At 45.7% G+C, this 72,089-nt stretch overlaps 1 protein-coding gene and 1 long non-coding RNA gene across 3 annotated transcripts; one reads left to right on the forward strand and one right to left on the reverse strand.

The window, feature by feature from the left end:
• Positions 1–22,136: 22,136 nt before the first annotated feature.
• Positions 22,137–24,831, reverse strand: LOC136472909 (bidirectional sugar transporter SWEET11-like). The gene is made up of 4 exons (XM_066470609.1): positions 24,578–24,831; positions 23,589–23,625; positions 22,973–23,465; positions 22,137–22,862 (listed from the first exon to the last, which is right to left on the reverse strand). The coding sequence occupies exons 1-4, from the start codon at positions 24,633–24,635 to the stop codon at positions 22,512–22,514; spliced, it is 939 nt and encodes a 312-aa protein (XP_066326706.1). The 5' UTR covers positions 24,636–24,831; the 3' UTR covers positions 22,137–22,511.
• Positions 24,832–32,908: 8,077 nt separating this feature from the next.
• Positions 32,909–35,407, forward strand: LOC136472910 (uncharacterized). Of its 2 annotated transcripts, XR_010762450.1 has the most exons (4): positions 32,909–33,190; positions 33,280–33,374; positions 33,962–34,026; positions 35,240–35,407. It is a non-coding gene; the product is annotated as an uncharacterized lncRNA (long non-coding RNA). The 2 variants fall into 2 exon arrangements; XR_010762449.1 differs by having other exon boundaries at positions 33,962–35,407.
• The last annotated feature ends 36,682 nt before the right edge of the window (positions 35,408–72,089 follow it).

The raw sequence follows: 72,089 nt of genomic DNA on the forward strand, positions 1-72,089 counted from the left end.
TATACCGTCAATCTGTCTGTCGCTAAAGAAAATGGGCCCCACGCTGAGGTCACGTGCCCCACCTCTATCCAGCTCGCTCGTAAAATTTTGTTTGGCCCAGCAGTGAACCCCAGACTCTCCTCTCCCCAAAATCACAAATTTAGCTTTTTTAAATCATGAACAAACCACTAAGCTACGAATTTGTAGTTGAATGTACTTGGATTCAATTTTTTTAGTATCTATTTGTTGAATATATCTATCTGTGAACATGTAGTCCTACTTTCTTAAAAATGTTTGAAATATTTATGAAATGATGATGGACCAAAATTTAATATAAGCACGCAGAAATTTGAAACACGTATTTTTATTTGAACTTAATATAGACACGCATAAATTTATTTAAACTATAGAAAACAGTAAATGATTTTCAAAATTTTGTGTACTTTTACGCAACAACATATATATATATATATATGGAGTCTATTTCATGTAAAAATATTTTAGTTACAAGTACTATTTTGATTAGAATATTCACTAATGTGTCTTAATTAGTTAAAATAAAAAATAATTAATAAAGATGAACCTTTCACGTGTGGCCTCCAAGTCCACAGTCGGCCCACCTATCTCTCCTACCTAGGCAACCCTAGGTCACAACACACACGGACAATCTATCGAGCCGCCGCTCCCTCCACACCCCTCTTCTGTTCGCTCTCTCCTGCTCCCTCTTCGCAGCTCTCCCACCCAATGGGCGGTGCTCTCTTCCTCATGGAGGAGCTCGATTCTGCAAGGAAGAGCTCGATCCAGTGAGGAGGGTCCCGGATCTAGTGCGGGCCCAAGAGGCGGCCATGGGCGGGCTTGGGATGCTGAGGCATGGGGTCGAGATGCGTCAATGGCGCGGGTCTGAGATGCGGCAGCAACGCGGATCCAAGCAGCGGCAGCCGAGTTTGGTCCGGGATGCGGCGGCTGCAGTTTCCACGAGGGCCAAGGAGGTAGCAGCGGCTTGGCTTGGGAGGCACGTAGCCATGTGATGTGACAACGGTGCCGGTCCAGGATCTAGCAGCTGCGCCGGTTCGAGATGCGTCAGTGGCGCGGGATGTGGCAGCGCAGGCCCAACAGGAGGCGCTCAGGAAGGAGCTGGTGGTTCGAGCTCTGAGGAGGACGAGGCCACGACGGCGGCGGCCACCACTACCCACGATGACACATGCTCCCGACGTCACTACAATGTGAGAAAGCCCTCCATCTCCCCTTGTGTAATTTATTTGCTTGTGTAGATGCAATTATGGTTTGATCTCGTCATCTCTCGTGTGTGTTTATGGCTGGCTGCTAAGTCTGGACTCGATATCGATAAATGTTTAGTGAACTGCTAGATAAATTAATCTTTGATTTGTAAGTGTACTACTGCTACCTATTTTTTGATCATCGATTTTGAACTAAATGCAGGTCAAAAAATACTTGTCTCAGATATGAATTAGTTTTCTCGGTATACATCATCGAAGAGAGCACTAGTTTACTGACAAAAATAATTTTGCCATTAAGAACTAGTTAGTTGCTTGTCAGGCACCTTATGTAGTAATTCTTATTGTTTTTTCCTCCAATCTAAGATTTCTGAATTGGTCTCTCTTGTTTCCTGAATTGATTACAATATTAAGTAGAACAGAAAGTTTTGTGAACAGTAGTCATATCCGTAAGATGACGATTTTACAGACAGATATGCAGTATTCCATGAAACGAGTAGACTTGCATCTATTTTTTCTGAAAGGGCCTCTCATGATATATTTGTACCATTTAATTGTTTGAGCATTAATGAAGTGTAACTGTTTTGAGTCATTCTTTTCAGAAGGTTGTACTTCATTAGTCAAACTTTGATTTTTAAATGAGCAATACATTATAGTCAGTAGTCACTGCATTTGCATAATTCAATTGTAGTTCCCACCACCATATGGCGCCCAGCCTCATGTATAATAGTCAACCTAGAGCATCAGCACAGGGTTACATGCATCTTGTTAATAGTATATTTTATGCTTCTCTAAATTATTCTCTATTATGAAGCTAAAAAATTTGTGTCCGATAACTTATCTTTTCAGTTCCTGCTGGTAACCCGATGGTTTTTGAAATAAAACCAGCGCATAAAACTTGACTGAACATGTGTATCAAGTGTTGGTAATTGGTTTACTTGATAGTTTTGTATTGTTGTCACTATGTGTGTTGATTGAAGTTCAAGTTGAGTTCTCATTTCTGCTGCAGGAGCTGAGCCAGATGAAGGATGAGGCCACCATTGATCTTCTGCAAGCCGGAGCTCGTTAGACAAGGATCTTATTTCTTCGTCTTCTCTGCAAGCCCGAGCTTGTAAGTGAAAGCTCTAGTTTGGTTTTGATAAATTGATGAAACCCTAAGTGCTAACCTAGTTTATCAAGTGTTCATGAGATAAGTAGCACATTCTAAGTTGTGAAGCAAATGAAGATTATGACATGATGATGGTAATGCCATGGTGATGATCAAGTGCTTAGACTTGAAAAGAAGAAAGAGAAAGACAAAAGGCTCAAGGCAAATGTATAAATGGTAGGAGCCATTTTGTTTTGGTGATCTAGACACTTAGCGAGTGTGATCACATTTAGGTTCGATAGCCGTACTATTAAGAGGGGTGAAACTCGTATCGAAATGCGGTTATTAAAGTGCCACTAGATGCTCTAACTCATTACATATGCATTTAGGATCTAGTAGAGTGCTAACACCGTTGAAAAATGTTTATGAAAATATGCTAACACATGTGCACAAGGTGATACACTTGGTGGTTGGCACATTTGAGCAAGGGTTAGGAACTTCACCGGCGGAGTGTCCGCTAGTAGAGTATGAACAGTCCGATGGTGCCACTGGCGCCCTAGATAGAAAAGATGGAGGTCACTGTAAGTGATCGGACGCTGGTCTCTGAAGGACCAGCACGTCCGGTCAGTAGCAGCAGAAAAAGCACAGTGTCGATCATCGACCAGACACTGGCGCTGAAACAACCGGACGCTGGCTGGTTGCGTCCGGTCACACTGACATGGTCACGCATAGAGGAGTCACCGAGTGACCAGACGCTGGGTGAGTCTGGTCGAGCATGACCGGACACGTTCGGTCGTGAAAAGTCATCTCTGGATGCTTACTAGAAACGATCGGACGCTGGGGTTCAGCGTCCGGTCACTTTGAACTGTTGCGTCTGGTCGTCACTTGACCGTTGAGATTGGGCGATCAATATTTGAAGAGAGGGACACATGGCACGCATCGCGTGACCGGACGCTGAGGTCCAGCGTCCGGTCGATATGACCAGAGTGTCCGGTCACCCCATGTTGTGCCTAATGAAGGGGTACAACGGCTCTATTTCGTGGGGGCTTCTATTTAAGCCCCATGGCCGGCTCAAGTTTGCTCTCTTGGACATTTTACATTGACATAACAACCTTATGAGCTTAGCCAAAGCCCTCCCACTCATATCCATCATTGACTCATCATCTTTGTGAGATTGGGAGAGAATCCAAGTGCATTGCTTGAGTGTTTGCATCTAGAGGCACTTGGTGTTCGTGTTTCGCTGCAGGATTCGCTTGTTACTCTTGGTGGTTGCCACCACCTAGATGGCTTGGAGCAGCGAGGATCGTCGAGCGGAGGGTGGTGATTGTCTCTGGCTCCGATCGTGGTGATTGTAAGGGGTTCTTGACCTTTCTCCGGTGGAGAGCCAAAAGGTACTCTAGTGGATTGCTCATGGCTTGTGTGATCCTCATCTTATGTTGGTTGTGCGGCACCCTATTGAGGGTTTGGCGTGTGATGCCAATTAGCTCGTGAACCTCCAAGTGAGTGAATCGCCACAACGAGGAGGAGCTTGCCGGCAAGCAAGTGAACCTCGGTAAAAAATCATTGTGTTCATCATTTGATTCCAAGGTGATTGGTCTTCGTTGGTATTTATTCTTGTGATTGATTGGCTCCTTCTTCGACACGACGGTATAAACAAATTGCTCACTCTCATTACATTACCACAAACTAGTTGTCAAGCTCTTTAGTGTATCTAGTAGTAAGAGCTTGCTAGTTTGGTTAGTGTGACTCTTTAGTTAGCTTTTGAGAGCACACTAACTTAGTGTAGTGTCATAGCTATTGTGTGGATAGAAACTATATAAACTAGAATTGTTGTAGGTGGCTTGCATTTTTAGTAGGCTAGCGCAACACTTGCTTCACCTCATAATTATCTAACCGGTTTGTTAAGTGTTGTTGTAGAAATTTTTAATAGGCTATTCACCCCCTCTAGCCATTAGGACCTTTCAGTAAGCTCGAGCTCTACAGTATGGCCTGTTGTTCCAATGCTGGATGCCTCTCTCTTTTGCTAGTTAAAAAATTAAGCTTGTTTTTTCATGAGATAGTCTGGAGAAAAATTTAAGCTTTTATCATAACAGCTCAAGGTTGTTAACTTATGACAGCCCCTGACTTTTATTTTAGAGCATATATGAAGCTTCACTATGAAATATTAGTGGCTCTGTGAAAAAGTCTCCTGCTGGTTGTGGATCTACATCTCAAATTTTATATTTGCTCTAGAGTCTCATATGAAGTGATAGTTGGTGTTGTTATCTTTAATAAATGGACTGCATCACTGTGTACATGGTAGCTTTGTTTCTTTAAAATTTTAGCAAGAACAAGATTACAGATGCATGCAAATATCTATGGCAACGGAAAGAGGCATCAACCACTAATAAGATCATTAAAATTTTGGAAACTTGAATAAGATCATTAGAATTTGACAATGTTCGACTAACTGCGGTTGTGCTTGTAAAACATGCCATTTTGTTTCAAAGTCATTATCAACTTTTCACTATTTTTTTTGAAAACTTTTCACTATGGAATACCCTTATATTCAGATACCTAAATTTCTTTTGACTTTGTACCTTGGCATGACAAATTCTAGTGTACTAGGATTTTGGAAGAACCAATATACCAGTTCGATAAGTATAGTTTTAAGTCTTGGAAGAAACATGATTGATAGAGGTCCAAAACATGATTAATAAGTGTAATTGTTTTGCTAGTTGACACTGCTTGTTCTGCTAGTCAACAATTTGATGTTGTCTCTATGATTTTCTATTTTATGCTAAATTAACAGCAAGTACTTTCTTATTGTTTTAGTTGCAGTCTGAATTTTCAGCTTGTTTGGATCTGACTTATAAATACTATCTCATATATTAGGCTGCAATCTAAATTTTTAGCAAGTCTTGATCTGAATTATATTAATCTGTATATTTAGCAAGCCATGATCTAAATAATAATATCTCTTATAACATTCATTACCTTCTGTTCTAAGATTTTCTTACAATATTTTATTTAGATGACAAGCTCTTAACACTGATGAGGGACATCAATACATCATAAGGCCCCAGGGGATGCTCCAAACTTCTAGTGAACCACTATCTTTAGGAGTTAAGACCATGTTTGAATAGGAAGTAGTAAGCCAATAACAGTGAAGGTAAGCTCAATTGACTTCTTAGATGTCTCAAATTTCTGATGCTCAACTACTATCTCTAGTGTTGGGCCTTTGTCGGTGCGGGACCCACGAGATTCCCCGCAAGGAAGAGAGAAGAACTAGTCTAACTAGGATTCTTTCCCTATAATCTTAGCAGTAGTATTATTCTGTAATCCTACTAGGAACTCTCATTGTAAACCAACTAGGACTCTGGCCTCCTGATTATATAAAGGAGTGCAGGGCTCCTTGGATAGGGAGTTGAGAGAATAATTGTACAACACAACACTTTACAATCAATCCAACGCAAAGGCAAAACACCGAACTGGACGTAGGGCTATTACTAGATCAACGATCGAGGGCCCGAACCAGGATAAATCGACTGTCTCTTGCATTAACCGTTGAGTTCCGCATACGCTGAAGCCCGAACAATACTGCCCTAGGGACCCCCGTGGTAGGCTATCGGTGGTCAAACATCGACAGCTGGCGTGCCAGGTAGGGGCGTGCAGTGACTTTGCATCCGAGAGCTCGATGGACCTCAACATGATCTTCTCAAAGGGATCAACCTTCATCTTCGGTTCATGGATCTACGAGGCAGACGACGATGGCAAGCTCCAAAACCATCTCCTCAAAGATTTAGATCATCGTCAAGACTTTTTCATTTCGGTGACAACGATAGATCAGCTTGCCGGAAGATTCGCGCAGCTCGTGATGTTCAATCCGACTCAGATTTTGTGACTTCACACATCCGTTTCAAACTCAGGTTCCGCTTCTGAGATGGAGTCTTATCCGAGTTCTCTCGGAAAACCAAGTTCTTTTCTAACAAAGCTCCAGAACACGACATCAACCTATCAAGAATACTACTCGGAGTACACTCAGAGTACCTTAAAGAAGTCAGGTCCTCTTTTGTTCGGACTACACAACATGGCAACGTCTTATCAGACACGGCCCGAAGGATCCACTAATCCGATGCTTAGAATGCCACTGAAAGGAGCCCAGGAAGGTCTCGTCTTAACTATAACTTCTTAAGACTGCATCGTCCATTGGCCAGGATCCGTTCCTAAGGATAGCAGCACTCAACTAGTCGACAACGCGACAACAACAGCTCTACCCTACCAAGAAGGAGACTCGATCTGTGACCTTGAAGCCTCTACTGAAGTTATCAACAACTCTGGCAGTACGGAAACCATAGACGATGACAGAACAACTCACGCTAGAGAAGTATTCATGATTCGCCGTCCTCGATCACCATTGGTCCCCCCAGAAGCACCCGACGTCAGGTCTTTAGATGAATCTGAATCCAACATATCACCATTTATCTAGGGGCACGATGGTGAGACTGAGAGTTAGAAGCAAGACAGAGAGAGAAAGAACAAATTGAAACAAGGACGTCAACGCCATGCTAAGCAGCGAAAGGACACTTGGATCATATATGAGTCAGACCTAGCCGAGTACAATAGAAGAAAATCAGAGCGAGGGGTCGAAGAAGGACGAGCAGTGAATACACCCTATGATAAGATCCAAGAAGCACTAGAAGAACTCAGGGCGACTTCATATCCCAATGAAAAACAAGAACAGCTCCAAGACTTCCTCCGATCAACAGTCCTTAGGACGCACGACGGAAGGGCAACATCTCATGAACAAGAAGATCAAAATCAAAGGAAGTCCGCCTTCGAGAGACTTGGACCAAGTGGAAGTCACAACAGAGAAAGTAGAAGAAATCATAGTCAAAACGACCGAGTCGAACAACCAAAAAAGGCCAGAAGCAAAGAACCTACTTAGGCTACCATGCAAAACTACTCTCACCAAGACAACAGTTGGCAAGAAGGGGGCACTGAATCAGAATACACAGAAGCCAGAACGCATTATAGATTCCCCTATTTTACAAACAGACTTGCCTCAATACGACTACCTCACAAGTTCAAGCCGTCCAACCACTCCAAGTATGATGGCAAGACCAAACCAAAGCAATGGCTCAGGATTTACTCGCAATCGATTGAATTAGCCGGAGGAGACGGTGACATCAAGACCTTGTTCTTTCCCATGGCCTTAAAAACCATGCCACTGCAATGGTTTGACAAATTGAATCCAGGATCAATCAGAAATTGGGAGGATTTGCAAAGAGCTTTCTGTGAAAATTTTGTGGGTATTATTACACACCCAATCACCCACACAGAGTTAAAAGGACTGAAGCAGAAAGGAGATGAAAGTCTTAGAAATTACTATCGACGATTTGGGGAACTACGAGCTCAAGTACATGACATCACACAACGAGAAGTAATCGAAGCTTTCTCTCACGGGATCATGGCTAGGTGGCAATTTTAAGACTTCTACAAAGAAAATCTAAGAAACAATGAAGAATTTAGATGAACAGTGGAAAAGATGATTACCGTAGAGGAAAAGACATGAGAAAGATTCCCAGATAGAAATAACAGAGACAACCCAGATAAGCAAAATCCTTGAAACAACAGACATCAGGAAAGAAAACGTAGACCAAACAACACAGTAGCAATGGCTGACAAATCAAAGAAGTTTTCAAAACCTAGAAGGTATTACAACATTAAAAACATGAGTTGCATCTTGCACCCCCAATGGAAAGCACACCATTGGAAATTACTACACCTTCAACGAAAGATACACAAGGAAAGATAGTAAAGGAAATAATAAAGAAGACAATCAGAAAAAAGAAGGAGACAACCATGAAGACAAGGGATTCCAAAAATTCAGAGGGACAGTGGCAGTAATCTTCGTCGGGGTTCCAGATTCCAGAAGCAAACATCAAGAAAAGCTAGCGTTACGAACCATCATGGCAGCAGAACCTGCTACACCAAGATATCTCAATTGGTCAGAGTATCCAATCCAATTCTCAAGAGAAGACCAATGGACGAGCGTAGGAAACACATGCCATTACCCACTGGTTCTAGATCCAACCATTGCCGGTATGACTATTACGAAAATACTAATCGATGGAGGAGTCGGACTCAACATCATTTTTTCAGAAACACTAAGGAAGATGGGACTACAACTCGCCAGGATGATTACACCAACAAGTACACCTTTTTATGGCATAGTTCCCGGCAAGGCAGCCATGCCACTTGGGCAAATCACTCTACCAGTTACTTTTGGGACTCCCTTGAACTACCGTACAGAGTTCATCAAGTGTGAAGTTGTAGACTTTGATTCATCATACCACGCAATCCTTGGGTGCCCAGCACTAGCAAAATTCATGGCAATACCGTATTATCCGTACCTATTGCTTAAGATGCCAGGACCTAATGGTGTCCTTTCTCTTCGAAGTGATTTGAAGCATGCCTTCGACTACGACGTTCAGGCAATCCAAATTGTAGCCAAAGCACAAGCCAACAATGGTACAAAAGAAATAGCCACTATTACTGCAGAAATAAGCCAAGAAGAATTAGAGATATCGGCTAAAAAGCCCAGCATCCTCGCACCACCAAAAGAAGCCGACGTCAAGCAAATCGACCTGGGCACTGGCGATCCCTCCAAAACAGCAACCATCAGCGCCCACCTCTCGGCAAAATAGGAACTCATGCTCACCAACTTTCTTTGGGATAACAAAGATATCTTCGCTTGGAAGCCAGCTGACATGCCAGGTGTCCCAAGAGAGTTGGCTGAGCATAGAATTGATATCAATGAAGGCTCCAAGCCCATAAAGCAACGGCTATGACAATTCTCACCCGACAAGAAGGCAGCAATTAAAAAGGAAATTACAAAACTAATGGTAGCTGGATTCATCAGAGAAATCCTCCATCTAGATTGGCTAGCAAACCTAGTTCTGGTATAGAAAAAGAATACGGACGAGTGGCACATGTGTGTCGACTACATAAATCTCAACAAACACTGCCCGAAAGATCCGTTCGGACTACCACGCATTGATCAGATAGTTGATTCAACAGCAGGATCTGCCCTATTATCCTTCCTTGATTGCTATTCAGGATATCACTAGATTGCATTAAAGGAAAGAGACCAGAGCAAGACATCTTTCATCACTCCATTCGGTGCCTACTGATACAAAACCATGTCATTTGGACTCAAAAATGCTGGTGCGACTTACCAAAGAGCTATCCAAACATGCCTAGGTGATCAGATCGGCGAAAATGTAGAAGCATACGTAGATGACATAGTGGTAAAGACAAAGAACCTGGATACACTAATTGAAGACCTAAAGCAAACATTCAAAAACCTAAAAAGATGGAGGTGGAAATTGAATCCAAACAAATGTGTATTCGGAGTTCCTTTAGGACAACTACTCGGATTCCTGGTCAGTCATCGTAGAATCGAAGCTAGCGCCAAGCAAATTTGAGCCATAATAGAGATGGGCCCTCCTCGAAGTGTCAAAGATGTGCAGAAGCTAACAGGCTGCATGGCGACACTAAATCGTTTCATATCAAGACTGGGCGAAAAAGGGTTACCTTTCTTTAAATTGCTAAAGAAGACAGACAGGTTCGAGTGGACTGAAGAAGCCAATAAAGCTTTCAAGAAACTCAAGGAATATCTCACATCCTCACCCGTTCTCACACCTCCAAAGAAATACGAAGACATGATGCTGTACATTGCGGCAACTTCTACTGTGATCAGCACAGCGATTGTCGTGAAAAGAGAAGAAGAAGGGCGTATATATAAAGTACAATGCCCTGTATATTACATCAGTGAAGTACTATCAGAATAAAAAAACCAGCACCCGCATGTGCAAAAACTACTCTACGCCCTCCTGATCACTTCACGCAAGCTTCGCCACTATTTTGAAAGGCACAAGATTACCGTGGTGACAGATTTCCCACTCGGAGATATCTTACACAACAGAGATGCAACAGGGCACATATCTAAGTGGGCAGTTGAACTTGGCACTCTCAATATCGATTTCACCCCACGAAAGGCAATTAAATCTCAAGCCCTGGCTGATTTTGTTGCCGAATGGACAGAAATTCAACAACCTATATCAAGTACCATCCTTGATCATTGGAAGATGTACTTTGATGGATCACTCAAGCTAGGCGGAGCTAGTGTAGGTGTCCTCTTAATTTCTCCAGACAGAAAGCAACTCAAGTATGTCTTTCAGATATTATGGCAAGCTACAAACAATGAGGCAGAATACGAAGCCCTCATCCACGGGCTACGAGTGGCAATTATCCTCGTAATCAAGCGTTTACTCGTTTGCGGAGATTCAGCAGTAGTAATCAATCAAGTCAACAAAGATTAGGACTGCACCAAAGAAAACATGGGCGCTTACTGTGCTGAAATACGAAAGCTTGAAAAACATTTTCCAGGATTAGAAATTCTACACGTTCTGCGCGATTCTAATATTGCGGCAGACATCCTCGCCAAGCTTGGATCAGACACGGTGAAGGTCCCACTCGGTGTATTCATAGAGGAGTTATCAGCTCACTCTATCAAACAACCCGATGAGATAACCCCTAAAATCTCAGCCAAAGACATCCAGATCTTGGTAATCACCACTTCATGGACCTAGGTTTTTATTGATTACATCAAAGAAAATAAGTTGCTAGCGGAAAAAGAAGAAGCTACCCGAGTTGTTCGCAGAAGCAAGAACTACGTTCTAATAGGAGACAAGCTCTACAGAAGAGCCGCATCATCAGGAGTACTCCTAAAATGCGTCTCATTTGAAAAGGGCAAAGAAATCCTAGACGAAATACACTCAGGTTGCTGTGGAAATCACGCCGCTTCAAGAACACTAGTCGACAAAGCATTCTGCACCGGTTTCTACTGGCCAACCACTTTGAAAGACGTAGAAGAACTCATTAGAAGATGCAAAAGTTGTCAAATGTTCGCAAGACAAGCTCATGTGCTAGCTCACAATCTCATCTACATACCACCTGCTTCGCCTTTCTCCTGCTAGGGGCTGGATCAAGTAGGACCTCTCAAGAAAGCAAAAGGCGGCTTCAAGTACATCTTCGTGGCAATTGACAAGTTCACCAAATGGATTGAATTCAAACCACTCGCAAAATACAGCGCAGCCAAAGCAGTCGAGTTCATCCAAGACATTATGCACCGCTTCGGCATGCCCAATCGAATCATCACGGATTTGGGTTCTCCCTTCATGGCCACAGAATTCCAAAGTTGGGCACAAGACTGCGGCTTCAGAATAGATTACGCATCAGTCGCACATCTAGAGGCCAACGAACAGGTTGAAAGGGCAAACAGACTCATACTAGTTGGATTTAAAACCAAGATTGTATGAAGAACTAATTGACTATGGATCAAAATGGATTGAAGAATTACCCAAGGTTGTATTGGGGCTACAGACTCAAATAAGCAGAGCCACCGGATACTCACCTTTCTTCCTGGTGTATGGATCAGAAGCTGTACTACCCGCAGACTTGATCTGGATGTCACCAAGGATAGAACAATATGACGAAGAAGAAGCAGAATACACCCAAAGATTAGAACTTGACAGTATAGAAGAAGTCAGAGTAAATGCTACCCTTCAATCAGCAAGATACCTCCAAGGACTAAGATGCCACTACAACAAGAGTACCCAGCCTTGATCACTCCAAATCGGAGATCTGGTACTAAGAAGAATACAAAAAACCAACGGACGCCATAAACTACTCAGTCCATGGGAAGGTCCTTTTATCGTCACAAAAGTCACCGAACCAGGCACATACAAGTTGATAACTGAAGACGGAAAAGAAGTCAACAATGCATGGCACATCAGTCAGCTACGAAGATTCTACGCATGAAAACAACTCAAGGGAAAATATGTATACAAGACACAAGAGATCAACGATCATGATCAACAAAGGTAGCGCTCATCGACAACATATATACTATCATGACCTATCAATATTCATGATCAATAAAGATGGTTCTTTCTCGACAAACATATGTCTCATTATGGCCTTCCCCGAGTTGTTTCCGATGAAAACAAAAAAAGCAAAATGGCTGAAAAGATGCCTGAGCATACTGGCCGAGAGCAAAAGAGCTAAAAACATGCTTGAGCCCGCCGATGAGGGTAGTTAATAAGCTAACACCCGAACTAAAAAGCAAAATGGCTGAAAAGACACCTGAGCATACCGGCCGAGAGCAAAACAGCTGAAAACATGCTTGAGCCCGCCGATAAGGGTAGCTAATAAGCTAACACCCGAACTAAAAAAGCAAAATGGCTAAAAACACGCCTGAGCATACCGGCCGAGAGCAAAAGAGATGAAAACATGCTTGAGCCCACCGATGAGGGTAGCTAATAAGCTAACACCTGAACCAAAAAGCAAAATGCCTAAAAAGACGCCTGAGCATACCGGCCGAGAGCAAAAGAGCTGAATACATGCTTGAGCCCGCCGATGAGGGTAGCTAATAAGCTAACACCCAAACCAAAAAGTAAAATGGCTGAAAAGACGCCTGAGCATACCGGCTAAGAGCAAAAGAGCTGAAAACATGCTTGAGCTCGCCGATGAGGGTAGCTAATAAGCTAACACCCAAACCAAAAAGCAAAATGGCTGAAAAGATGCCTGAGCATACCGGCCGGGAGCAAAAGAGCTGAAAAGATGCTTGAGCCCGCCGATGAGGGTAGCTAATAAGCTAACACCTGAACCAAAAAGCAAAATGACAGAAACCAAGCCTGAACATAAATCAGAGCAACTTCAAGACAAGACCATCAAGCTCCTTGTTCCAAATAGCAAGAGGCTCGAGGGCTACACTCAGAAGATCCCAAGAAGCGCTACACGGTTTTGCTCAAGAAAGCTCTCGGACGACACTTGTTCCTGCTCAACAATACTTGAAGAAAACAAGACGAGGCTTCCAGAGCTCTACCATGAAGTGCTCGGGGCTTGCCGGTCCTAGGATATTTTTGCAACCAGAGATAGGACCAGTTGCTGACCACACTACGAACCAAGCCGAGAAGAAGAAGCTGGAGATATCACTAAGTCTTTTCAGTACTAACAAGAACACAAAGTTTATCGAGACAATGGTCTATACCGGGTTGTTTACAAGTCACAGACAAAAGCCAGACAAGCACTCGACAAGTCAAGGAAGTCTGTCAAGACATCAATCTACATATACCAAGTTGTTTACAAGGCACAAACTAAAAGCCGAAGAAGAACACGACAGATCAATAGAGCTTGTCAAGACAATGATCTACCAACCCAAGTTGTTTATGAGACAAAGAAATACAGACAAAGAAGACATCAACAAAAAATAAAGATTCTCCATTCAGTTTTCAAGTATAGCATTTTGTTATAGAAGCTAGAATACAAAGGTCAAGTACATCAGGCATTGTCATCAGGGGAAGAAACATCAATGTCAAGATTATCTATAATCTTCCTAGCTAAGTCATCAACCTCAGGCTCCAACCTCTCAACAGCATCCAGGTACTCTTGGCTCTTGGCTTTATCGGCAACCTTGGACAAAGGAAAATCCAGAGAAAGAACCCAGACCTGGGCAAGAACGTTCCTGGTGCAAAGATGGGCACAACACTTCACGAACTCCTAGAAACGGGTCGGCACTTGGGGAATGAATTGAGCCCAAGAATGACCATCATCTGCTGAAGTCCGAAGAAGGTCGGCTACTGACCGAAAAGACTTCCACAAAGCTTTCCAGTTTTCAGTAGCCATTGCCAACTTGCCAGTCAAGTCCTCGACGGTCTTTTGGGCCTACACAAGATCTGTGTCAGCTCCATGCCTAATCAATCTAGCAAGCGCGAGTTCTTCTTCAGCTTGAGTAATTACCTCCTCAGCCTTATTGTGGCTAGTTCGAGCAAACATCTTCATCTCCTCGATACCCTCCAAGAGCTTCTACTTTTCAACTCGGAGAGCTAGACCAAGCAACAGAAACAAGTCAGCGGAAAGGAAAATCAAAGTACAAAAGAAAAAACAAAAAGTCAGCAGAAAGGGAAGCCAAAATACAAAAGGAAACAAAAAGAACCCGCAATACCTTTGCACTCGTTCTTCGCAGCATCCTTTTGCTTCTCTACCTCTACCACCTGGGCACGAAGAGTTTTCTCCTCCTTTTGGTGCGTCTAACGCTCGGTCTCCAACTCGGCCTGGAGGAGGTCAAGCTCGGCCTTCAGGGCGCTTACCTCAGAAGACAACTTCTTCTCGCTTTTGGATGAGAAAAAGAAGCTGGTATGATCTCGAGAGAAAGACTGAACAAAGAGAGAGAGAGAGAGAGAGAGAAGGCATAAGAAGAAAATGAAGATCGAACATCCAAAGAAAGAACTCTAGCAAAACTCACCTAAAGCTTTTCACCAAAGGAAGTCGAAAGGGCCCCCCAGGCAGCAGTCAACTCCGACAAACGATGGGTGGCGTCGAACTGCAGCAACACATCATCGTCCAAATGCTGACTGCTGGTTCCAAGGGGAGCAGAGGGAGAAGCCGGCACAGGCAAAGAAGGCAGAACCAGGGCTATATCCTGGGAAGCCCTGGCTACCTCCCCAGAAGTACCCACCGCCGTGGCCATGATCACCTCCGGAGCAACAGGATTAGCAGCGGCAGGGGACCCAGCTTCCCTCACAGCTACCTCACTGACCGAACATTCCAAGTCCAGAGACTCAACGCACAGAGGCAGGTTAGAGGACTGAGAAGAAGTAGGCGGAGGGTTAAGGGAAGGCGAGGGTATGCAAAATCATAAGAAAAATCGATAATAAGAATATGAGTTAGGGAAAAACAGAGAGAGAAACAAAGAAGCATAACAAAGAATCACTTACTCAGCTATCTTCTTTTTCATAAAACCAAAAGAAGACCTCGCAGGGGGAACCATGGCAGCAAAAATGTCACCACCACTTGGCGGTAGGAGCGGCGTAGCTGGTACCGGAGCACTAGAAGAACTCGGTACCAGAGCTATAGAAGAACTCAATGATGGAGCCTCAGAAGAACTGGTACCCGACGACCGCCTACTACAAGAGAACAAGACCAAAGTCAAAACAAGAAGAGGGTTTCAACAACAGGGAAACAAGAAAAGAACTCACTGACGAGTAACGAGGGGAACGTCATCATCTTCTTCTTCCTCATTCTCAACCAAGGCCACCATAGCACCAGCTAAAAAAGGACAAAAGTACTCGGTCAAAGATATAAGCAAGCAACAAAAGGACAGAGCGTATTAATATACTCACCTAAGAGCATGCTAGCTACAATTGGAGTACCTAGACGAGTACTCATCTAACGGGACTTCTTGGCAGCAGATGGAGCAGAAGAAGAACTGTCTGCTCGCCCCCTCTTTCCGAAAGAACAAGGAGCTCGAGGAACTAGACGAGGAACATACTCTTCATATATGTCAGAAAATGCGGAAGAAACACCAGGAAGCATCATAGTAGTTTGCGACTTACTGGTTAAAGAAGCCCCAGTAAGACTACCCCTAGCCCCCACAATGGCAGGGAGGTCATGAAGGGGAATTGGTTCAACGAAGTTACGCCCCAATTCCTACGAAAAGAATAAGACAACAAGACAAGGAAGATTAAGCGAAAATAGATACAGCAAAAAGAAATACAAAAAGTACTCGCACAAAGAGAAAACAACTTACAACTGGAGGCGGGTTCTTTGCATAGAACTCAGAGACAGTAAGTGGGACAACGCTTGCTCCTTTCAGCATCTTCTAAAGATGCTCAAGTACCTCCTCATCGGTCAACTCAAGGGCAGGGACCATGCGTGAAGGATCCTCAGCCCTAGAGTACTCAAAGCCAAAGTTCTCTCGCTCCTTCAGAGGCTGAACACGACGACGAAGAAAACTCGAGACGATTCTGAAGCCGGTCAAGCCCTGTTGCTTCAGAGTGCTTATCTGCTCAAGGAACGGCTAGATCGCCTAGAGCTCGTTCGATGTCAGGGAGTTCTTTTCCCATCAGTCGTTAACCGAGGGACCAGATCCATAATGAACGGCGAGAGAAGGAATCAAATTGGTGGCATAGAATCAATCAGCACGCCAATCCCTCATAGAGTCAACCAGGTCATAGTCAAAGAACTTGCTTTTAAGACCCTGGTGAAACTAAATCCTACAGCCACCAAGAACATTGGTGTCTTCATGGTGGGGTTGAGGCTTCAGACGAAAGAAGTGACGGAAGAGAGAAAGAGAAGGAAGAATTCCAAGGAAAGTTTCACAAAGATGAACAAAAACAGAAAGATGGAGAACGGCATTAGGAGTAAGATGGTTCAAACTAACCCCAAAATAACCGAAAAATTGATGAAGGAAGGCGGAAGCAGGAAGGCAAAGTCCAGCATGTATAAAGGAGACAAAGAGAATAATCTCACTAGGGCCTAGAGCAGGGACCCGATGCTCGCCTGGAGCTCTCCATTCAGCAATGTCCTTACTCTAGATCAGACCATCGCTAACAAGCTCGCGAAGCTGGTCTTCAGTCGTTGTCAGAGCCGGCCAAGCCTTCTAGGCAGCCCTCATGGCCACGAACTCTTGGTTCTTGATCACGGAAAGTGATGACTCCTCATCCACGAAGGTTGCCTGGGACTTGCTCGCGGCTTTCTTCCTACCCATGTACTAACGGAGGCAAAAAAACACTAGGGAAAGAGAAGGCTCGGACAGCGGCGCTGACATGACGACGGCAATGGCGACGGTGGAGTTGCGAAGGCTAGGGTTTTTTCAAGGCAAAGGCAGGGTACCAAAGAAAAGGAGGACAAAGGCCTTAAAATAGATTTTACACCGGTAAAAACGCGGCCCACCAGGCCTGTTTTAACACGGCATGAGGACGCAACAGTCCATTTACCGACGCAGCTAAAATGACGGATGGCTCAAATCCACACAACAGTATAGTTCGACGGGCAGATTTCAGACTTGTCCATCCAGCACCATGGCAGAATTATCATATCACCACAAAAAGAACTCATCAACAATAAAGCAAAGAAGGGTTATCTCACAGGGAGCGCAACAACCCGGTCCTTACAGAAAGAACTCAGAATCTCATCAACAACTAGGACAATAGGAAAATAAAGAATTGCAACTTAGAAGACAAGATTCTTTCCATTATAACTAGTTTCAAAAATAGAAGATTACACATCTTACAAGACCCAGCGAACTTGGTACCACGAAAAGCAAAGTAGCAAAGAGGAACCCGGACACGGCTAGGCTCTAGAACGACTACGTGTTCCAAATTGCTACTCGGAAGGACAAACCGCCCGTGGCTACACTATTTTCTTCAAAGGACGGACGCAGTGCATCCAAGGCAGAAATCAGCAGCACGGCAGGACAACATGGAGCAGAGAAGGCCGGCAGGCATCTATCTACCCAAGACCGATGTGATGCTGGATATGGTGTTGATCTGCACTAGACAGTCTCAGGGCAGGCGACAAGGATCAACCCAGAACTGCCAGATGAAGGAACGAAGCCCACATCACAAGACTTCCTCCAACTACCGCCACGTACATCCTGGTACATTGCTGCTACGAGATTAGCCTACCTCTAATCCCTACCACAAGACTCCCTCCAGCTACGGCAAGACACACAAGAACTGCAAAATAAACCCGGAGGTTGCTCTACTTCACAAACTACCATATTTATGACTACAGAGACTTCAGAACAAGCAACAAAACGCTCAACGAATCAAAACAGCACTCCAGGAGGGTATTTATAGACTGAAGGAGCGGTGCACATGGACCAGGAGCACAAATGAAACTAGCCTAACAAAGGACACAGTGAAAAGACAGAATTCAATGAAAAAGGACTCAGGCGTGAAGGAATAGTACTCAAGGACAAGCATATTCGGAAGAATATACCAACACTGTACAACTCGTGAACAAATAACATTCACACTCAACCACCACCATACAACTACATCTGACAATAGCAGACTACCAAAGAATATATCAGGACCCTGCATCCAAGTTCTTCCTGAACAAAACAACTCGGATATATGCTCGGAGACTGCAACAGGAGAGGTATACAGTTCTTTCGAACAACTCAGATTCAAGACCCTCCAACTTTTTATTCCAAATAGCAAGAGGCTCGGGGGCTACACTCAGTGAGTACACTTTTTCATTCAAAAAAACGCACATCACCAAGAGGACTACTTCAAGACAACAGTTTCTCAAACAACATAAGATTTAAGATCCTCCAACTTTTTGTTCCAAATAGCAAGAGGCTCAGGGTTACACTCAGTGAGTGCACTTTTTCCTTCAAAAAAGCATATGTCACTCAGAAGACTTCTTCAAGACAGACGACTTCAAGGCCACACGATAAAAAGAACCCGAAAATAGCTATATCCGAGCTTTTTTCGACAAAAAGAACCCGAATATAGCTAAATCTAAGCTCTTTTCGACAAAGAACCCGGGTATATGCTCGGAAGCCCTTTGATGAAGAATTAGGGCGATTTCAAGAAAAGACTCTCAAGCTCCTTGTGCCAAACAGCAGGAGGCTCGGGGGCTACATCCAAATAGAAGTACTTTTTTCTTTAAAAAGGTACACGCCACGCGAAGATCTCACGAAGCGCTACACGGTTTCACTCAAGAAAGCACTCGGATGACACTTGTTCCTGCTCGACAAGACTTGAAGGAATAAGACGAGGCTTCCAGAACTCAACCATGAAGTGTTCGGGGGCTTGTCGGTGCAGGACCCACAGGATTCCCCGCAAGAAAGGGAGAAGAACTAGTCTAACTAGGATTCTTCCCATGTAATCTTAGCAGTAGTATTATTCTGTAATCCTACTAGAAACTCTCATTATAAACCGACTAGAACTCTGGCCTCCTGACTATATAAAGGAGGGCAGGGCTCCTTGGATAGGGAATTGAGAGAACAATTGTACAACACAACACTTTACAATCAATCCAACGCAAAGGCAAAACGCTGAACTGGACATAGGGCTATTACTCGATCAACGATCGAGGGCCCGAACCAGGATAAATCGAATGTCTCTTGCGTTAACCGTCGAGTTCCGCATACGCCGAAACCCAAACAATACTGCCCCGGGGACCCCCGTGGCAGGCTATCGGTGGTCAAACATCGACAGCCTCCAAACAATGTCACTACCTCTGAAATTTTTACTGCATATGTGCATTAGTAACTAAGATATAAGTTGATTTGTAGTAGCTGCTGCAGACTCCTCTATGTATTTAATTTCAGTATGTAACCTGAGTTTGCAGCATGAGTCAAAACGATTATTTGATTTTGAGAAAAATAATATATTGCAGTCTGAAAGTCTAATGCTCTAGGGGTGTTAGACGCAATCACTACATTGAGTAGTGGCACACTTCTTGGTATACCGTACACAGAGGAGTTGCAGCATGTGTCAAAACTGTTTATTTCAATTTTGAGAAAAAATACTACTTTGAGTAGTGGCACACTTTCTGATACACCGCACACAGATGAGCAGGGTGTTCCATCTCTATCGCACTTATTGGCTTCCACATTTATTCTTCTATGTACAGTTGCTGCTTTCTACTTGTGTTGTTTGCTCGGCCTTGAACTCGAAATAATGGCAGAACTTCTATTCTAGCATGATAGTATCCTAAGTTTGTCGTCTTTGCGCATCAAAGCATGAGTTTTTTTTTGATATGGTCACATATGCAAAGCCATGCCATTTTAAAAAAAATTTGTAAAGGTGTTGTGGCTAAGTGGCAATGCAAATGCTAGTTGTCAGTTGCTGATCTTATTTCTAATTGCTCTTTGTTATGAAATTTTGTAGTGTGAACAAATATAATCTAAAATCTGCTCGCTACAAAGACTCATGGATAAGACATGGATTAAAGATGTGCACTCATGTAACTCTTTTGGTGCTTCACTTTGCTGGATGATGTACACAAGCATATGGTGTACAAGACAAATTGGATATAACATGTATTGACCTCTATCTATGTGATATATATGTGTTGTACCTTCATGTGACATGTGGACACTATATTAAGCTTGAATCTGGGTATGATATGTGCTACATGTTTTCTCATTGTATTTTTTGTATATTTATATTGTCCTATTGAATAATCTGCCGCTATAAATACATGGGCTATTGGATGGTATGTCAGTATATGCTTGGTAACAGAGCATCTGTCGCTAAAAACTATCAACGAACTATCTATCGCTATAAATATTCAGGGCGCTAGATTGTTCATCGCTAAAAGTATTGTCTGACGCTGAAGATTTTTAGCGACAGGATTTACACCGTCTATGCAAGTTTGTCGCTATAACTTTTGAGCGACAGATCATCTATCGTTGTATCTGTTTTTAACGTTAGATCGTCCATCGCCAATCTCAGTGTTGTGGTGTAGTGTGTAGAATATCCCTAAATTATCCCTTCCCCCTGCAGGTCAGTGATCCGGCTTCTATTTATAATGAGATATCTGGGATACTTTTCACCTTGTTATAGTTTTCCTAGATGCAGTCTTAAAATACACAGCAATTCTCTTAGGTCTAAGATGCTGAGTCCGTTCGCCGCGTTGTGACTGTCCACTTTATCAGACAATGTTGTCCTCAAGCCTCGTTTCATTTCCCTCAATCCTCTCCAACCCTTTGGTTTGGGAATAAAATGAACAAGGCCTCAAGAGACTCCTCGAAAGAAAACTTATCCGAAAACTATCAATCCATGCGTCATTTGTTAGATTGGAAAAAAGAACTGTTAGATGGTAATGTAGATTGGTTGAGAGGTGAGAACCGTTTGTCTGACAAGGGTTTCCTTACTCTTATGTTATATATTGTATATATAATAATCATTTATAAATCAATGACTTCCGATGCAATTTCAGTGTTTCCGGTGGTGAGAAGACCAAAAAAAAAAATCTGGCTTTCTTTGTTGGAATTTCTGCCTCTTCGTTCACGCTGTAGTTGCTCTGGATGGACAAGCGCGTTTTTCGCCGCCCGTTCGGTTGGGCTTTGGGCCGATTTGTGTTTTTGCATAGGCGCAGCTGACAAACGCTGGTCCGCGCCACAGTCCGGCGGATCGGAGTATCGGACGTGGCGCACTGGGGTGGGGATTAGCGGAGAATCCGGCCGCCACTGCTACCTATCCGATCGACACCGAGAGATGAGGAAGGAAAAGCGCCTACTACCCGTAAGCTGCTACTGCTACGGATCGGATCGGAGGCCAATCACTGACTGAAACGACTGGCCGTGCCATCATGCTCTGCAGCACGCCGGCGCCTACCATTTGCGCGCCCGGCCGGCCGTCCGTCCCTTCTCCTCCCCTTTATTTTGTTGCCACGACCACGACGAGCCCGCCCGCCCGACACACACACACACACACTCTACTATGGAGTCAACCCTCACCAATATATATAACTGACAGAATACAGCAGTAATCAAAGAATGATGTACTTACCTGTGTGCGTCTCTAGCTGAAAGAGTGAAATACTAGTTTGAAAACTAATTAAGCCTAATTTCCTTTAGGCGTTTCACCAAGTTTGTTTTTAGAGAATAGTATCAACATTTGTATCTCTAAGATTAAATAGCTATGTTTGCTACGAGAAATTGTATCAACATTTGTATCTAACGATGCTTATTTATTCGAAAAATCTAACGATGGTTATTATTACTAGTTCTTTTTTTTTTGGTTTACATATTTGGTCAAACCTGCGTTGGGTTGACTAATAAACAAAAAAAAAAGCTAGAATAATTGCGCTCTTGCGGGTATCCAAAACAAGCTAAATTAACCACACAAAGAATATGTTAAGGTATAAATAGATGCTCTGCATGTTACAGTCTTATCATCTTTGCCCTAATCGATCAACCAAGTAAGACCATGTATGTAGGAGTGAAGACTGCAACGTACTGCTACAGCACACACATAGCATCGTCATCTAATAAGCCAACTAGCTCACCACCATAATTATTATTTGCATTGTCCGATCGATCCAACAATGCAACAAACTACTACTACTTGACTTGATTCACACACTCACACTGGAAACTGAGCCAAGGGTAGTAACTAATTAATCACACACACACACGAGACACGCAATAATTAATAATCCAACAATTAACCAACTAAACGACCGATCGATCGACCAACTAGATGATGATGCCTGCATGCCAGAGTAGTCTTCTGCTATATAGCTCGCCGCTGCTGCCAGCCACTTTTGCCACTAGCCCATGTCGTCGCCGTCGTCCGAGTCGATCCGAGCTAGCAGGGTACGGTGCGTGGTGGTGACTGGCGGCGATCGGCGTTGGGTCACACGGCGGCGACAGCGGGGATGATCTCGATGACCTCCGGCATGGCGCCGTCCGGGTTGGCGGCGGCCATCCTGCGGGTCTCGGCGGCCACGGCGGCCACGGCGGCCTCCTTGTGCTGCTGCTCCATCACCTCGATCTTGTGCACGCCCACGATGGGGATGGGGCTCACCGACAGGATGGCCACCGTGTTGGGTGCCAACTCGATCACCTGCCCCTGCACCTGCACCGCGCCCGCGCCATCGGTGGTCGTCGGCAGCACGGCGTTGTTCTTGGCCGGCCGGGGCTTGCGGTACCAGAAGTAGAGGCCCATCTGGACGCAGCTGAAGAAGAACCCGCCGACGTTGGGGTACTGAATTGAAAACCATTATTATTCAGTTATCACATCGATCATCATCAGGTGTTTCAGTTCAGTAATAAGGAAGCTCCGCCAATTGCTAGCTACTAGTTCTTAGTTCTTACCATGACGAATGGGTCCTTGGTGAAGAGGCCATAGCAGAACCATGCGACGGCGCTGAGGGTGAGGCAGAAGGAGAGGCTAATGGGCAGGAACTCGACGCTCTTGGTCTTGACCACCTTGACGATGATGCTGAGCGGCGCGACGAAGACGGCCATGGAGAAGGCGAGGCAGACGCTGCCGAGGAACTTGACGCGGTGGGGCTCGCGGACGACGAAGAGGGTGACGACGACGACGAGCGCGAACGCCGCCACGTCCAGCAGGAAGAAGTAGGCCAGCGTCCGCAGCCTCGCCTTCCGGGGCGCGTACGCCAGGTAGAAGACGATGTAGGCCGCCTCCACGCCGCAGCCGAAGGCGTTGATGGTCAGCAGCGGCCTCGAGTTGGTCTTCACCAGCGCGTAGAAGATCCACAGCACCGAGCTGAAGAGCGCCACCACGTATGGCACCGAGCTGAACCCGCCCGTCGACTTCTTCCGGTACACCTGCAGGAACGTCGCCCTGCATGCAGTTTCGTTGGTTCGTCAGTCTTGGATCGATTCACTCAAAGATCTATCTCGCTCATCATGAAATGAAATCAAGTCTGAAACGACGACGACCCAGCAAGGGAAAGGTTCTACTTACACTGGTGCGAGGAACACCAGGAAGGAGACGATGTTTCCTGCACAAATTAAGGAAGAAGAGAAGGATACGCGTCAGTATATCATTTTCAGTAAAAGTAGTAGGAGTATATTCTTCATCCACCAATAGGGAAGCGTGATGATTATTAGGGTAAGGATAGGCTAATATGGCAAAGGCTGCAGGCACACGCCTTCCTCGCTGCCCAACCGATCATAACCATTCCAAACAAGGATAGATAGAGCACATATAGTACTGATTCTTAGATAGTGCGTCGTTACGTTGTGAGCTGTTTTGCAATTACATTTCGTGATCTAATACCCAAAAATATATGGATCTATAGTATTACAAACCCTCAAGAAACAGCATGTATGTATGTATGCATCTGATGCACTCCGCCTACCATTCTTCAGTGGAATACACCTAGGCGATGCATGTGTGTTCTAGCAACAAATTAACACAAGCCTACTACTACTGATGCACTGCAAGGGTAGTATGACCTGAGCCGTGATCACAGCTAATGAATTGAAGAAAAAGTAGATCAATGGGCCGGGGAGCATCAGAAAGTTAAAGAAGATGTAGTAGTATAAGTGTATTATAACAACAACAAAAGGTGAAACTGATGCTAAAGCTACATATATTCAAGTATTATTTGATCGATGATGGACAAGACTGTTGGTTGTCCTGTGTGAGCTGCATGCATGCCTACAACAGGGACAATGAAAGGCGTGTGTGCTCTACAGTGCAATGGCACAAACGACGAAAAGGAAGGATTTGAGAAGGAAGGAGAAGGCAGTCGTCATGTCGGAATACAGGTGCACAAAATCTAGCAGAACGTACGACACCAGAATGAATTGAAAACCACAAAAAGGTGATGCATGTCAAGATCCCACAAAATAAGAAATAAAAAGCAGCAGGAAACGGTCACACGAATTGAAGCATATGGATGTCTCCTCCATATCCCGGCGTCATCGATCGATCGAGAGGTTGTTTACCTGCGATGCCGGAGAGGGTGATGGCCGGGTGAGCCATGGAGAAGAGGCCTCCTGCCATTGCTGACGACGGGGAACAGGAACAGGAACAGGGAACAGGAACTGGAGAGAGTTAGCTAGCTAGACGGCGATGCCGAGTTAGCTAGCTAGCTAGCGTTGCTAGAGAAGAGAGATCAGAGTCTATATATTTCCTAGCGCGGCTTCCTTCCACGATGGAGAGGAGCTGCTAGCTACTGCTAAGGTGATGCTCGATTAGCTATTGCTGATGTATGTGTGGTTTGGACCCGAGGATGGGCATGGACTTATATAGCCGGCCGCGCTGCGCCTTTTGCCGTTTTGGGAGGCTGGCCGCCTTGTTGATTGGTGCTGTCCAGTTCGACATTGTTGGCGAGAAGAGAATAATGGTGTGGTACATGCATGTACCAGCAGGTCGATCACAGTGTCATACAAGCAATATATGGGTGTATCTAATCTGCACTTTCTTTGCAGCTTCTTCTTCTTCTTCTTTTGCATTTCTAGGGAAGTAAGTAATCTATGCATGCTAATAAAGCTAGCTGTTTTGTTTGTCTACCTAGCTGTCACGGTACCAGGAGATGCTGATATCAACAAGGGTGAAGGCGGGAAGATGGCGGACGGAGAGGAAGGAAGAATGGTACCAGGCCGGCCCAGGCGGATGATCAAGCCCAGTACACGTTATCAAGGCCCAGAGTGGAAGGCCGGCCCATGACGATGTCGTAACGATCAGTGAGCGTGTTAGCTGTTAAGAGGGAGGAGACGTGCGGAGGGGAAAGGGGGAAGAAGAAGAAGGAATAGGCCGGCTGTGCTGGAGGCGTGAGAGGCGAGCGATTGCTCGATGTAGTTGCTACTCCTTATTAATCCACTCATACTCTGTGATCTTCTGAACCATGAAGAAGTAAACACTTAACAATTGGTATCAGAGGTCACCGATCCGGTGGGCTCGGCGGCGCCTCGCCGTTGTTTAGGTACGCTGTCGCTGTTCTCGCCTTGATCTAGACTCATAATCCCCGACGGCAGGTTGATCTCTGTTCATCACCCTCGCGTGGTGTTCGTGAGGTCCCATAGGTCCGCGCCGAAGTTGAGTTGGTCGGCGGGAACACCGCGGTCAGCTATTCTGTTTCCACCTTGTTCTCCACCAAATTTCCTGTTCTCCACCAAATCCTTGGTTCTTTCTCATCGATTAATATGGCATCAGTTCCTGATTACCTTCTTTGCCCTCAGTATCACACTCATGATCAGAAACGCATCAACCATATGGAGATTCAGTTGAGCGACCTCGCCAATATGATGAAAGAGCTTCAGACGCAGAAAGCGTCCATTCAGCGCACACTGACCGACAACCTCGCGACGCTCTAGGATGTGGGGGTGTGGCGGCCTCAGATCGATGCCAAGGTCGACGACCTCCACAAATCCGTGACAGATCTACGCCTCAAGGTGGATCACCTGATTTCGCACCCGCCTGCGATAGATCGGGCGAAGTAGGTCTTCGACAACGACCTCATCGACTCACGAAGCCGGCAACTGCACATCTGGTTGCGTCCTCATCGAAGGCGGCTTCAGGGCCGTTAGGCCACGGCGAACAACACAGTCACCGGGGTATTGGCAACGGGGTGGTCACCACCATCGTGCCGACCCCGGTCAAAGGTGCAAATTCACCTCTTCCAACATTTTCCTCCAATTTCAGTGCTCAGCAATTTTTTGCTCTGAATCAAGCTATTCCTCAGCAAGAGTTTCCTAAGTTCAATGGTATGAGTCCCAAATTGTGGAAGAAACGTTGTGAGTCATACTTTGATGTTTATGTTGTACCTGAGCATTTGTGGGTGAAGATAGGTGTGAGGAATTTCGTAGGCTCGGCTGCTTTCTGGTCACAATCTGTAGAATCTATCTTGCAGCATTGCTCATGGTCTGATCTCTGCGCAGCTATTTGTAGTCGCTTTGAGCGTGATCAGCAAAACTCTCTTAATCGTCAATTCTTTAGACTCAAACAGACCACCACAGTAGCTGAGTATATTGAAAAATTTGATGAACTCATTAATCAGATTCTGGCTCATGACCCATGTTTTAGCCCTCATGTTATCACCAGTAGGTTTGTCGATGGTTTGAAAGATGAAATTCGTGCTGTTGTTTTAGTTCATCGCCCTTCCAGTATGGATGCTGCTTGTTCTCTGGCCCTTTTGTAGGAAGAGGTCCTGTCAGACTCGTCTTCCACCGAATCTCACGGTACCAATGGACCTTCAAGTTTTCGAGCTTGAGCTTTCAAGCCACAATGGTTAGCTCCTCATACATCTCGTGTGGCGACAGCAGTGTCAAATGCAACTCCTATCAAACCTGTCGAACCAGCTAAGCTATCAGGTGTGGAGGAGAAGCTTCAGAATATCAACAACTATAGAAGAGCTAAGGGTTTATGTTTCAAATGTGGAGACAAATGGAACCCCAACCATAAGTGTTCCACTATGGTGTCCTTGAATCTAGTGGAAGAGCTGTGGCAACTTATTGACAACTCTACTGCTCAAGATCAGTATCACTCTAATTCTGGTGAAGATTTGATGCAACTCTCATTGTCAGCGGTTCAAGGCACTGACAATGTGCAAACTATCAGGTTAGTTGGTGAATTGTCTCATCATTTTGTGTTGTTGCTGTTGGATTCAGGCAGTTCTAGCAGTTTCATCAGTCAATCTCTCGCTGCTAAACTGTCTAATTGGACACCTCTGAATACCCCTGTGCAAATTAGAGTAGCCAATGGCACCTTGTTGCAATGTACTCATGAACTACTCCACTGTCCTGTTTATATTCAAGGGCATTGTTTCTTGGTGAATCTGAAAATCCTGCCACTACATTGTTATGATATTATTTTGGGCATTGATTGGCTTGAACAGTATAGTCCAATGGAAATACACTAGAAGAACAAGTTATTATCCTTTGAGTTCCAGGGTTACCCAATTCAGCTTGTGGGAATCCAACCCAATCTGCAACAATGTCCAATTATCACTGCTCCAGAAATGCTTCAACTTCATATTCAGGATCAGTTGTGGTGTATAGTTGAAGTGTTTCAGATGGAATCTCCCCACATATCTAGCAGTTGGCCTGCTGAGATTCACAATCTTATTACTCAGTATCAGCACCTCTTTGAAAAGCCAAATGGGTTACCTCCTGCCAGACATATTAATCATACTATACCATTGATCCCTGGTGCTCAACCATTTCGATTGAGACCTTACAGATACAATCCTGCTCAAAAGGATGAAATTGAGAAACAAGTTAATGAGTTACTTCAGAATGGATTGATCAAAGAGAGCACCAGTCCATTTGCCTCTCCAGTGCTATTGGTCAAAAAGAAAACTGGTGATTGGCGAATGTGTGTTGATTACAGAAGACTCAATGCTCTCACAATTAAAAACAAGTATCCATTACCTGTCATTGATGAAATCCTTGATGAATTATCTAGTGCTCAATGGTTCACTTCTCTGGATATGACAACAGCCTATCATCAAATCCTGATGGAAAAGGCTGATCAGTACAAGACAACTTTTCAAACACATCATGGTCATTTTGAATATACTGTGATGCCATATGGGGTGACCGGTGGACCAGCTACTTTTCAACAAACCATGAATTACATTTTGGCACCTCTATTGAGAAAAGGAGTTGTAGTCTTCATTGATGATATCTTGGTCTACACCAAGACTTGGTCTGAACATTTAGCTCTCCTACAAGCTGTGTTTGATCTGTTGACAGAACATCATATTCAGATCAAGTTGTCTAAGTGCTCCTTTGCTCAAACTCAGTTGAAGTACTTGGGTCATGTCATTAGTGTATTAGGAGTAGCCACTGACCCCAAAAAGATACAAGATGTTCAATAGTGGCCTATCCCTACTACTGTTAAGGAAGTAAGGAGTTTCCTAGGCTTAGCAGGTTATTACAGAAAGTTTGTCAGAAATTTTGGTGTCATAGCAAGACCTTTGACTGATATGCTCAAGAAGGGTACATTATTTCAGTGGACATCTATTCAGGACACTGCTTTTCAGCAACTAAAAGAGGCTCTTAGTACTACACTAGTTCTACAGTTGCCTAATTTTGCTAAACCTTTCACTATTGAGACTGATGCTTCGGCCAAAGGAATAGGAGCAGTCTTGCAACAGGAAGGTCACCCAATTGCTTATATCAGTAAAGCTCTCGGCATCAAGAATCAAGGTTTAGCAACTTATGAAAAGGAATGTCTAGCCATTTTAATGGCAGTGGATCATTGGAGGTCCTATTTGCAACATGCACCATTTATTATCAAGACTGATCAGAAAAGTTTGGAAAATCTGATAGATCAAAGACTAACTACACCATGTCAGCTGAAGGCATACACTAAATTGTTGGGACTCAATTATAAAATAATGTACGAGAAGGGTACTGATAACTCAGCTGCTGATGCCTTGTCTAGATTACCACTTGCTGCTAATCACTGCTCTGAACTCTATGGCCTCTTAGTTTCACAACCAGTTTGGGTTCAGCAGATAGTAGACTCTTATAGCACTCATCCTCCTACTCTTAAATTGTTGCAATCTCTCAGTGTGTCTGCTATACAAGGTCATTTTGTGCTGGACAAGGGTGTCATCAAATACAAGAATAGGATATGGGTGACTAGTAGTCCAGTTGTGCAACAGAAAATACTGTCTGCCTTGCATAGTTCAGCTATTGGTGGTCATTCAGATTTTTTGGTCACTTATATCAAAATCAAGAAACTATTTGCTTGGCATGGAATGAAGAAGATGGTTAAAGCATTTGTAGCTCAATGCTTGGTATGTCAGAAGGCAAAAACTGAAAGGGTGAAATATCCAGGTTTACTTCAACCATTACATGTTCCCTCTCAGGCTTGGCAAACAGTGAGTCTAGACTTTATTGAGGGTCTTCCTTTATCTAAGGGATGCAACTGCATTCTAGTAGTGGTGGATAAATTCTCCAAGTATGCCCATTTCATACCTTTAACTCACCCTTTCACTGCCTTGCAAATTGCCAAGCATTTCATGGATAATATTTTCAAGCTACATGGTATGCCCTCTGCTTTGATCTCTGATAGAGATAAAATTTTCACAAGCAATCTCTGGCAAGAACTCTTTCGTTTGTCCAACACTGAACTCCAAATGAGCACAGCTTATCATCCTCAAACGGACGGCCAAACCGAAAGAGTGAATCAATGTCTGGAAGCTTACCTCAGGTGTACTGTCAATGCTTGTCCCAGCAAATGGCGAGATTGGCTACCTCTAGCAGAGTATTGGTATAATACTAGTTTTCATTCTTCTTTGCAATGCACACCTTTTGAAGTACTGTATGGTCATGAACCCCGTCACTTTGGTATTGATCATCTCCAAGATTGTGCTGTTGTTGATCTGCAAGTCTGGCTCAAAGAATGTCGTCTTATGCAACAGTTGCTGCATCAGCAACTTCTTCGGGTTCAGCAGCGTCAGAAACATCAAGATGATAAACACAGGACTGAACGCGCATTTCAAGTGGGTCAATCGGTGTTTGTCAAACTACAACCTTATGTTCAGTCCAGTTTGGCCCATCGAGTGAATCAGAAGCTGTCTTATCGTTATTTTGGTCCCTTCAAGATTGTTCAGAAGATTGGCGCTATGCTTATAAACTCCAACTATCGGCAGAGTCTTCAGTGCACCCAGTTTTCCATGTCTCTCAACTCAAACTCGCCGTCAGCTCTTCTATGCAGGTCATTGCTGATATTCCCCCTGCTCCATCTCCATTCCAGTACCCCTTGAAGATTCTGCAACAACATCGTACTGAACCTCATCATTCTGATCAAATCCTTGGTCATTGGTCGGAATGGCCCGAGCATCTTGCAACCTGGGAGGACGAACAAGCCCTGAAGCTTACTTTCCCGGCGGCACTAGCTTGGGGGCAAGCTGGATCTCAAGATGGGAGGAATGTCATGGTACCAGGAGATGCTGATATCAACAAGGGTGAAGGCGGGAAGATGGCGGATGGAGAGGAAGGAAGAATGGTACCAGGCCAGCCCAGGCGGATGATCAAGCCCAGTACACGTTATCAAGGCCCAGAGTGGAAGGCCGGCCCATGACGATGTCGTAACAATCAGTGAGCGTGTTAGCTGTTAAGAGGGAGGAGACGTGCGGAGGGGAAAGGGGGAAGAAGAAGAAGGAATAGGCCGGCTGTGCCGGAGGCGTGAGAGGCGAGCGATTGCTCGATGTAGTTGCTACTCCTTGTTAATCCACTCATACTCTATGATCTTCTGAACCATGAAGAAGTAAACACTTAACACTAGCTCCCTCCTAGTGAGTTAAAGTGAAGGATTTTTCCACCAGCTGCCAATCACAAGTAGACAGGACTACTTCAACTTTTGCTGTATGGTTTATTTGTAGAAATACATATAGACCTGTGGAGCAAAGATTTAATGCAAGGGGGGACTTGCCGCGGCGCCGAAGAAGGAGCTACTAGGACTTGAAGGATCAACAACACGTGCATGTCGTGTAGTACACTAACACAATCTGTTGGGGAGGATGAAATCAGGCAGAGGATTCTGCCATCATGTTACCAAAACAAAGGAATACGTGTGTGTTGACACATAGATGTGCCAAACACCAAGCACTGATGTCGCCAGGTTACTCTAAGTCAGCTAGCAAGAGTACAGAGCCACTTCTTGTCTTTGAATCAAGAGATGAATAGCAATACACTACTACACAAACTATTTGTAGAGGCGGTCATATTCGGTTTGTAGAGGCAGATTGTCGATGATTCATGTCACCGACTGGTGAATTTAGCATCGTGCGTGGAGTTAAATAGCTTAGCACTCAAAGACTCAAGGTTTTGAATGGTTTGTGCAGCATTCCCTCACTACCGGAATTGAAGGCTTTGCCGAGTGTCATATTCTTTGCCGAGTGTATTTTATCGGACACTCGGTAAACCATCTCTTTGTCGAGTGCCAGACTAAAAACACTCGGCAAACATTCTGACACTCGGCAAACTCTCTATTTGCCGACTGTCTTACTAAAAACACTCGGTAAACATTCTGACACTCGGCAATTCTACTAAAAACACTCGGCAAACTCCGGCACTCGGCAAATATGGAAAACACTCGACAAATTACGGCACTCGACAAACATCGTGCCACGTGTCCCTCCATGAAAAGAGAAAAATAAATAAAAAATAAAAAAATCCTTTGCCGAGTGTCTAATATCTAACACTCGGCAAACTCTTTTGTTTGCCGAGTGTCAGATCTAGGACACTCGGCAAACTTGTTGTACCTCATAAATATAAAAAAAAGAAATGTCTTTCCACCACCCATGACAGAGTTTGCCGAGTGTCAAATCTATGACACTCGGCAAACTCGTTGTACCTGATAAATAAATAAATATATATATATATATATAAGAAATTTCTTTCCACCACCCGTGACTTATCCCTTCCCTTGACTTCCCGGAAGGGGCAGAGAAGAGCGCAGCGAGGGCAAAGCAGGCGATTGCGGCGACCAGATCTAGTAGGAGGCGGAGGCAGTGGGGGACCTGGGTAAGGATGGCAACGGGGATGTACCCATCGGGTATCGCCGTAACGTTCTCTTCCCCGCTACGGAGAATTCATCCCGTCCCCGTCTCCGTTAACTGTCTCGGGTATAGATTCTTGCCCATCTCCGTACCCGTCGGGCATCGGTCGGGTAACAGATACCCGATGGGTACTGCATACCCGATAAACAAGGACACTTGGGGTCGCGGTTTTGCAATCAGAGACGTTTCTTCTTCACCCGGGTATAAGTGTCGGAGTCTCGGAGATGCCGAGGAGAAGGAGCGAGGTTGTGAGGAGGACGAGCAAAGGTGGCAGAGAGACCGAACTAAGGAAGCGAGGGGCACGAGCGTTCGTGAGGCAGGCATGCTTGTGCTGCTGGCGGAGATGGTGAGCTAAAATTGAACTAGGGTTCCTAGAACACACAAACTTTATATATGATTGTTCAGATTTGTGCCAAAATACCTATGTTGAGTTTCTTTGGGCCTAATACTCGCATGACAGCTCAAATAGTCGGGTTCCCCAACGGGTAACGAGGACGGGTAAACAGGGAACGTTCCCGTACCCGCTATACCCATCGGGGATGGATTCTTGTCCATTTATATGCCTGTGGGTAAAGATATGATCCCATTCCATCCCCTAATGGATCAAATACCCGTCGGGTATCGGGTATCAGGGCCTGTTGCCATCTTTAGACCTAGGCCTGGGGTCCTCGAGCGCGAGGAGGGAGCGGACGTGGGGCGGGAGTCACCACCTGGTGGGGGGGGGGGAGCCTGTCCTTGCCGCCGCCGTCGTCGCCGCCGCGGGGGGACGCGACCTACTGGATCCTGGTCGAGGAGGGAGCGTGAGGATGCGGACGCGGCCTTGGCGTCGCCTTGGAAGGGGACCTGGTGGCATGGGTCGCCGCCGCTACCACCGTGGCGTGCTGCAGCTTGGCCATGGCGCCGCCGCGCGGCGTATGGGCTGCGGGTGCCGCTTCTTCTTTTCCCTTGTTCCTTCCGCGGCGACGCTAGTGTGTTCGTGGTGGGTGGTGGCGGAGGCGACGGCAGCGAACTGTTGGGATCTCAGATTTTTGCAAGATTGGTGGTATGGTCTAGCATGTACTTCGTTTATACTTGTACGGGAAAAAGTCTTATATCAGATTATGTTGAGAAGTGTGCTTGTGTGTACACAAGGTGAGAGGAGAAAGGACTTGGTTTTGGTGCTATTTCCCTTAAGCTAGCTTCCTGGGTCGGCCTCAGCATTTTCCCACTGCTGCTGCTAATGTCAGGTTACTCTTCTACTGCTAATATCAAAACTGTCATTGCTTTAGTCCGTATATAAAAATTTTGTTAGAGTTGCCATCAGGTTCCTCTGCCCCATAGAATGCTAGAATATTGAGGCCCCGTTTGGTAGGGCTTCACTTCACTAGTAAAGCTATTTTTTTTTTGCTTCAGCTCCACGAACAGTTCCATCGGTGGAGCTGAAGCGGTTTTGGTAAACCGTTTGGCAAAATGGCTTCCCCGTGAGAGCATGTTTTTAGGGGCCTGGAGGAGGAGCCGGGAGAAGCCACTTTTTTTGGCTCCATCCCACCCCAAATCACTGTGAGAGCATGTTTTTAGGGGCTTCACAAGTGAAGCTATTTTACTTTACCCCGTTTGGTAGAAAACGGCTCCAAACGGCTCCCGAAGCCGGTGGAGAAGTCCTGCCAAACGGGGCCTGAATTTGATCTAGGCATTGAATTTTATTGGGCACCTGCATTTTTTGTACAGCTCTCTAAGTATGCACTACTATTATCATCTGATCTGATTTATCAAAATGTCTGTTTGCAATTAAAGGTCCAAAAAATCCATCATGTTGTTACTTAATTTTTTGCAGGTCATTGCTGACGAAAAAATGTAGAGATGCAATATGACATGCTTAAGGAAGAAGAATCTTACATGGTAAGATTGTCCTTCTCACTTCATTTTTGCTCTTTGTTGACCTGTACAGGATCTGATGCTCATGCAGTTTTGTTTTCTCTGGTTTAAATGCCTAAATCTTAAATTTGTTTTTCAGTCAACAATATGTAGGCCAGTGATAGAACACACTACTCTGTTGCTCTGATATTCCAAGTTGAGAGAATTTCACATATTCCAAGTTCTAGTAGTACAGCTTAATTGTTGAATCTGCTCATCTGCAAATTTATAAGACACATTTTCATTTATGCAAATATTAGTAGATAATGGATTTTCATTTGTGTGTATACCACCAGATTTATAACTGGTGTCCGCAAATATGATTAGATAATGGATTGACAATTTAGTGGGAGAGGAAAACCTAATCAGATAATTTAGCAAAACACACTTACTGGCCTCATCTATTGCTAGATACTGTGAAGCATTAACTGTACTGTGTGGCACACTCAAAAATTACATTGCATCTGGCTTAGGTGCACAATGTATGAGATATAATCCAACAGTGCAGTATTTATACTTTACTACAAGTTGACTTGTTACTGCTAATATAAGGTTGCTTTGTTCTTTGAACTGATGGTTTATTCCTTAACTGAAATAATAATATATTCATAGATTCAGATATCAGATATGTATCTTTCCTGATTTCCACATGAGAATCATATAAGAAACATTCTCTTGTACCTCAGATTTATTTTGCACAACCTTGATATTTGTATCTCATATATTCATACCAAAATATATCTTTATGATTATAATGTGCTACAGAACACACTATGATTTGCCTGTATTGTTGATGGTACGGTAACTACAGAACAAGATAATGTGAGGTCAAAATTTACATGTCCCTGATTTAGATGAGTGATGCCAACATATCTCATGGTAACACGTACATAATCTTGCACAATCCACAATTTGAATGAGTTAGATGTCAAATTCCACATAGAACTTTACAGGTAGAACTATCTCAGCAAGTAGTTGTTTCAGAGCACTCTTCCAGTGTGATCTTGTAGCAATAATATTAGCCAAGATGAGAAAAAGATAACCAAATATCCACTAATTGTTCTGGAAATAAACTGTTTTGTATTTGAGGCTGTTATCTGTATACTAGTATTGTTAACTATAGTCAGGCTGTTTAAAGCAAAGCTTAAAATGTCTTTCTCATGAATGGCCCATTTTATCCTTTTTTTTTTGTATATAGAGGGATTACAGATGGGTCCTCTCATGCTTCAACCTACTTGGAAGCAATGGATGGAAGTATTTTGTGTAGCAGAATTGTTTGTTAATAGCTGTAAGCATTATGACACATGTAGAATGTAGCCTATGCGTTGGCTCTTGGTTGTGCCATCCCGAATGCAGCATCTGTGTTGGTTTCTCGAACCACTGAATGTAACTTGAGGCTGGAACTTGATCTATGAATAATTTTAGCTATGTTGAATTATATATGAAGACTGTAATGATGGTTGTATCATGACATCATTGATAATTATGTAGTGCGACTTAATGAGAACTATCTTATGTGGTTATTATGAGAATTATGTTGCCAGGAGCATGATGTGCATGCAGATATGGTGTACTGAGTGTTTTGTATGATAGCTTTTAAACTGAAAAATGCCGAGAATTTTTTTTTTGTAAAATAGGTTTGCCGAGTGTAATTCCTAAAAATACTCGGCAAACAATAATGGTATGCTGAGAAAAAAATTATTTTTTTCTTTGAAAAATACGTTTGCCGAGTGTAATTTCCAAAAACACTCGACAAACAATAATCCTTTGCCGAGTGTATTTTAGAAAAACACTCGGCAAACCACTTTTTTTTTTGCCAGAGTGTCAAATTTAACACTCGGCAAACCATTTGCCGAGTGCGCGATAAAAAACACTCGACAAATAACTGTTTGCCGACACTGTAGATGTCGTGTGCTGTTTGCCGAGTGTTACACTCGGCAAAGCCTTTGCCGAGTGGCACTCGGTAAAGTCACTGTTTCCGGTAGTGCCTATGTTTAATGAGGTGTTTGATCGTGTTCCTGAGCACCAAGGGAGCTCAATGTTTGCAGTAGGTGTTACAAATGGGTGGGATAGAAGAACTAGGGTTCTTGAGACTGAAGAAGGGTTTGAGGGGGTGAAATTACGCACAGTGCGAACCCCAAGAGACCCACCTGCTTTACATTATATAACTAACCGAGGGGCAAGGATTTACATAATGGCATAACATAATAGAAAAATATAATTAATATAAGGTTTTGTAGATGTTAGGTTTATAGACCCATCAATACTCATTTTCCCTTAAACAAACCCACATCAATCTTAATAAAATTAAATCCCCTTATTAGTTTATTCGTGTTTTATGATCGAGTTTCTTTCCATTTTCTCCTTTTATTCTTTAGGCGCCTATTCAGGTACCATTCCGTTCCATATGTCTCCTATTCTTTTGTTTATGGAACTATACTGTTTGAAATATATAAACTTTACTGGTTTCTCTATGAATCTCATTCTCACAAAGATAAATGCATCAGCATACATAATAATAAACTTATGAAGGGTTGGAAATACCGAGAAATATCCTCCCGTAGAATATCTTCAAGTCACAAAAAGGGAGAGAGAGAGTGAAAAGGGAAAGAAAAGGCACTCCGAGGTCATATCTAAGTCATAAACTAGAACGAACAGCCTAGCCTAGCCAAGATCAACGTTTTCGTACCATCTTTTTGAACCAGGCCGACAAGACGAATGATTCCCTATACGCATTGACTGGTGGGGTATAGCCATACGAAGCCATCTGTCGAGTTCTCTCATGAACACTGAAAAGTGACTTGTTGATCAATGACAGTACTGACCACACTGTCCTCCACTGAATGACGAGCTAGTCGCGCTATGGCCTACTGGCGCGATCAGGCTTGATATTTCCGTTTAGTTCCCCAAAAGCCAAAATTTTTTGTGCAGTACCATCACATCGAATCTTGCGGCATATGCATGGAGTACTAAATGTAGACGAAAAAAAAATTAATTGCACAGTTGGGTGAGAAATCGCGAGACGAAACTTTCGAACCTAATTAGTCCATAATTAGACACTAATTACCAAATACAAACGAAAATGCTACAGTACCCAAAACCCATAAATTTTCGGATCTAAACGGGGCCTGATTGGAGGAAACATGTAGTGGAATAGTACGGCTATACAACTAGCACGCGTACAGGCTACCAGCTGCCTGAACAAAATTTTTTTTAGAGACTAGCACATGAAGCATGCTTTTTCTAAAAAAATATATAGATCTAAATAAATATTAGTATGATTTATGGCTACACATCTATTAAATAGAAGAATATGCAATATAAATAATAGAAAATATAAGTCTAAAGGTTATATAGTACATGTATTAGTATATTACAAAAATTCGGATTTTTCTTTTGGCCACCATTGAAATTACCGAATGTCGCGAAATTCGGCTAAAATTTCGCCGAAAATTTGAACCTTGGTTGCAATCCACCGGCATATTCCTGAATTCTAGCAACATGGCTCCGGCTTCCTTCTCACAAAAGAGAAGATGGGTCAAAGAACAAAAGCTCTTTTGTCCCCATCTTTTCTGCCCAAGAGCCCTGGAATTCAGAGTTAGTCTTAGCCCCCCTTCAAGCTCAGATAGCACCTGCAAAAAAACATCAAATTATTGTCCTTCTTTGAAAATTTGTGCATAGATACTAGACATTGTCTAGGTTTGTTTCAATCCCATAATTTGTCATTGCAACAGCTGCTCTTGAGGCAGAAACATTTGTCAAGATTGGAGAAATATGTATATGTACCAACAAAGTTCAGAATGATTACGAAGATCGGCGCTAGCTTGCTTAAAAAAAACAAATAAATTCTTGAGACAATATCAGAGAAACAAAATGGCATGTACTTTTCTTATACGCAACGGAGGTCTGAAGGTTTTAGTGATTGATGGATGGTATTTTTAGTGACTAGATTTATTGATTTAGGGAAGTTTGTTCCAATGGAAATGTGTAGAACTACTAAAAGTATCTTGTCTCAGAAACAGCTTTGGAAAGAAGAACTGGTGAATATATGTAGTCTCATTTCTTATATGCATACATATATATATTCCATACTAAGTCAATAAATGCATGGACGCCAAATGTTTTATAATTAGAGAATGCAAGGGCGCCTCGCCTTTTTTAAGAAATTCTTATATTAGCTTGCAAGCCAAAGCCAAGACGAACTAATTTAAATCATGCTTCTATTTCTCTCTCTTGAAGCTTTCTTGTCCGTAGCAATAACGTCCAATTGCAGAAAAATGGTGTGAAAATTTGGTGTTTTCTTGTGCCAAGATGGTTTATCAGGTGTTGTATGCTCTCCCTTTCAAAATTAGGCAAGATCAGGTGGCTAGTGCGTGACTTAGTTCTCATCATGATACCATTATCATCCTCCATTTATTCAGAAGATATTTGCAAAAATATACAGCCATTCTAAGTTCGTTATGGAAGATGTAAATCTGTTGTCCTAGCTTGTCTAAAGATGCACAAATATAACTAGGTTTTTAGGCATTCTATATAGACACAACACCAAATTTGACCTCTTTACAAATCTGTAAAATGTAACAACTATTAGGCAGCTCCTGCTTTATTTGTGTAAAACTGCCAAAGAAATAGGTGGGCGGATTCGGTGAGCGCTTTATCTCTACGTGTCGTACTTTAGATGCATATTTATAAACTTTGTTTGAAATTAGAAAATTACTAATGTTCTAGTTCCACCTACATACTTAAGGCCACGTCACCTTTGGAGAGTTGGGATTTTTATGTGACAATTCATTTCCGGCAGGAATGGAGGAGTTTTCTGTTATGAACGACGTATAAGAATATGAAGTAAAGAATCAAGCCACAGAGGAGACACACGATTTAACGTGGAAAACCCCTCCGATGTGAAGGGGAAAAACCACGGACACCAGCCAGCAACAATCTCACTATCTCAAGAGTTTTGGGTTACACGCCTATGGCGGCTTACAAGAGAATCAAGTCTCCACGAAACCCTAGCAAGGGTGTATATACCGTACCATACCGTACCGCGGGGGCTCCGCCCCCCGCACCCCCCGAACACAGGGGCGAGACCCGATGGGCCGACTTCAGACTTCGCTACGCTCCGGCCCAAGCCTCCGGCGACGGGCCTCCGCTTCGCTCCGTCAGAAGCCTGGCCTATATCCTGGAGTGAATTTGGAACAACTCCAACAAACTCCACCTTGAGACAAATTCATCTTGTATCATAAATCAACCCTTCATCCTGAACATAACAAAGATAGAAAACCACTGGTGCCAACAATAGTCTCTTGGACTATCCAATTAAACCAACTAAGCTTGAGCACAGCTCAAACTTAGCAACAGGAACAGGTTTTGTCATCATATCAGCAGGATTATCATGAGTACTAATCTTGCATACCTTCAGCTTACCTTCTTCAATCACATCACGCACAAAATGATACTTGATATCTATGTGTTTAGTTCTCTCATGGAACATCTGATCTTTAGTGAGGTAAATTGCACTTTGACTGTCACAGTGCAAACTTATGCAAGATTCAACTCCACAAAGCTCAGCGTACAAACCTTTCAGCCAAATTAATTCTTTGCACGCTTCACAAATAGCCATATATTCTGCTTCAGTAGTAGACAAAGCAACAACTGACTGTAAAGTAGCCCTCCAACTCACAGCACAACTGCCAACAGTAAACACATAACCTGTAAGTGATCTTCGCCTGTCCAGATCAGCAGCATAATCAGAATCCACATAGCCAATAAGACCCTTATCAGTTCTTCCAAACTTTAAACAGGAATCTGCTGTGCCTCTGAGGTACCTGAAAATCCACTGAACTGCCCTCCAATGTTCTTTGCCAGGATTAGACATATATCTACTAACAAGACTCATAGCATATGACAAATCTGGACGAGAGCAAACCATGGCATACATCAAAGACCCAACAGCACTAGAATAAGGAATCCTTGACATGTATTCAATCTCTGCATCTGTACTAGGACACTGAGCAGCTGACAACTTAAAGTGAGGTGCAATAGGGGTACTAACAACCTTAGCATTTTGCATGTTGAAATGCTGAAGAACTTTCTTGATATAATTTTGTTGACTAAGAAATAGCAAACCAGATTTTCTGTCTCTACTAATTTCCATACCAAGAATTTTCTTAGCACTACCAAGATCTTTCATATCAAAACCACTACTCAATAGCTTCTTTAACTTAGTGATTTCAATCTTGCTCTTGGCAGCAATCAGCATATCATCAACATATAACAGCAAATATATAGGTGATCCATTAACATGCTTGATGTAAACACAGCTATCATACTTGGATCTTTTAAAACTGTGTGCTAACATAAATGAATCAAACCTCTTGTTCCACTGACGAGGGGACTGTTTCAAACCATACAAGGATTTCTTCAACTTGCACACATATTTTTCCTTGCCAGGCACTATGAACCCTTCTAGTTGGTCCATGTATATGTCCTCCTCAAGCTCTCCATGCAAAAACGCAGTCTTCACATCTAACTGCTCAAGCTCAAGATCATGTGAAGCAACAATACTAAGGAAAGTACGAATTGAACTGTGTTTTACCACTGGAGAGAACACATCATTGTAGTCAACACCTGGAATTTGACTGTAGCCTTTAGCAACTAACCTTGCCTTATACTTTAGAGGCTCGCTTGGAGATAAACCCTCCTTTCTCTTGAAGATCCATTTACAGCTGATGGTCTTCTTATTCTTAGGCAAAGGTACAATCTCCCATGTACTGTTCTTCTCAAGAGACTGCATCTCCTCATGCATAGTAGAAATCCAATTCTCAGTATCACCACAACGAATAGCTTCTTTATAGGTTGCTGGCTCATGAACATTCTCCACCTGTTCAGCACAACTCAAAGCATAGTAAGACAAATTACACTCTTCAATAAGACGCTTAGGAGGTGCAATTGTCCTTTTTGACTTGCGTTGAGCAATAGGTAAATCCTCCTCTAACTGCAAAATAGAAGGAGTTTGCTGAACATCATCATGAGCATCATCCTCAGCAACATCATTATCATGGTCACCATGCTCATCAACAGGCTCCACCTGCACACCTGTATCATCATCAACATGCTCCACCTGCATGCGCATACGCTGCAGCTCTTTTTCTGGAACATGATCTGAGGGCAAACTGTTAGTAAACATCACAGATTCATTCAAAACAACACTCCTGCTCATAAAAGTCTTTCCTGTTTCAGGATTCCACAATTTATAGCCTTTGACTCCCGAACTATAACCAAGGAAAAGACACTTAACAGCTCTAGGCTCTAATTTTCCATTATCAACATGAGCATAAGCAGTGCATCCAAAAACTTTCAACTGTGAATAATCAGCAGGCGTACCAGACCATACCTCAATGGGAGTTCTTTTATTTAGTGGAATAGAAGACGACCTGTTTATCAAGTAACAGGCAGTATTAGCAGCTTCAGCCCAAAAATGCTTGCTCATCCTGGCATTAGACAGCATGCAACGGGCCTTGGACATGATGGTTCTGTTCATGCGTTCGGCCACACCATTCTGTTGTGGAGTATGGGGTATGGTGTGATGCCTAACAATGCCTTCCGATCTGCAATAATCATTAAATTCACACGAACAAAATTCTCCACCATTATCAATACGAAGCAATTTTACCTTCCTTTCAGTTTGCCTTTCTATCATTACTTTCCAGTCCTTAAAAGCAACAAAAGTATCATCTTTCTGTTTCAGAAAATAAGGCCAAACCCTTCTAGAGTAATCATCAATAATTGTAAGCATGTAACGAGCACCACCAAGTGAGGACTTACGGGAAGGACCCCATAAATCAGCATGAACATAATCAAGAGTACCTTTAGTGGTGTGAACAGAAGTGTTGAAATGTACCCTTTTATGCTTCCCGAAAATACAATGCTCACAAAACTTTATTTTACTCGAAGTGCAGCCATCCAGCAGGTTTCTCTTCATCAATTCTGCCATACCATGGTGACTCATATGTCCCAAATGCATATGCCAAAGGTTAGTTTTACTAGGTTCATCATTAGTAACAGCAGCAACAGCAGAATCAGAACCAGGTAAAGTACACCCTCTAAGGACATATAACTTTGCAGAATTAAGATCACCTTTCAAGCAAACAAGAGAACCTTTTGATACCTTCAGAACGCCATCTGAACCGGAATATTTGTAACCTTCTGCATCAAGCGTGCTCAATGAGATAAGATTTCTGGACATCCCTGGTATATACCTGACGTTTTTCAGCGTGCGTGTCATGCCATCATCAGTCTTGATCTAAACTGATCCAATCCCCACAATGTCACGCGGGTTATCATCTCCCATCCGCACAACATCCCCTTTCTGCACAGACTTATACGAGCTAAACCAATTTCTGTTAGTGCAAATATGAAATGAACATGCGGAATCGAGAATCCAATCATCATGACCAGCAACACAACCAGCAAATACTACCAGACAATCTCCAGAATCATCATCAGACGCAGCAGCAGCAACAGAGACCTTACCAGCCGACTTGTTTTTCCTCTTCTCCTTATTCTGTACTTTTCTGCAATCCTCAACATTATGATTTGTCAGCTTGCAATAAACACAGAACTTTTTATTACCATGCGGCTTGGACTTTGAACGGCCTCTCCTTTCGTAGTTCTTTCTACCATCATTGCCATCATTGGAGGATCTGTTTTCAGTTCTGCCTCTCACATGCAAAGCATCGCCCTTGGAGGACGACGTCCCGTCATTCTGCACCATGCCTCTCATCTTCTCCCTAGACTGGAGAGCCTCATAAACTTCCTTTAGGGTTAGTTCATCACGGCTCAAAAGTATGGTGTCACGAAAATTTGCATACGAATTTGGCAAAGAACATAGCAGCAAAAGACCTAAGTCCTCATCATCATACTTCACCTCCATCGACACTAGGTCGGCGATGATCTTCTTGAATTCAGCGATGTGGCTCATCACTGAATCCTCCTCCTTCATCTTCAGGGTGAACAGCTTCATCTTCATCTGCATCTTACTGGTTAGATCCTTGGACATACAGATCGATTCCAGTTTCAGCCATAGTTCTGCAGCAGTTTTCTCTTTCAGACACTCCTGCAAAATATCATTATGAAGATGCAACTGAATTAGGGCGAGCGCCTTCTGATCCTTGCGGATCTCTTCTAGAGTCCACTCGGCCTTCCTCTTTCCGAAACTATCCAGCGCCTCATCATAGTCATGAGTCTGCGCCAGAATCCCCCGCATCTTGACTTGCCATAGCGAGAACCGCGTGTCGTAGTTCAGCAGCGGAAGATCGAACTTCATCGACGTCGTCATGAACCCTAACAACAACCAAAGCTCCGGTACCACTTGTTATGAACGACGTATAAGAATATGAAGTAAAGAATCAAGCCACAGAGGAGACACACGATTTAACGTGGAAAACCCCTCCGATGTGAAGGGGAAAAACCACGGGCACCAGCCAGCAACAATCTCACTATCTCAAGAGTTTTGGGTTACACGCCTATAGCGGCTTACAAGAGAATCAAGTCTCCACGAAACCTTAGCAAGGGTGTATATACCGTACCGTACCGCGGGGGGCTCCGCCCCCCGCACCCCCCGAACACAGGGGCGAGACCCGATGGGCCGACTTCAGACTTCGCTACGCTCCGGCGACGGGCCTCCGCTTCGCTCCGTCAGAAGCCTGGCCTATATCTTGGAGTGAATTTGGAACAACTCCAACATTTCTCTTCAGTTTCTCGAAGCATGGCTAAACAAGCAACTTACACCCTTGATATGCCCTATATATGAATCATGCATGCCATGAATTAGAATATCAACTGATGGGTCTTTTTTCTTCTGTGGATCTGTTGATTTGCTCACTTTCACTAACTTTTTTCTTCTGCATCTATCTGCAGTTACCTCCCCATCATGAACTTGGAGACCGAAAGGTGTGGTGCCTAGCTACCCCGTACTGCAATTTAATTACCAATGGTTGGGATATGGAAAAGCAGGCGCACAACACAAAAAGGAGCAGCTAGCAGCAGCACTAGCTCTCTGGTCAATGGTGCGTGCCGGCCTTATTAGCTGGGTTCAGGCTTTGTTGCTTGTTCAAGAAGAACACAAGAGATCCTAAGCCTGATAGAGTGTATCTGGGCTGGGCGTAGAAACAATGCCGGTTTCATCTGTTGAATTTACCCATACAGCCCGTCCCGTGAGAAAGGTATATATCCATAAGGACCAAATGGAGATTCAGACATTCAGTGATGCTTTACATAAAGAAACTAAAACTTCTATCTATACGAAATGAAACATCTGCACTGTCAGCATAGTATGTCAAAGGCATGCAATGCATTGACAAAGTGGCCAAAAGGACTTTTGTGAAGGAAAAAAAAAGGAGTAAAAAAGGCTTCCATGGGTTGACCGACGAGTGCTCCCCGTGATAGGGACCTCTTTATTGAAAGGCATAAGGCTTTTTCCAAAAAAAAAGGCATACGGCAAGCACGTACAACAAGCTGATGTGGAAGTCCACTCCACGGTGGCATGCATGGGCGCCACGTCACACCCTCTATGTGTGCTTCGATGACGAGAAGCCGGGGAAAAGGGTGCAGACTGCAGAGGGAATGAGGGATGATCATCATTCCAGTTGATTTTTGGCACTTGCGTTGGTGATATGGAGAACAGCACTGCTGGATCTCATACATGCAAGCCCATAGCCATGATCAAAGAGGATCCTATATATTCAGCATGTTGCAATATGGACTATGTACATCTCGCACTAGCTAGCTTGTTATTAATACAATGATGATATATACCTACAATGCAACAACATCAGTGTATAAAATTCGGTATACACATACAGCAAGTACCTGTATATGTTTCCGGTGTACATTCAGTCTACATGCATTTCACTGTGCATGCATGCATTCAGCACTGGGTTTCTTTTCTTTGAAGCTATAGCTTTTTGTCTTTTGTTTTTGTGGATCCTGCGCTCGCAGTGGAGATTGGTACGTTATCGTTGGTGGAGACGCACCATTTGAAAGAGATAGATGTGCATGCATGATTAACTCTGCAGGGACGACGACGCTATGATTCAGTTGGGCACATTGCGTGCATGCTTATTATTACTTATTAGTTGACCAGAAAAGTAACTTCTTCAATTATTCCATGAGATCGAAGTACTACATGTTAATAAGCTGGGGTGGATTCTAACGCTACTCCAAAACACACATATCACTCCCCCAGTTACTATTCATGTCAAAGATAGACACTGACAAGCACCCCACTTGGCCCTTGCTGGAATCTACAGGATCCAAAAAGACCACTAACTGAATATCGATTTATCTTTGTGAGAATGAGATTCATAGATAGATTGGCCCCCTGCATTACCTGATGAAATAGGGTTAGTTATTAATTGGCCTGCATTAAGTCATTAACCATGAATTGAACGCACGATCTTGAGCATGGTGAAAGGTACTAATAAGCCGAAGATAGATGGGCAGAGAGGAGATAGATGGCGATGGGTAGTGGGGGGTTGTAATGCTGTGCCCATTTGCTGGAGGCGTGGGAGGGATAAGAGAGCAGATGCTCCATCGGGCGGGCAACTTGGGTGGTCGGGCCAAAACCTGCAACAGATAATTTTACTAGTGGTGCTCCGTGCTCGCGATCGCAGTGCAGATGCAGCCAGCCAGCAGCCGCGCGCGGTAGTAGCCGATCGATCTGGGACGACGACATTGGAGGGAGGCGATTAGGGTCCCCTTTTCCGATCCGCTTTACCCTTTCTATCATCGCATCTCATCTTCAATCCCAGCCGATCCTCGTGACCCCTATAATGCATGCCTGCTGCTGGCTGGGTGCCATTGCCATTGCCCAATGCCATTGGAAGCACCACAGCATTGCTCGCTGCCTGCCTGTTGCCTGTTGGGGATGCAGCACTGCACGGTTAGTTCTCTTGTCCCAGTGAGAGCTGAGTGAGAGAAACGACCGGCCGGCCCGTATCTTGCAGAAAAGAGACGTCGATACATGTCAGTATCTCATCACGTACAGTACAGATGCTATGATCATCGGAGATATTGCCCCTGCAGCAACGCAGCAAGTTGACCAAAAGTTACGGCCGTGCAGGCTGCAGCACTAGCACAGTAGGCCATTAACGAGTCTACCCGGCCACCAAGTCCAAGTGAAAGTTGCAATGGAACGTTGCGTGCACCGTCCGTCGAATCGGATCGGATCCAGGAGCTAGCGGCCTTTCACCTAGCTTTGGTTTTGCATTGGAGGCGTGAAGGGAATCATGGCAGGCATATGCTTGGAATGCCAGCATGGATTTTCCCGGGAATCTTGCTGAGGCGCACAACCACACCAATGTTTTCATTTTTGAAAATTAAAATTTATCGAGGGTCACAGATAAAAAGGATAAATAAGATATATTGAAAATATCGGACCAAATTCAAATAAAGTTTGATTTGAATTTAAGTAAATTTAAATAAAATTTGTACGAAAAAGATATAGATATCTTCTTATCGGCACCTACGGATAAAAATGATATATCGAAAATATCATGAGATAACCATGAACCACACACACTCCGATCAGGAAAAGAAACTGTACTTTACAGACCATCATAATAAGGTTCTTAAGCTACTGTATATATGCATCGACGTACAGGTTTAGGCACCGAAAACGCAGAGCAGTCTGATCATAACACACGCAACAGTGGACGCCACACACACATTGGACCTCACCTTTCTACGTACTTAATCTCAGTGGCACACTAACTGGAAAACGCCATGCTTGCATTATACCTTGTTTTGGCCGTTTGCTTGCTGCATTGGTTCCTAGCTATCATCTGCTACGCGGGATTCAGTTCAGACAAGATGATGCATCTACCTACACCAATACTGGACTGGAGTCCTCTGAACTTTTACAACCCCAGCTTGCATTGCAGTTTGCAGGCAAGGATCCAGACGACAGGAGGACGAGGAACCGGCCACCGTGCGGCCACCACACCCAAACAGTCGAAGCAAGCCGGCCAGCTGCCACTGCCATTCCTCCCGGAACTGGAGCCGCCCTAACAAATTAAGCCCCTAACGGATCGGATCGGATCGGAGAAGCGACCAAACGGCCAAGGCGCTAGCTTTCGCGGTGCACATCTCTGCAGTCTCCCCGATCCAGCTAGCGAGCTGGTGACTGGTGCTTGCCGACGCGCGACTGATGTGGCCATTGCTCTCCTCTCTCTCTCTCTCTCTCCCAGAGGTGGAGTGGTGGTGGTGCGCATGCATGCAGCTAGCTACTAGCTGTGTGCGTGCGTGCGTCCACGCCGGCTGGCTCTGGATCGGAGGTAGATGAACCAGTTAGAAGGGGCTCCATTCCATTATATGCAGTGCAGGCCTCGTGCCACTGCCATCCTAGCTCGTGATCTTATCCTGCAACGACGACGTGCTGCCGCCGATGTGGCCACTTATATATATGCATGCTTTGGTTTCGTTTTATATGTGGATCCATTTGTGTGCATTATTAAACAGCGCAGCGATCCGGGCAATGCATGCAAGCAACACTGTCGTCCATCGCGTGTACGAGGTTTCAGAGGTGGTAGTAGTGGCTAGCTAGCTGTGTGTGTGGTGTGTGGACGACAGCGTAGTTGCGTCGTCTGCTGGTCGTCTAGACAACAGTTGCTACGCGAGCCTACCATGGTCACAATCGTGGAGAGGCCAATCATGCGGGAACAGGATTCCACTTCACAGTTCCACTAAGGGCAGTCTCAGTACTAAAAACTACATATAATTTTTATACCTATTAATATCTATAGACACTACATATAGAAATTAAACCATGGTCACAATGGATAGTTTCTACAGAATAATTTTTCATTCAATCACATACATTCTATGTCCATTCTCTACCAATCACATCCCTTCATGTCTAGGTTCTCGTGTAGACATGGTTTTTATGATTTTTGCTCTCTCTCTCTTCAATAACTATCTTGCCACATCAGCAAAACGCTTAGGTGGCAGTACAATTAATGTCCATAGAAACTATGGTGGTTTTCGTATTGGAAGTGTCCTAACAAAGTTTGAAAGAAATTCATATCGGAATCACAGAGGGTATATATGCACAGGACAGCACGTGGAGTACGGTACAAACTAGTAGATGTTAGATGTTAATATAATACTCACTTCGTCAATGGATCTGATTTTGTGTTTATTAAGTTAAACTATATACTAAGTTTGACCAAACTTATAAAAAAGGGAATAATTTTCATGACATCAAATTAGCATCATTGATATTCCCTCCATCCCAAAAGAAATGTGAATCTCGCTTTTCAAGATTAGAGTTTTACGGTTTCCCACTTCGATGTGACAGATGTTACCATTCTTGAATTTGGTCAAACTCAATTGGCCCCATTCATTTGGAGGAATTTTGGAGGAATCTGGAGGAATTTATGAGAGGAAAATACTGTTCCGGATGAAAAAAAAAGCGGATCAAGCCAGATTTAAGGGCACACGAGTTTGACTTAGAACAAAGTCAGACCCTATATAAATTTGGTTAAACTCGGTGCAATTTGACTTAGCACACACTAGCTCTTTGATTCGATTTGCTTCATTTTTTTCTAGAAGATACTAAAAAATGTGTGATGTGTATTATTTTATCTTATTTAGAGTTAAAGGATGAATCTATGTCTTGGTAAAACCAAGACTGAACTTTCACAACATTCCCCGACTCCCACCACAGTTGCAGACATTTTTCATCAATTTGATCATGGAGGCCCCCAAATTTGAAGAATGCACTTCACTCACTTGTTTTTAAGGTTGGTAACCGGCAACCCATTAAATTTATAGCTTATTTCTGTGGCTAGATGTTGCATTTTGGGAAGAATGTGATGGAAAGCATCTTTCTTCCTTTTAGAGGGGCTTTTTTCACCCTGTTTTCATGTAGGCTCCCAAATTTTGAAGGTTGCGCATCACCAACTTACTCCAAGGAAAGTATCTAGCCACTCATTTGATTATTAGCTAGTTTGCTTGGTTCGAACTTGATGTATGGAGTATGGACTTGTTTATATATTTTGATGCATTGTGTTAGTGACACGTATCCTTGTCATGAGATATGTATGTATGATTCTGATGCTATTAATTAATGTGCTATCAAAATATTGCTACAGTTAAAATAATCTTATGAAACCGGCTGTTACCACACTATTACCGCTGGTCAGTTTGTGTAATGAACCGATGGTGATTATCACCGCCAACTTTACCACTGAAGCCCAAAACAAGGTGTGTGATATGAGATTTAGAATTGGCAGTGAAAATGTCTAGTAATGTTCCAACCTGTAAACTGAAAACAAAAGTGGTTTCTCATTTTCCACAAACCCCCACAAAGCTGCTAAAGTAAGCATATTGAAAATTAAGAATCTCTTATTACACAGCCACATGCTAATACCAATATATTCAAAATTCTAACAACAATTAAAACCTATGGTGTCGGTGCGAAAAGTCACCAACAAGTAAATATTTATAGTTTTGTCGTCTGTTGTGATCGAATATGGCCTAGCACTCAATGACACATGATTTATACTGGTTCAGGCAACGTGCCATACGTCCAGTTTCAGTCGGTCGATGACTTTATTCCCGAGCCCAGGTGCTCGAAGTTTGTTGTGGGGTTATAAACGAGTAGAAATAAGAATCGGGTGTTAAAGGCTCGATCGGACTCTGAACCGAAGGGCCGAGAGTGACGGGGGCTCTAACATGCGTTAAGTATTGGAGCGTATGCTCTATGTAGCTTTAGAGCTTTAGAGCTATTCGAGTTCTCAGGTCCTCGAGTGCTCGAATCGTCTAGCTTCTCTTTTTTGAGGAGTGCCAGAGAGCCAGAGAGCTTTTTAGGAGAGAGCTCATCCCCTTTTATAGTCGATGGGGATGGCCTTACAAGCCAGAGAAAGAGAGAGAATGTATACGTGTGCTACCTAGTCTTGATGTCCAAGCTGTCGGGTACGAGACGGTCGTCGGTGCCCACAATATTGTTTATGTCTAGATGCATGTGGCAGGCTCTACCGTGTTCGCCTGGTATGGCAAATGTCGGCACCTATAATACTGTTTGTGTTCTTACACGCCTGGAAGGTTGCATAGTGCCCATCTGGCATGGCCTGGTGGCACCGACCTGCAGGTGAGTAGGGTATGGCAGGGTACGGTCCTCGGTATTGCGGTTTGACTTGAGCACCTTACCTTATCTGCTCAGCCTGATCCCCAGGCCCTCACCGAGCAGGCGTCCTTGGTCGGTCGTTCCCATTTGGCCCTGACCGTGTCGGTCGGGGAAAAGCCATGAGCAGAGGCCCGGCGTATCTCCAGTCGAAAAAGGAGGTTGGAGTCGGACTGTGTCCCTACCTTGGCCAGGCCTTCTGGTAGGGGACCGGATCATTCTCCCGGCCTGTCATTCTGTATCTGGGCCGGCTCAGGGGGCGTGCGTTGTCGCTACGCCATCTATAGGGCTGAGTTTTTGCAGGAAAGCGGGTCCATTGGGGACCCTGGGTTTATGACCCCGACAGGAGCCCCCTAGCCCTTTTGGGACTTCTGTGAAGTCATGAAGGGGTTGTTTACACTCGTTTCACGAGCACACCCAGTGGGTGTAAGATCGTGGGTCGTCGTCGGACGAGGTAGAGCGCAAACCTAAAGTGTTGTGCGTGGCCGAGGGGTCAGGCGAGATGGGGTGCCAACCCAAGCTTCGGGCGTGGCCGAGGATGGAGCGCCAACCCAAGCATCGGGCGCCAACCCAAGTGTCGGGCGCGGTCGAGGGGTCGGGTGAGACGGCGCGCCAACCCAAGTGTCAGGTGCGGCCGAGGGGTCGGGCGAGACAGAGCGCCAACCCAAGTGTCGGGCGCGGCCGAGGGGTCAGTCTTGTTTCATGCGTTACCCCATCCACAGTTCCGCAACCGGAGGGGTTGAGCTAATGTCGCTTGCCTTGATGGCTCGAGTGACGTGCTCGGTGAGCTTAATAACGGGTACGTCCGAGTGGAATTCAGGTCCGTCGTTCGTAACGGGGTCGGCATAGCCCTCATATGGCATTCCACTGCTCCTTAACCTGCCTCTTGATAGATGCCCGAACCATTCTAGAGACTGACTCAGGTCGCCCGCTAGCCTCCCCTCGATGAAGATTTTGTGGGCATGGCTCGAGGTCAGGATCGAACGAGAAGGTCGAAATGACCCTGTCCGCTTCTGAGCATATCGGGCAAGGGCCACTAGGGCTCATCTGTGTTTTCTCCCCTGGCTCTATTTGACGTGAGGCGGCCTCGAGCCCTTTATGGGTTGGCCTTAGAACCTCGGTCGGTTGTCGCTCATATCGAATGAGGCGACTACCGCTTCGTGATGCAACACGAAGCATTGTGATGCAACAACTACATATGCAATGCTTGGATGTATAGGATGAATGTATGAATACATGCATGAGAATGGATGAATGAATGATTATGCACCAAAAAACAAAAAAGGGGGTTTGGTAAGGTTACCTCGATGGCTCGAGTGACGGGTCTACAGAGCTCCTATCAGATATGTCCAAATGAGATCCATGTTCATCGTTCGTGACGGGGTCAGCATAACCCGCATGAGGCATCCCGCTGCTCATTACCTATCTCTCAGCAGCCGCCCGAGCCGTCCTATCGACTTGGGTGACCCATTGGCCTCTCCTTGATGGAGATTCTATTAGTGGGCCCTTCCGAACCCTGCCTAGGAAGGGGGAGGATCGTTTGCGTGTGGTTGCGCCTTATTTCCCATGCCCGGGTTGTGGTAGTGGTGGGCCCTACCCATGCCATGTCCCACTAACCGGGCGACATTTCATCAGGTAGGGCGCGTCCCATCAGCCAGGGCCACGTACTACCGTACGCCTTTCCGCATTAAATAGGGGGAAGGGAGAGGATTTTCCTCCTATTCTTTTGCCTTCCTTTAACTACTACCATTCCTCCTACCTCCTTTTCACCAAGTCTGTTCGTGTGCCGCGGCGGTTTCTAGGAGAGAGGAGGGTAGAGCGAGGGAGAGGAGAACTCACAGATTCATTCGTAAATCTGAGACATGATGTCGAACCGGAGGCCTTCCAACATGGATGAGGAGGTGCTGGCCACCTTCGCCGAGAAGGGGCTGCTCCCATTGAAGGATGTGGTGCATTGGAGGGCTCTTGCCTCGAGGGAAGTTGTTCTGCAACCCTAGGCTGATGAGGTCATCTCCTTCCTCGCCTTCCACGAGCATAGGCTCGGGTATCCTACGCACTGGTTCCTGTGTGGGCTCCTCAATGAGTGGGGCCTGGAGCTACAACACCTCAACCTGACTAGGGTACTGCACATCGCTGGCTTCATCACTGTCTACAAGGCCTTCCTCGGGATGGAGCCTCACGTGGACCTATTCGAGGGGAAGCCACCCAGAATCATGCTGGTTGGTGGATTTGCCTTGTAGAAGAAGCCGAAGCAGTCGGTCCCCTACCATGTGTACTCCCCCTATGACTCCAACCGGGGGTGGCATGGTGAGTGGTTCTACATTAGGAACCCAGTAGAAGCGCCATTCCCAACGTTCACTGGAAAAAAGGCCGAAGAGGAGGGAAAGCTGGTCGTGGGGTCCCATCGGTCGGCAAAACAAGCTAGAGGTTATCGAGATGGAGCTTCAAAGGCTTGTGCAACATGGCCTCAATGGGTTGTGGGTCTTCCATACCTTCTTCCGCCGTCGGGTCACCCCGTTGGCGGAAAGAATGCGACTAATGTGGGAATACACTAGTCTGATGGATCCCGACCGCGCGTCGCCGGAGGAGTTGACAAAGGATGAAGTCTAGAGTCATCTCGATCAGGTGTTGTAGTTGAGGGATAAAGACTCCCTCGAAGTGACGCCTGGTCCCCTTCATGCCACGAAGCTGTCCAATTTAGTATGCCCCCTTTTTTGTGATCTTTTCCTTCTTGTTTTAATGTTTTGATTGATTCCGAGTTGCCTGTTTTGAAGGGACTCACGGGCTATAAATCCCGGACGCATCTTCTGAGAGGGCCAGAAGGTGTGGCTTGGCAAGATACCTAGAGGGAGGTGGCGCTTGCCAAGAAGAAGAAGAAAGCCAAAAAAGCCCAAAGGAGGTTCGATAAGGAGAAGGAGATCAGCTGGCGGGTCTGGGGGGGCAAGAGCTGGAGTGACGTGGAGGCGGAGCTCAAGTCAGAGGAGCCCACAGAGATGGGTGATGACACAAGTGTCTCGGAGGATGAAGGAGTCAGGGGCGCTGTTGTGACCTCGGTGGAGCACCGTGAGTCCACGGCTACGTCCGTCGGTGGCAGGCGTGATGTGGAGATGCGCAGCAATGTTCCTGAGTTGAGGAATCATGCTACAAGTGAAGACACCACCCTCAAACAAGAGGCAAAGCAGGCACGGTCATCGCACCCTTCGGAGGCATCGTCACCTTCGTGCCCCCTGCTCCGAGTGTGGCGAAGCACGCCGGTCGGTTAGAGGGATGTGACCATTCCCCTACATCTTCGGGGTCAGCGCCTATGCATGACCCCCAATGAGGGGATGCCCCGCCAGTTGCTCTGGTGGTTTCGCCATGAGCTGGCGGTCGTGGCCGTTCGTGAGCCGATCAGGGACTAGCCAGGTCGATCCCTCCCTCGGCTGATGCGAAGGGGCATGAGTCGTGACCCATGAGTGATCTTCGTTCAGTTGGCTCGTCGTTAGCCGGTCGGGGCTTCAGGGCTCTGCCGCTTTCATCTAGGTATGCATTCATGCTCATTTTTGTTCTCATAGTTGAGTTTTTGAGTGTGACTAACATGTGCTTGTTTGATAGTGGCCAGGGGCTGGTGGGACTAGGAATCTCCCCACCTCTCATGCGAGAAGAGTGGAGACCCAGCCTATAGTAGGTCGTGACAAGCGGTGGGGGAAGTAGGTTGGTGGCGGCGCGACCTTCCTTATTGGGGGTTGTGTCTTCCCAGCCAGTCGCGAGAACGGCGATAGCGACAGCGGTGATCCCCATGGTGATGGCAGAGGTCAGGTCAGAGATGACTCTCAAGGTCCCTCCCTCAATAGTTGCGGAGGAGGAGATGAGGAGAACTAGGCTCCCTGCCTCGCCCGGTGGAAGAGCGCATGGTTTGCTGCCTGATTAGAGTTGGAGGGTTGAGAGGAACCATGGCCAGGTCAAAAGTAGTGCATCCATCGGTGAGCCGTGGATTCCTAGTGGTGGACATCCCCTTCTCTAGTGAGGAAGACACTAGGGTGGAGCCGCTGGCCATCTCGTCGTCCTAGGAGCTGGTGATGATCCGGTTATCGCATGATACTGCGATGGCTGGATCTTCCAATGGGTCAGGGGTGACCCATGAGCTAGTGTGGCCTTGCCCTAGTGAGCTGAGAAAGGCCTGGTTCGTCCTTCATGATGAGGAGGAGGTGAAGCTCTAGCACCTGCTCGGGGAGAGAGGACTATCAATGGAGTCCGATCTTGCCCTTACCAAGGCGAGGCACAAAGATGCCTTAGAGAGGGTTGAGCTTGTCCATCAGGCCATGATAGTTGACCTGCCATGCGTTGTAGAGGTAAGTTCTCTATGTTTTTGGTGTTGTCCTTGACTCCTTGGCCTTTCAATGGTTGTCTCAGTATGCCTGCTTCTTGTCTCATAAGATCTAGAGATGATGTCGATCTGTAAGTCCTGATTTCTTCAGGAGGAGCATGGTCAGATGGAGCAAGAAGCAACAGTGTCACGGTGGGTTGATGAGCTCAGGCACCAACTAGAGTCCACTCGCTGTGAGTCCCAAGACTGGGCGGTCGAGGCGACGGGAGCATGGGCTATGGAGCTATTGTAGTCAAGCGGGCGACTACTACTGAGCGGGAACCTAACACGGCGAAGGTCCACTTGATGGAGACCAAGGCAGTGCTTTAGAAGTCCTTGGAGGCTCTAGAGGCAGAGCAAAAGGCCTAGTCAGACACCGAACAAGAAGTGGTTGTGCTCTAGGGGAAGATGCTCAGGATAGAGGAGTCGAACGCTCGACTACTCGAGAGGGTGACCTAGCAAGTGGAAGGGCTCTCCATTCTCAAAAGCACCCGCCTTGGTACATATCTATTCTACACTCGGTTAATGCCTTGATTTTTCCTTTCCTTTGCTTCTAAATTTGTTGTCTTTTTCTAGAACTAGGTGGAAAGATCGACTCTCTAGAGCAAGAGCTGGAGATGGTCAAAGCGGTGGTCGGTCGGGGCATGGAGGCGCTAGCCTAGTCCCTTGAGGAGTGATGTGCTCTTGAGGGGGAGCTCAACCAGATTCACAACATCACATAGGTGGTTGTCTCTGAGGTGTTCGGGTCGGGACCAAGCACCAGTACGCCCATCGTCTAGCTGGCAGAGGTCCCGAATCAGGTTTGGGCGCTCATCTCTGACAACATGTTCTATGGAATGATGGGGGTGCTGACCTCGGTGGTGACCCATCACCCCAATCTGGACTTCGTAGCCATCTATAGAGGATACGTCGATGGGTGGAGCGCAGCCAAAATCCATGCGCTGGGGGAGAGTTTGGTGCCACATGCATAGATGGTTGCCAAGCAGGTCACCGTGCAGTGGGTGATGGAGGCTCGCCATTTGTCCGTGGCTGAAGACGTGCGCTAGGAAGATGTTGTCCAGCCTATGGAGGGAGTGGAGACTGGGTCAGAGGCGAGCATCGTCCCACCCCCCAACAGAGCCGAACGTCATCCCAACTAGAAGCGAGCTGCCTTCGTCCTTGTCGACTATATCGTCAGTCGATGCCGCCAGGAGGCCATAATAGAGTTTAGAGTAGAAATAGTCAGTTCATGTAAGAGATGAGTTCGTGGGGGAGCCCCCGTATGAACAGCTTTACATTCATGAATATTCTAAGTTTGTTTTGTGATGAAATCACTTATGAGGGGAATCTTGTCCCATCCGCCCTTGTTTTTACCCTAGCGTAGCTTTGTTTTTTATCTATTCTTTTTCGCACCTGCCCGTTGACCCGTTGAAAGCTCTAGTTTGGTTTTGGTAAAATGATGAAACTCTAAGTGCAAACCTAGTTTATTAAAGTGATCATGAGATAGGTAGCACATTCCAAGTGGTGAAGCAAATAAAGATCATGACATGATGATGGTGATGCCATGGTGATGATCTAGTGCTTGGACTTGAAAAGAAAAAAGAGGAAAACAAAAGGCTCAAGGCAAAGGTATAAGTGGTAGGAGCTTTTTAGTTTAGTGATCGAGACACTTACAAAGTGTGATCATATTTAGGATCGATAGTCGTACTATTAAGAGGGGTGAAACTCGTATCAAAATGTGGTTATCAAAGTGCCACTAGATGCTCTAACTCATTGCATATGCATTTAGGATCTATTGGAGTGCTAACACCCTTGAAAATGTTTGTAAAAATATGCTAACACACATGCACAAAGGTGATACACACTATGTTTAGCACTTGGGAGCAAGGGTTCAAAACCTCACTGGCGGAGTGTCCGACGGTGCCACCAGCACCCTATACAGGAAAGACAAGGTTTCACAGAGTGCACCGGATGCTGGACACACTGTGACCGGACTCTAATCCCACGTCTAATTAGTAGCAGCTATGAGCGCACGGTCTCTGTCTCATGACCAAACACTAGCGTGAAGAGTGACTGGACGCTCAGGGCCTGCGTCTGGTCAGTACTAACGCATGCTGATGTGGCGATGTAGAGAAGAGGAGAAGGACTGGACACTGTTGTTGCATCCAATCATGATCGAACGGACGTGTCCGGTCATAGTTGAGTAGCTCTAGGAGCTCCCTAGACTCGACCAAACACTGCACCTCCTGTGTCCGATTGTGATCGAACTGATGCGTCCGGTCGCTGGGGTCCTATGACCAATCCTACACTATAGAGCGTCTGGTCACAACTTAAGTGCACTAATGACTGTTGAGATTAGGCGATCAACATTTGAAGCAGGGGCCACGTGGTGTGCATCGCATGACCGAATACTAGGGTCCTACATCCGGTTGATCTGACCAACACGTCCGGTCGCCCTAACTTTTTAGGGTACAAAGAGCCAACAGCTCTATTCATAGGGCTCTCTATTTAAGCCCCATAGCCAGCTCAAGCTCACTCTCTTGGCCATTTGCATTGACATAGCAACCTTGTGAGCTTAGCCAAGGCCCTCCCACTCATCTCCATCATTGATTCATCATCTTTGTGAGATTGGGAGATAATCCAAGTGCATTGCTTGAGTGTTTGCATCTAGAGACACTTGGTGTTCGTGTTTCGCTACGGGATTCGCTTGTTACTCTTGGTGGTTGCCGCCACCTAGATGGCTTAGAGAAGTGAGGATCGTTGAGCGGAGGTTGGTGATTGTCTCTAGCTTCGATCGTGGTGATTGTGAGGGGTCCTTGACTTTTCCCTGGCGGAGAGCCAAAAGGTACTCTAGTAAATTGCTCGTGGCTTGTGTGATCCTCATCTTGTGTTGGTTGTGTGGCACCCTATTGAGGGTTTGGCGTATGATGTCAATTAGCGCGTGAACCTCCAAGTGAGTGAATCGCTACAACAAAGACTAGCTTGCCGGCAAGCAAGTGAACCTCGGTAAAAATCATTGTGTCAACATTTGATTCCGAGGTGATTGGTCTTCATTCGCATTCATTCTTGTGATTGATTGGTTCATTCCTCAACTCGGCGGTATAACCATCTTGCTCTCTCTCTTTACTTTATCGCAAACTAGTTTTCAAGCTCTTTAGTGTAGATAGTCGTGAGAGCTTGTTAGTTTGGTTAATGTGGCTCTTTAGTTAGCCTTTGAGAGCGCACTAACTTAGTATAGTGACATAGCCATTGTGTGAATAGAGACTATAGAAACTAGAATTGTGGTAGGTGGCTTGCATTTTTAGTAGACTACTTGCTTCGCCTCATATTTGTCTAACCGGTTTGCTAAGTGTTGTTGAAGAAATTTTTAATAGGCTATTCACCCCCCTCTAGCCATTAGGACCTTTCACCCATAGGCTGCAACCTTAAGAACCCGAGCGTGGCCCGTGAGGCTCAGCAGCTCGTAACCATAGGTCGTGTGGGGTGTGATCGGTTGGGAGGTTAAAACGCGAGTTATGTAGGGTAATCAAAGGAATGGAATGCCCTTTTGTTTGGGTGACGCCCTTTCGTTTGGGTGAAAAGTATTACTATATGATAGTAAAAGAGGAGGGTGGTATCGCACCCCCATGGAGCCCCCGAGCGACCTAGGCTGATAGTGCACGGGCTAGGGTGCTATAGGAGCAAACGTTGAATGAAAAGAGAACAGTAAAACCGAATTTTAAGGGAAAATGACAAAATTATTTGATGTTCCATGTGTTAGTGAGAACGTTGCCGTTGTCGTCCTTCAACGAGTAGGCACCCGGCCAGTTCACCTCGGTCACCATGTAGGGTCCTTGCCATGGTGGAGAGAGTTTATGTTTCTCTTTGGTTGACTGGGTCCTTTGGAGTACAAGGTCACCGACCTCGAGGATCCTCCCCCTGATTTTTCTTTCATGGTACCTGTGGAGAGTTTGCTGGTAATGAGTGGAGCAGATGATAGTCATCTCATAAACCTCCTTGAGGAGGTCAACTGCATCCTGCTGAGCCTCCATGGCTCAGTCTTAGTCAAAGGCCTTTACTCTTGGGGCGTCATGATCGAGGTTGGAGGGCAACACTGCTTTGGCTCTGTATGCGAGGAAGAAAGGGGTGAACCCTGTGGACAGGTTTGGCATAGTTCTTAGGCTCCATAGGATCACTAAAACCTCTGCAACCCATCACTCGGCATACTTCTTGAGTCAATCAAAGATGCGGGGCTTGAGTCTTTGGAGGACCATGCCATTGGCCTGCTCGACTTGACCGTTGATACACGGGTGCCCGATCAAGGCCCAATCGATCCTGATGTCATATCCATCATAGAAGTCCAGGAACTTCTGCCCAATGAAGTTTGTTCTGTGGTCGGTGATGATACAGTTTAGAACAACAAACCGATAGATGATGTCGAGGAAGAACTTGACCGCCTCTTCCGAGTAGATATTGGTGATGGGCTTTGCCTCTATCCACTTGGTGAATTTGTCCACTGCTATGAGCAGGTGAGTGAAGCCATCTGGGGCCTTTTTGAGGGGTTCGACCATGTTGAGGCCCTACCATGAATGGCCAGCTGATGGGGATGGTCTGAAGCTCCTATGTCGATAGATGAGTTTGCTGAGCATAGAACTAGCATCCTTCATACCTGTGGACAACCTATTCTGCATCTCACAGCGCAGTGGGCTAGTAAAAACCTTGGCGAAAGGCTTTCCCAACCAGTGACCTCGGGGTCACATGATGTCCATAGATTTCGGCATGGACCTCAAGGAGGAGCTATTTCCTTGGTCAGTCGGGATGCACTTCATGAATACTCCCGATGGACTTTGTTTGTAAAGTTCATCACCAATGGCGACGAACGTCTTGATGCGTCGAGTGATTCATCGCGCTTTAGTCCTTTCTGGTGGGAGAACCTCCTCAAGGAGGTAGGCAAGTAGTGGTGCTCTCCAGTCAGCCTGATCGAGTGCCAACACAGCGACATTGGTGGGCGACATTGTCATGGAGGCACCAAGGTTGGAGCCCCCGAGCACTTGGTCGGGGTCAGGGCACATCAGGAGGTTAGAGCCCCTGAGTGCCAGATTGGTGTCAGAGTGTGTCTAGATCAGATACTCCAGAATGTGGGCAGATGGCTCATGGAGATCGTTGATGAACACCCCATCTAGAGACGGAACCCGCCTGGCAGCCAATTTTGTGAGGAAATCGGTGACATCATTGTCCTTTTGGGGGACATGATGCAGTTCGATCCCTCAAAACTTGTCCTCGAGCTTGCGCACCTCCTAGCAGTATGCTGCCATGAGAGGGCTCTTGCAGGAGGACTCCTTCATGACTTGGTCGATGACCAACTCTAAGTTGTCACGGATGTACAGCCATGTAGCGCTGAGCTCGACGGTGATGCGTAGTCCGTTGATGAGGGCCTCATACTCCATGACATTGTTTGAGGCCAAAAAATGGAGACGGATCACGTAGCGGAACTTGCTCCCATCCAGGGAGATCAGAACCACTCTAGCCCCCAAGCCAGGTGCCATAACCGACTCATGGAAGTACATTGTCTAGTACTCATGGGTGACGTTTGGGGTCAGGAGCTAGACTTATGTCCATTCGACGATGAAGTCAGCGAGAGCCTGAGACTTGATAGCGGTGCGAGGGACATACCTAATGTCATGACCCATGAGCTTAAGACCCCACTTGGAGATTCATCCCATGGCATCATGGTTATGGATGATGTCTCTCAGTGGGTATGGGGTGACGACTATGACCTCATGGTCAGTGAAGTAGTGCAGAAGCTTCCGGGTCGCTATCAGCATGACGTACAGAAGCTTCTACACCTAGGGGTATCGAGCCTTGGCGTCGGTGAGTACCTCACCGATGAAGTACATCGGTCATTGAACCTTCAGGGGGGCCTGGCTCCTCCCTTTCGATGACAAGGGCCATGCTCACAACATGGTTGTTTGCCGCGATGTAGAGGAGTAGGGGTTCTCCCTGTTCGGGAGCGACGAGGACTGGGGCCGACATCAGTGATGCTTTGAGGCTTTCCAAAGCCTATTGTGCCTCCTCTGTCCAGATGAATGTGTCTATCTTCTTGAGAAGTTTATAGAGAGGCCTCCCCTGTTCCCCTAGTCAGGAGATGAACCGGCTTAGGGCGGCCAAACAGCTAGTGAGCCTCTATACGCCCTTGTTGTTGCATATAGGGCCCATGTTGGAGATGGCCATGATTTTTCTAGGGTTGGCTTTGATGCCATGATTTTTGTGAATGTTGCGGCCAAATTTGCGATCAGGTCGCTAGCTTGAGCCATTTTCACCACTACGTCATCTACATAGACGACAATTGTCGGTTTTGGTCGCTCGACTTGGTTAGACTAGTCAGGTGGGTCGATTTGGTCGGCAAAACTTCACTGCATGCACCGTTGATAGGTGGTGCTAGCGTTCTTCAGATTGAAAGGCTTGGTTACGTAGCAGTACAAACCATATAGGGTGATGAATGAAGTCGTGACCTGGTCAGACTCTTTCATCGTGATCTGGTGGTAGCCTGAGTAGGCATCCAAAAAGGAGAGGATTTCACATCCTGAGGTGGAGTCGACTATCTGGTCTATGCATGGCAAAGGAAAATGGTCCTTTGGACACGCCATGTTGAGGCCAATATAATCAATACACATTCTCCATTTCCTGGTCTTATTTTTCACAAGAACAGGATTAGCTAGCTAGTCGGAGTCGTATACCTCTTTGATGAACTCGACTGCTAAGAGTTTGGCGATCTCCTCGCCTATGGCCCTACGCCTCTCATTGTCAAAGCAATGCAAGCATTGCTTGGCAGGTGTCGAGCCTGGGTCAAGGCGTAATGCATGCTCAGCGACCTCCCTTGGTATGCCCAGCATGTCAGAAGGTTTCCATGTGAAGACATCGTGATTGGTGCAAAGAAATTCAGCGAGCTCGCTTTCCTATTTGGCTGGGAGCTTGGTCCTAATCCACACCGTCTTGGTCGAGTCGGTGGGGTCGATCTCCACCACCTTGGTTTCCTCAGTTAGGTAGAAGGCACTCAAGGAGGTCGGCTCAATGCAGTCTAGGGCTGCTGGAGTCAACGAATTCCCGAGCTCCAAGAGCTCAGCGAAGTTGATGACGGCCGTGGTGAGCTCGTAATGCTCACGGTCACATGTGTAGGCTGCAAAAAGGTGCTACCCACAATGATGACGCCGTTCGGTCCTGGCATCTTCAACTTGAGGTAGGTGTAGTTGGGGATCGCTATGAGCTTGGCATAGCATGGCTGTCCTAAGATGGCATGGTAGGACCCTAGAAAGTCCACCACCTCTAAGGTGAGGACCTCTAAGCGGAAGTTGGCTCAGTCGCCAAACATGACGGGCAGGTCGATCTACCCGAGTGGGTATTCCTGTGTCCCTAGGATCATGCCGTGGAAGGGAGAGCTCACTGGGTGGAGCTCCGACCAGGGGATGCACATGGCATCGAGGGTGTCGACATAGAGAATGTTGAGGTCACTGCCTCCGTCCATCAGCACCTTGGTCAGGCGCTTCTTGCAGACGATGGGGTCAATGATGAGCGGGTAGCGACCCAGTCAGGCGATGTGGGAAGGATGGTCTCTCTGATCAAAAGTGATCAGGGAGTCCAACTAGCTAAGGAACGAGGGGACAACCAACTCGGCGGCACATGCCTCTCTGTAGCGTACCTTATGCTAGCGCTTGGAGTGGATGGCATTGGACCCCCTAAAGATCATGAGGCATTCCTTAGTGCTGGGGAAGCCATCATCATCCTTGCCCACCATGCCTCCTTTCTTGGCCACCTCCTCCTTGCCCTTCCCTTCCTTTGGCTTACTGGCCCATCACAGAAAGCGCTTGAGGAGCTCGCAATCCTTGTAGAGGTGCTTGATGGGGTAGGTGTGGTTGGTGCATGGACTCTCCATGAGCTTGTTGAAGTGGTCAGGCTAGCCCTGCTAGGGCTGCTTGCCCGCATGATCAGCTACAATGACCAAAGTTGGGTTGGTCGGTCAGCGCCGATCCTTCTTGTTCTTTTTGCCCTTTTGTGTGGAGGGGCCCTCACCTTGGTCCTCACGCTAGGCCTTGCCCCTGTCCTGATCGCCGCTGAAGACCGCCTCGACCGCCTCCTCACCAAAGGCATGGTTCATGGCGATGTCGAGCATGTCGTGGGTGGTATGGGGCTTTAGATAGCCGAGCTTATGGATCAAGGACTCATAGGTTGTCCTAGAGAGAAATGCGCTGATGACGTCCATGTCGACGACATCAGGAAGGGAGTTGCACCGCTTTGAGAACCTATGGATGTAATCCTGTAGGGACTCATTAGGCTCCTACTGGCAGCTCTTGAGGTCCCAGGAATTCCTAGGACAGACATATGTCCCCTAGAAATTTCTGACAAAGACCCTCTTGAGATCCGCCTAGTCATGGATGCTATCGAGCGAGAGGAATTTGAGCCATGCTCGAACATGCTCCCCCACTTAGATGGGGAGATACTGAATGATGAAGTGGTCATCATCCACTCCTCTAGCTCGGTAGGTGAGCCAAAAGTCTTTGAGCCATATATCGGGGTTCATTTCCCTAGTGTATCTAGTGATGTTGGTGGTTGGTTAGAAGCATTGTGGGAATGGTGCTCTCTGGATGCGACGACCAAAGGCCCATGGCCCCGGGCCATCTAGGCTGGGGCTTCGGTCATTTGGTCAACCACCATGCCTAGGATGTGTGTCCCCGCACTCCTCGATGGTCAGGCTAGGGCCCATGCCGCCTACTCTTGCCACCACTTGATGGACGTCATCATCGTGCCAAGCATGGTGTCGATTGTTGATGATGCTACAAGAGTCACAGTTCAACCCAAGCCATTCACGCATAGGTGGTCGGTGTGGAGAGGGCACTAGGTCAGGCTGTGGTGAAGACGCGGCCTCCTACCCCACGCCCAGCAACTATAGTGGTGAGTGGATGGAGCGATTCGACTAGTTTAGCCCCATTCCCCTAGTAGGGCAAGAGGCCATGAGCCGGTGTCACGACGCGGTGCTCTCCGCCTATTGAATGGCGGTGGTTTCCACTAGTGCCTAGAGGTTCCATTGGATTGCCAGTTCCTAGGGGTCGGCAGGCTCAGAAAGGCTATGCTGAAGCATCACCGCAGCAGCGATGTTCTGGCTAGACCGAGCAAACCATGGGGGATCATTCCCTCCGTTCAAGATGTTACATTGGACCTAGTGGGCCCAACCTTAAGCACCGCTCATTGGGTTACGCGCATGTGGCGCAGCGTGCTACACCGGGCGTGCTAGCGCAGGTGGTAGCTGACTCTGTCGCCATTATCGTAACTCCTCGCCGTGCTCCTGTGCACGCACGAGGGCCTTCGCACGAGGGTCCAGAGGGGTGTGAGTCTACAGAGATTCTGCTACCACCAGTGGCTATCCCAAGGTGTCTGCCATAGCGTGCTCCTAGGACAGAGGGTGGCCAGGTGTCATGACGTCGCTGATGCTAGAGCCGTTGCTTTCGACCTTGTCATCTACGAGGTCATGGAAGGAGGTGGGAGCATAGCCCACCATCCCTATGAATTCGAATGTGAGAGGGGGCGGCATCAGCATCCTTCAAAGCCCCCTCATGTACGCATCCCTAGGGGACGCAAAGCCATAGGAGAACTGGTCGCACAGCGGTCATAGTGGGGACAACGGTGTCCCTCCGGAGAGTTGGCGGAAGGTGTTAAATAATGAGTAAAGAACAACATATATGTTACTCACCATGGAGTTTGAGCCCAGCATGGGCTAGAGGTGAAGCACAAGGGTTTCGATGTTGAGGTCGTTAGGTGGCCCAAGACCGATGGACGATGCTCCTCCTCCAGTGGACGTTGGGACGAGCGCCTCCTCATTGAGGCGGAGTACACCGAGCTGGTCTACGATGAAGTCTAGACTCTCGAAGAGAAAGGTCTGGACTGGCACGAAGGCGGGAGGAACCCACATCCCAATAGGTGGGAGTGTGGGGAACTCTAGCGAGCCAAAGTGAATCATATCGCTTGAGCCCGCCATGACGAAGATAGTGGAAAGGTGGGCCATCTGATGACCAAAAGCGTGAACGCATGGTGTCCTCCCCATGGATGGCGCCAACTGTCGGTGCGAAAAGTGACCAACAAGTAAATATTTGTAGTTTTGTCGTGCATTGTGATCGGATGTGGCCTAGCACTCAATGACATAGGATTTATACTGGTTCAAGCAACATGCCCTACATCCAGTTTTAGTCGGTCGATGACTTTATTCCTGAGCTCAGGTGCTTAAAGTTTGCTGTGGGGTTACAAACGAGTAGGAATAAGAAGGGGGTGTTAAAGGCCCGGTCAGACTCTAAACCGAAGGGCCGAGAGTGATGGGGGCTCAAACATGCGCTAAGTATTGGAGCGTATGCTCTGTGTAGCTTTAGAGTTCTAGAGCTATTGAGCTATTCAAGTTCTCAGGTCCTCGAGCGCTCGAATCCTCTAGCTTCTCTTTTTTTAGGAGAGCCAGAGAGCTTTTTAGGAGAGAGCTTATTCCCTTTTATAGTCAAAGGGGATGGCCTTACAAGTCAGAGAAAGAAAGAGAATATATATATGTGCTACCTAGTCTTGTTGCCCACGTTGTCGGGTATGAGACGGTCGTCGGCGCCCACAATACTATTTATGTCTGATGCATATGGTAGGCTCTACCGTGCTCGCCTAGTGTGGCAAACATCGGCGCCTACAATATTATTTGTGTTCTAACATGCCTAGAAGGTTGCATAGTGCCCATCTGCATGGCCTGGTGGCACTGTTCTACAGGTGCGTAGGGTATGGCAGGGTACGGTCCTCGATATTGCAGTTTGACTTGAGTGCCTTACCTTATCTGCTCTGCCTGATCCCTGGGCCCTCACCGAGTGGGCATCCCCAATCGGTCATTCCTAGTTGGCTCCGACCATGTCGGTCGAGGAAAGCCACGAGCAGAGGTCCGGTGTAGCCCTGGTTGAAAAAGGAGGTTGGAGTCGAACTGTGTCCCCACCTTGGCCAGGACTTTTGGTTGGGGACCGGATAGTTCTCTCGGCCTATCATTATGTATCTGGGTCGCCTCGAGACATGCATGTTGTCGCTATGCCGTCTACTGGGCCGAGTGTTTGCAGGAAAGCGGGTCTATTGGGGACCCTGGGTTTATGAACCTAACATATGGTATCAAAAATCTATTGGCACAACTGTTTGGCCACTACACATTCAAAGAAGATATGCTCTACACTTTCCTTTTCAGTTCAAAACACAATTAGTATCATCTAAATTCTTTCTTGCTAAAATTTTCTCTAGTAAGCACTTTAATTCTTTTGACAAAAGTCACAAAAAGAAATAAATCCTAGGTGGAACCTTCAGCTTCCACATTGTAGGAATGAAAATAGGTAGCACCCCTCTGAAAGTAATAAATTTATAAACGGGCTGCAAGGAGAACATTCCTTTTGAGGACAAGGTCCACACAAGGAATCAAACTCTAGTGAAAATAATAGTGCTGGCCAGTTGGATGACCTCCACCCGTGTGTTCATAGGTCTGTCATCCACACCTCTTCGAAAAGTGTATTTTAACTCCCTGCCATACCATAATTCAGCTATAGTTTTTTACTTTTAATTTACTAAAACATAGAGCTCCCAAAACCAAAAGGCTAAACTTAAAGACCCTAGTTAGTTATCCTCCCAAAACTTAATATTTTTCCATCTCCAACGAACCATCTATAACCCATCTTAGCAACATTTGCATCCTCCAACAAGAAGCCCTTAAAAAGTTGAGAGGAGCCATTGGTGGAAGTATGAAAGATGTTAGGATCAACTATCCAATGTTTATATCAATGATTCTTATCCACAACTGATTCCTATCCAGTTGATATCTTCAATCTAGGAGGCTAATTAAGCAAATGTTTAACTCTATAAGGTTTTGGATACCTAGACCTCCAAACTCCTTAAGCATGCTAATTGATTCCTAGTTAATTAGGTGATGCTTGTGTCTCATCACATGGATAATTTTCCATGTGAGTGTTTAATAGCTTTATAGCCCACTTAGGGAATTTCATAAAGGAAAGCAAATAATCAGGGATACTGACCAAGCAAGTCTAGATCAAGATGAGTTTTGCTGCCATGAGAGCAGCCTACCTCTCCACCCTGCCATCCTCTTAAGTGATTTATCTATCAAATGTTCGATGTCCTCCCTTCTCAACTTCTCATAGTGAAAGGGCACTCCAAGGTAATTCAAGGGAAAGGTCCTTACAAGACAAATTAAAGTACGAGAAAATGGTGGATCAACTCATTTTATAGGTTCATAATTCAATCTTATGAAAGCAAACTATGCTAGTGGTAGTCCCTGACTCTGAAGCCCACTAGGCTGTAATGCTAGAATCATAGAAGTGGTGGCAGGCTGACCAAGCTAGGGTGAGGGCTGTGGCGGTGGAGCCCCAATAGCTGTCACAACATGCTGCATAAACCCAAGTAGCAGTTGCTGAATGAGAAGATGTTGCTGATGCATGGCCTACTGCTGCTACTGTATAGCCTGCTGCTACTTCTGGATTGCCTGCTGCTGTCGCTGGAACTCATCCTGCCTAGTCTAGAACTATGCAAAAGTAGTGGCGGTCTCCTATGCCTAGCGAGCCTGATCTTGCCTCATCCACTCAAGTATGGCAAGTAGAGCGGGGTCTGTCTATGGTGTAGGTGGAGCTGAACTAGAACTACCGACCTCATGGTCATGTCGACGTGGAGGCATCTAAGGAATAGGCTGGTAGTCATCATCTGAGCTGTCACTGCGATCGCTCGTGGCAATCCTCTCCTGCTGAGCATCAAGCTACTCCTCCTCTATAGCTACTATGCTCCTGATGGTATCATCCTACTGAGCTACAGTCTCTGGCACCTCTAAACATCGGCTCGGCTAGCTAGGTGTCCTTACAGCACTATGATGGATCATCTAAGTCATGTTGTATGTAGGGAACTCTATAGTAGCACCACTATACTCTGCCAGCATCTTTGGTGGCCTCATAGTAACTGCCCTATGGATCAGAAATATAACCCAATGAGCATATGACAGCTGCCTATGACCCCTAAACCCCTCTGCAATAGTATCCTCCATCTTTGATAGAAGGAGATCCCAAATGTCAAACATTGTCTACTGCATCAAAGAGTTCAGTAACCATAACTGTATGCGAGTCAAGCCCTCACGATACCCCATCCTCAGAAGCAGTATCCTCCTCACAATAGCATCCAGCACTCTAGATGTAGGAGTGAGATCACTGGATGTCCTGCTCGACCCCTCGCCGAATGGCTCTATAAAACAATGGCGGACTAGATCTGTAGGGGGCACAAGACCACCGTGAGGGTGTCTAAGAGGCGTTGTCTATCCATAGCAAACCTCATGTAGCCGGATGGGCTACTCCTGAAGTCTAAGTATCTCTCTAACCCTAGTGCTCGTCAACCTGTAATCTTTGCCTCTAAATGCAAAGTGTATAAATCTGTGTTGCGGGTCAATCCAGAGTGTAGCATAGAACTGACAGACCCAAGATGGAACATATAAGCCTGTCCATCTAAGTAAATCTGTCAGCCCTAGTAGGTAAGCTAGGTAAGGGCGAATATGCTCTCTAGCTGCTGCTATAATGGTCTCAATGTTGCACACCCTCTAAGATCTGAATACTGCCCCACTGTTAAGATATGCATTATAAAAATATTCCTACAGAGGTGTGTAGAAACCCTCTGAAGCACGCTCATCCCGCCTCGGCAGGAACCACTGCTCAAAGTCCACAAATCTAAGCTACTGAATCTGCTTGGCTATGGTGGCCCTCAAATCCAAGTGAGTCACTGGAGGTAGACCCTATGGTCTAGGTGGTGGACGAGAACCCCTCCGCTGTGTCTCTGACCTTGGTGTGATTGGAGCATGGGTACGACCAGAGCGGTGAAGCTGTGGCTGAGGTGCCTGCTCTGTCTCCTTGGCCTGCTCTCCCTCCTGAGTCTGCTCTACTGGCTATGGCTGCTACTGAGGCTCCCCCTGAGACTGACTCTCATCAATAGCGACACGTTGTCCTCCAACCATGAGAGTCCCAGCTAGACCACCATGACGGCGCTCAACCTGCTCAAGTGTAGCCCTCGTAGATGGAGAATGTTGATCTACAATAACAACATCACTCTGAGCACCTCCTCTCTCTACGCGCTCTGCGGCCTCTACAACTGCGGCTGCTCTTGTTGTATCTACATCAGGATACTTGCGCTTTCTCGTTGCTAGCTTCTTTGTCGCCTTGCCTTTTGCATCTATAGGCTGGCGAGGCGGGGGCCTCAGATCCTCATCACCGAGACCACCTCCGACATTCTTGACATGAGCCATCTAATGGATCTAAAAAGAATAACTGTCGCTAACGAAGATCAACAACCAACTGTCACATCCGAGGCTTGGCCTCGATCCATACTCGTGAGCCTAGCCCTGAGTTAACTAACAACTGCTAATGGGACCACAATGGCACCGACTCGCTGCATAATAGAATAGATAGGATATATGAATAATTATGATATATCTAGAGATACGAAACCCTAAGAAGCAAGCAATTAGATGCGAAATTGGAAACGAGGGCTTGCTACCTGACGAACCAGCGAATCGATGAGAAAAGGAATGAATCAGGGAACCACCAGGTCAGCACTGCGAAGGTAGGGTTCCGACGAGGCAATATGCCGTGAGTCGACAGTGCACTGCAGTGAAGATGCTCGGTGAGTAGTGACTAGGGCACCATCGAGGTTCTTGAGGCAACGCTGGTGTTAGGACACGGGAGGCGGCGGCATTGATGCACTGGGGGCGGTGCTGGTGAGTAGGCACTGCTGGCGGCATGGGCTCAGCGCGAGCAGGGCGCGGTGGTGTAGACAGGGCATAGTGGCATAGGGAGCAGCACGAGGTCATGTCGAGAAAAGCAGTGCGGGTGTGAATGGGGCGTGGCGGTGCGGCTATGGGCAGGCAGTGGTGCAGCACGACGGCGTAGGAGGCGGCATAGCGAGCGGTGGCGCTAGAAGTGGATTCGGTGGCTAGGGTTCGAGCGGTGGAGGCACGATGGTCGCTACAGTTATAAGGCATCCCCCATGACGTAACAGAAAAGGAAACAGGAAAGAGACCAGATCCCGTACGTTTTCTACTAACCAGACACTCTGGTGGCAGTGACCGGACGCTACCACCCAACGTCCGGTCGATTCTAGAGAGGTCCAAAACCCCTAGAATCGCGACCGAACACATTCAATCACCACTGACCAGACGCAGCCAGAGTCCGGTCGATCCTGACTTCGTCTTCTTCGCTCGATCGGATGCTGGATCGCCATCTGACCGGAGGCTAGGAAAGCACTGTTTCATAGTCCGGTCACTCCTTCTCTGCAGTAGTTCACCTCCTATGAACTGACTGGATGCTGGACATCAGAGTCCGGTGCAGCGTCTAGTCACCCTTTTTTCAGCAAATCTTCAAAGTCCTTTGTGCTGCCTGTTCCCAATCAAGTCCCAACTTCAGTAAGATCCAAATAAACACCAATTGGGACTGATGTGAGTGACCTCTCTCAAACCCTCAAAATTTTCAAAATATTTTGCCTTAGGCTATAATTCTTTTTAAGAAAATAGGTAATAAGAGGGCAATTGAAGATAAACGACAAAGCAACATTCATGCATATGCAATACAATACTTGAAAGTAAATCTAGTTGCTTGTCAAGTTTGATCCAAGGTTAAGCTTCTTCACACGCTTTTCGGTGGTAATCTTAACCATGTTAGACAAGCCCTATATGCATTACCATAAAGAGTAAAAATGTTGTATATTACAATGCAATGCAAGGGACAACACAAGCTCATTTTTTAGTGAAGTTACTAAAATCAAGAACATTGAGCTCATTCCGTAATCGACAAAAAGTCGCCTCATCTAGCGGTTTAGTGAAGATATCTGCCAATTGATCCTTGGTCCTTACACCTTCTAATAAAATATCATTCTTTGCAACATGATCTCTAAGAAAGCGATGACGGATATCTATGTGCTTGGTGCGAGAGTGTTGAACCGGATTATTTGCAAGTTTTACCGCACTTTCATTGTCGCACAAAAGAGGTACTTTTTCTAGAACTACATCATAGTCTAGCAAAGTTTGTTTCATGTAAAGTATTTGTGCACAACAAGCACCCGCGGCAATGTATTCCGCTTTGGCGGTGGACAAAGCCATACTATTTTGTTTCTTGGAGAACCAAGACACAAGTGATCTACCAAGCAAATGGCACCCTCTGGATGTGCTTTTTCTATCCACTTTGCAACCGGCATAATCTGAATCGGAATAGCCAACTAATTCAAATATAGCTCCTTTGAGATACCAAAGGTCAATGCTTGGTGTGTGCTTAAGATACCTAAGGATTCTTTTAATGGCAATCAAATGAGTTTTCTTAGTATTAGCTTAAAATCTAGCACATATACACACACTAAACATTAGCTTCTTGAGTGAGCTCATCCCAACATGAGAAGGTCTTCTATGCCATAGCCACCCAAGTGTTGTTTTGGTGAATAGGCATGTTTTCAAGTTAGCATCTTCGAAGGTGAAATGCACTAAGTATAGGTTGTTGTATCTAAATCCTTTGAATATCACTTGATCATCATCCTTCTTAGATACAACAACTTCCTGCTCGGTGAACAAGTGGAAGATCACACAATTGTCCAACGGATAACAAGTTAAAGCTCAATGAAGCAACATAGAGCACATTTGAGATAGAATGATCATTTGATATTGCCACTTTGCCTAATCCTTTAACCTTGCCCTTAGAATTATCTCCAAATGTGATTCTTTCTTGTCCATCGACTTCTTCATCTAGTGAGGTGAACATATGAGGATCACTGGTCATATGTTGTGTGCAACCACTATCAATAACCTAATGACTTCCACCGGTCTTGTAGTTCACCTACACACAAGAGATCAAACTTTAGAAACCCAAACTTGTTGAGGGCCCTTCACCTTCTCAACAAGTGACTTTGCAACCCAAATTTTCTTAGACCTATTCTTGCTTGGAGATCCTAAGAACATGACTTTCATCTTTCCACTAGAATCCTTTCTAAGCATGTAATGAGCATTGAAGGCAAAATGTCTAGCATGCTTGGGCAAGGGTTATGGTGGTGGAGTTTGGCATTCATGGGCAAAGTGGCCTTCTTGTCCACACTCAAAACACTTCTTTAGCTTTGGCTTTTATTGTTGTTGAGCTTGAACCCTCTTCTCTTTGTTTGCCATGTACCCAATGCCACTTTTATCCATCTTTATGACGGTGTTCATTAGTAGCTCACTTTGAAGATGCTTGCCTCTTGTGAACTTGCTCAATCCAATCTTGAGATGCTCTTTCTCCAACTTGAGCTTCTTGTTCTCTTCCTTGAGAGCATCATTATTTTTCTCTTGCTTGAGCTTCTTGTTCTCTTCTTTGAGCTTCTCATTCTCAAGAATTAAGTCACCATCATGATCACTAGTTTCAAGCACTATGGTGTTGGTGGTCTTGAGCTCTTCAAGATCTTTCTTGAGCTTTTCATTGTCATTATTGAGCTTGACAAACTCATCATAATCATTAGCCTCAA

Source organism: Miscanthus floridulus, chromosome 8, assembly GCF_019320115.1.
Source record: "Miscanthus floridulus cultivar M001 chromosome 8, ASM1932011v1, whole genome shotgun sequence".
Lineage (NCBI taxonomy): Eukaryota > Viridiplantae > Streptophyta > Magnoliopsida > Poales > Poaceae > Miscanthus > Miscanthus floridulus.

Excerpts from the sequence above, each read along its gene's own strand:
- LOC136472909 (XM_066470609.1), bottom strand. The coding sequence starts at position 24,635 with ATGGCAGGAGGCCTCTTCTCCATGGCTCACCCGGCCATCACCCTCTCC. Across the intron at positions 23,466-23,588 it reads CTGGTGTTCCTCGCACCAGT|GGCGACGTTCCTGCAGGTGT; the intron begins GTAAGTAGAACC and ends AACTGCATGCAG. Across the intron at positions 22,863-22,972 it reads CCAAGGACCCATTCGTCATG|TACCCCAACGTCGGCGGGTT; the intron begins GTAAGAACTAAG and ends TTTTCAATTCAG.